Genomic DNA, 72,089 nt, shown 5'->3' with positions numbered 1-72,089 from the left:
CATGTTCCCCAGGACTATAAGATTGCAGCCTCTACATCCATTTGTAGTAATTTACATTCTCTCCTCATAAGGCAGGGTGGGGAACTTACGGTCCTACAGATGTTGTCAGACTACAGCTCCCATCAACCCCAACTGTCATGGTCAATGTTCAGGGATACTTGAATTGACAAAACATAAATAAATGTATTAGTTGTCTACTGTGTGCTGCGTATGAAGCAATGATTCTTCAACAACAACTTTGTTGGACTGGTCATGTTGTTTGTATGCCTGATTATCGTGTTCCAAAGAGTTTGGATTTGATATTCCGCTTTATCAATACCCTAAGCAGTCTCAAAGCGGCTAACAACCTCCTTTCCCTCCCTCCCCCACAACAAACACTCTGTGAGGTGAGTGGGGCTGAGAGACTTCAAAGAAGTGTGACTGGCCCAAGGTCACCCAGCAGCTGCATGTGGAGGAACAGGGAATCGAACCCAGTTCACCAGATTATAAATCCACTGCTCTTAACCACTACACCACACTGGCTCTCATAGCAAATACTCTATTCCTAACTTTAAAATGGTAAGTATAATGCTGGTGGTCAACAGAAGAGGTTTAAAGACTCTAAGGCAAATCTTTAAAAATGTAGTATAAACACCGACAACCAGGAAACACTGGCCCGTGAGCAGTCCAGTTGGAGAACAGCTTTTACCAAAGGTGTCATGGGTTTTGAAGACACTTGAACTCAGGACGCAAGGGAGAAAAATGCTAAGAGGAAGGCATGCTTGGCAAACTCTTACCATGATCAACTCCCACCTGGAAACCTATTTCCCCACTGTGGAAGAATGTGTGGATCCAGAATTGGCCTCCATGGTCACTTACAGACTTACTTTTAAAACCGTGTTTATGGAAGACAATCTTGCTCAGCTACAAGTCATTGCCAAAGAAAAAGAAGAAGAAGAAGAAGAAGAAGAAGAAGAAGAAGAAGAAGAAGAAGAAGAATATGAAACATAATGTACCACTAGACAAGTCACTGTATTTATATGTTGTCCTTGTATGTACATGAAAACCAATAAAAATATTTTGGATTAAAAAGAAAATGTTCATGGATAAGGGGAGTTATAGTCATTTAACGTCTGGAAGATGTTCCACCTCTGTCCTAAGGAAATAATGATCAAGAGCAGGACACCACAATTTACTGCTATTTACTGCTATTAATGCAATGCACACAATGGTCTCTCTGTGTGTTTGTGTTTGTGTGTGTGTGTGTGTGTGTGTGTGGAAGTTTGTTTGTTTTTAGAGTAAAACTTTAAGAAAAAGTTGCCATTGTCTTTCTGGACCAGTTTCACATGTGTTTTCATCTCTCATATAAGACATTCTCCTGCTGTGTAGAGGAAAATGAAAACAGCAATAGCTTGGCTGAGACCAAAGTCTCTTTCCTATCAGTGACACACACATACACAGTGCAGAAAGGATGGAATACATAGGGAAGGGGGTGGGGGAGAGAAGGGGGAGGCTAGGCAACAAAAATGTGTTCCAGTATCTTGCCATACACTGCTTTTCTCTACAAAACAGATAAGGATACATTTCCAAGGATACAGGCATTACTAATTCACAAGAGTATACCAATAACTTGAAAAGATTGCATGAAAAACAGTCATAAGCAAATATGCTGTGGAACCACAATAAAGGGTTTTGCAGCAGCTAATTTGTTCGATCTCATTTTAGTGTTGCTGAGTCATATTTCTTGGCTTGGAAATCCAAATTACAAAGCCAAGTATGACACTATTCCTCATATTCAGCTTGGATTTTAATTTGAGCCAAAGGGAAAGTTATACCGCCCTCCCCTTAATGCAAAGGACCACAATGGAATGGCAGAGCATCTATCTGCCTTGAATGCTGAAGGTCCCACATTCAATCCTTGATATCTCCAGCTGGGTTGGGAAAGGTCCTACCTGAAACTCTGGAGAGCTGCTGTTAGTCAGTGTAGACAATACTGGGCTAGATGGAGCAATGGTCTGATGTGGAATAAGTCAGCTACCCAGTTTTCTCTCTGCCTCTATCCAACCCCTGCCTCTCCATTCAGACAATTACCTTCCTTGTGGCTGGACAGAAGAAAGGCCTGTTTCTGCTCTCCTTCCTCATCTAGCCCCGGGTATGTTGCCACAACTGTATATCAGGAGCCAGAAAAGCAGGGGAATATCCTGTATTAGTAGGAAGACTATACTTGTAGCATTTCTTCTGCCAAGCTCATAGCTGCAGCTCATCAAAAGGGAGGCAAGGACAAAGGAGTCTGGTCAGAATCTGGTCTAAACTAAATTTCTGAGTTTTGGGGTAAACAGTTCATATTGCCAAGCCAGATTCCAGGTACAGTTGGGGAGTTTGCTCCATCAGCCTTGTTCTCAACCGCACCAATTCCCTCGTTGTTGGCCTCATATTAGTGCCCTTCAAGGATACGTTTCAGCTAGGAAAAAGGAGGCACTGCAGCAGGCTCATTGAGAACTTTATTATTGTTGTTATTGATTATTAAATAAACAATATTTTTTCTTTATTACATTTCCTCACCCAAGGATCACAGGGCAGTTTACAATATAACAACACAAACACACATAACATGTATTTGTTCTGAGGAGATGTTTTGTTCCTGGGGGAGCTTCCAGTGTACCAGATAGAGAGATTTGGAGGGCTACATTCATTCTCTGGACTTGGGGTTCCCCACTTCTGATGAAAACACATACAGAGAGAAGGGGAGAGAGAGAGAGAGAGAGAGAGAGAGAGAGAGAGAGAGAGAGCGAGAGAGCGAGAGCGCAAAGCAAACAGTAAAGCAGGCAGAGCATTATTAAGAAAAAGAAATGCAGAACTTCAAATGCATCACAGATATGCAAATATATCGAACCTGTATGAGGGGATCCTCATAACTTCAGTTCAACTTTTATTTCATTCTACAAAGAAAACCCCTCACATACCTCAGACTTTGAGAGAAACCGAATCTGCTTTGAAAATTTTATTTCCCAACATCAGCCCAGCAAAATCCTCAAGAGGAGGCAAACCCTGCACTGAACAACACATAAAAACAAGACGGGGAAATATCAGAAGCCTTAAAATACATTTTTTAAAATGGGAATTCCCCAGTGGAGAAAACTACAAGAGTGCTTCAGAAAAAAAGAACTTTCTCGCCATAAATTACACAAGAGCATTACCTTGCCCCTCATTCCCAGAGGAAACATTCGTATTGCAGCCCAAAAACTGTTTGAAATCCACCGTCCTCCTGACTCCCTCCAGCCAATTAAATACAATGCATTTTAATAAATAATAAAGCCACTGGATTTATAAAGAAAATAGACTGTTTACATGACTGGAGAAAGAAGCTGATGCATATAAAATGAGAAGCATTAGAAAGAAAGTTATGGGATCACAGAAGATAAGAGAAGTAGTTTGATAAAGGAAACAGTATTTGCAGAAGGCACAGAATACAAATGGGCTCTCTTTGCCAAAGAAAATACGTTGCAAAGGTTGGGCACCTCCCCCCTATCTCTGCCAAGTAGTAGCAAGATTCCAGGGGTTCCAGGGTTGTGTTTCCTTTGTGGGTTCAGAAACATCAGAGGCTTCAGCATTTTAAGACATATGGTTTATTTTCCATCTAAAGTATTCCATGGAGGGGGTGCAGAACATTATACATCGGCTCTGGATCCATTCCAGTCCGGCTTCCGCGCTGGTCATGGGACCGAGACGGCTCTGGTCGCCCTAACAGATGATCTCCGCAGGCAGCTGGATCGAGGCGGGTCGGGGCTGCTGATTCTTCTAGACCTGTCAGCAGCCTTCGACATGGTCGATCACGAACTCCTGGACCACTGCCTTGCCGACGTGGGGATCCAGGGCACAGTCCTTCAATGGCTGCGCTCGTTTCTCTCTGGTCGGGGACAGAGGGTGGCGCTTGGGGGGGAATTGTCATCCCGCCACTCCTTGGTGTGTGGTGTGCCCCAGGGTGCGATACTCTCCCCGATGCTTTTTAACATCTTTATGCGCCCCCTCGCCCAGCTTGTCCGGAGTTTTGGGCTGGGCTGCCATCAGTATGCTGATGACACCCAACTCTATCTGTTGATGGACGGCCACCCTGACTCGGCCCCAGACACAATGATCAGATGCTTGGAGGCTGTGGCTGGATGGTTACGTGGGAGCCGGTTGAAGTTAAATCCTTCGAAGACAGAGGTCCTCTGGCTGGGCCGGGATGACATGGGACTGAGGGGGCAACTCCCATCTCTTGCGGGGGTGCAATTAGTGCCAGCACCGTCCGTTAAGAGTTTGGGTGTAATCTTCGATACCCCCCTCTCCATGGAGGCGCAGATTGCAGCTATAACAAAGGCGGCATTTTTTCATCTCCGCCAAGCTAAGCAGTTGGCTCCTTACCTCTCTCGCCCTGACCTAGCCACTGTGATCCACGCGACGGTCACCTCCAGACTGGATTATTGTAACTCGCTCTATGTGGGGCTGCCCTTGAGACTGACCCAGAAACTCCAGCGGGTGCAGAATGCCACAGCGAGACTCCTTACGGGGTCTTCGCTTAGAGATCACATTCATCCGGTGCTATACCAGCTGCACTGGCTCCCGGTGGAGTACAGGATCAGGTTTAAGGTGCTGGTTTTAACCTTCAAAGCCCTATACAGCCTAGGGCCCTCGTACCTACGGGACCGCCTCTCCTGGTATGCCCCACAGAGGAACTTACGGTCTTCAAATAAAAACACCTTGAAGGTCCCAGGCCACAGAGAGGTTAGGCTGGCCTCAACTAGAGCCAGGGCTTTTTCAGCTGCGGCTCCAACCTGGTGGAACGCTCTGTCACAAGAGACAAGGGCCCTGCGGGACTTGACATCTTTCCGCAGGGCCTGCAAGACAGAGCTGTTCCACCTGGCCTTTGGTCAGGGCGCAGCCTGACTCCCTCCTTTGGCAATCTTTACAAAACTTTAGTTTATGGTTGCCATCAATTTTGATTTTAATTAATTTTTATAATGTTTTTATAATGTTGTACTGTTTTAGTGTTGTTAGCTGCCCTGAGCCCGGCTTCGGCTGGGGAGGGCGGGATATAAATAAAATTTATTATTATTATTATTATTATTATTATTATTATACCTCAAGAATGTCCCTCATTGTCGCCCTCACAGCTTCAGCTTCCTCATAACTTCAGCTTCCTCCAGCCAAAGATGGTTCTGTCTTGGTTCTCCTTTCTTGTTCCCAGCACACCTTGCCGAAAACACTCTTTTCCTGTTACCTCTCACACATACCCCTTGGCAACGTCTGTCTACCCAGGCCCAAGGTTTGCTCTGTGATATAAGCCATCAACACATTTTGTCATGTTAATGGCTCGGCTTATCCCCAGCCAGCTATGTGAAGCTGCCTGGGCTTGCGATCCTAAACCAAATGCAACAACGTTCATCAGTTTGCTCAAATTCTAGTTTTTTTACCGACTCTAGAGATTGTAGAGAGTCTGCCCCGCACCAAACTCATAACCATACAAACTAATATTTGACACTGATATCCCACATCTGTTGCCTTGCAAATTAGTAGTGGACACTCCCCTTCCCCCCACATTTATACTAGAAAGCCATTGCATTCTAAGCCAGGTGCAAGTGTCATGGGCCAGAATCCGTTTCACCTGCTGAATGGCAGCCTGAAGGGGGAGAAGGCAGAATGACTCCACCTGCAGGTGATCAGCCTTCGGGGACAGGAGGAAAAGGCAGCTGATTTCAGCTTTCTTAAACTGAACTCTCAGCAGCTGTCAGATGCTGGAAACAATGCCTGTGGTTCCTGGCCCTATCTGGGTGCTTCCTGTTCACCATTTGGGCCCTTGGCTCTGTGATCATGTGGATGTTAGAATTCCTGCTCCGTGATTGCAGTCATGGGATTTTTGTCTATCACATGACTGTGTATGTTTTGACTCCACAAAGTGGGAAGTGACGGAGACAGGATGTTTGTGTTACTGTGTTCCATGAAGTAGGACTATTGTCCTTTGTTATTTCTCTTTGCACTTTGTTATTGTCCTTTGTTATTTCTCTTTGCTAGTCTGATGCTAGAGAGAGAGGGAGCCATGTTGCAGTGCTCCGTGTGTGTTTATATGTAAATAAAGTAGATTAGCCAAAATGCTGAGTTGCATTACACAAGCTGTGAAGACTCTGCAGATCCCTAAGTGTGCCGATGTCTGTTGGCATCGGTCGCTGTGATGTTTGGGCTGAAGAAAGCTTTTGAAGCTCCTGAACAATCGACCAGGAGGGAGAGAACATGCCAGTCGGGCATGTGTCTCTGCCAGGGTCCTACTTGAGTGTAGGACAAGCTCCTGACAGTGGATTCCCTGACTGCTGGACTGGACCCTTGGGTCTGTGGTCATCTGGGTTCCCGGACCTCTGGATTGTCTGACTTTGTATGTGGATTCTACTCTCAGGCAAGTGTTCCTCAGCAATGGGACTCAGTTCGGGCTTCAACAGCATATTGCCATAGGACAAGATTACATAAAATATCCATTAAATAGACCAATAAAATCAGATTCCAGAAGCAATCTGACCCTCCCCACCAAAAGTGTGCTACCTTGGGTCCAGTGATGAAGGATAGGAATGTTTGAAAGCAAGGCTTTTCACATCATCTGATATTTCCACAGCTTGGTGCCCTCCAAATATTTCGGATTAGAACTCCCATTGTCCCTAACCATTGGTAGTTCTGGTTGGGGCTGATGGGAAATGCAGTCCAGAGCAATTGGAGGGCACTTGGATTAGGAAAGGTTGTCCCAACTGAAAATGCCCGCATGAAATTTACCACTGAGATAGGGTTTTGTCAGGACAGATGAAGACAGTACTTCATACAGTGCATCATTAAGCTACAGAACACACTCCGAGAGGCAGTGATGACCACCAACTTAGAAGGCTTTAAAACAGAATTGGAGAAATTCATGGAGGAGTATGCTATCAATGGCTGCCAACCAGGACTCTGCTCCCACAACTGGAAGCAGCAATGCTTCCACATACTAGTTATTGGAAACCACAGGAGGGCAGAGTGCTCTTATACTCAGATCCTGCTGGCTGGTTTTGCACAGGCATCTGGTTGGGCACTATAGAACAGGATGCTGAAGTAGATGGGTCATTGACCTGAATTCATTGGCCTGATCCAGCAGGCCAATGCTCTTAAGCTTTTCTAATATTATGTTCGCTGTAGCACATTCCTAAGTTCAAATTTAAGCTTGTTAATTTTCTTATAATCATGGTTCATCACTCTTTCTGATATCTTACCACTCATTTACTTGTTTTCATGACTTCCTCACACCTCCCTTTTTTGTATTCCATTTAAAAATTTGTTCAGCAAATTCATACATATTATAACTTCAAATTTTCATCTATAAAGAATTTTATGTCACAACAAGTAAAGATGTCCTGTTGGTGACACATTTATCTTGATCTTCAAAGCAAAACACAATTTAAAACTCAGAAAGAACTCTAACTACTTTGATTTTTTGATTTTTTAAAAAACAGTTATTGCCTCACCATTAAAAACAACAACAGTTCTTGGCTCACCATATAATGGGCAGATTAATAAATAAAGTACAATATCCTCTGTTTCCTCCCTGCTATAGCTACACAAACTTTGCTCACGTTTTATTTATTATTTGCTAAAGAAACACAGACAGCATAGCTTTGAAGTGCAGCCTTTTAAAGAGATGCTATGGGTTGGAATGTAAGATAAGTTTAAGCATGGCTGTTCAATATGGTCAGAGTTAATGAAATGATATTGCAAGGAAAACTGGGAATTAGAAATCACTTCAGTCCAAAGTTGTGAGCCTTCTCAAAAACTGTCTCATTAATTTTCCTCTTCTGAGTCATCTTATCAAGTGTGCTATGAAATTCCAAGGGTAAACCATACTGTGAGAGAAGAGTTTCACAATTATAGGCTGCTCTGACAGACAGAATCAATAGAGGATAGTTTGGTGGGGTGGCAGTTCTCACCTGTCTTCCCAACAACCGAGTTACTGCTGCTTCCTGGAGGGAGAGAGAAAGGGGTATGGTAGCAGGGAGTTCAATGTGGTGAAAATGCACCAGGAAGAAAAGAGCCATATGCAGCATTATTACATAACAACCAAAAGACATTGCTTTTGTATTGGAATATATGAAAGCTCCCATGAAAAGCATTATACTTTATCTTACAAACTAAAATGGAAAGCCTTCCCTTCCGATTAGGGGAAGGGCTATAGAGCATTTGCCTTGTATGCAGAAGGTCTCAAGTTCAATCCTGCGTAGGGCTGGGGAATCTCTTCTGTCTGAAACCCTGGAGAGTGTTGTAATATGAGTGCCCAGCAGCTGCGAAGTAGTAGCTCATTGTTTACATTACATGATGGGTCTGATGGGTCTGAGTGTGAGACCGGATGTTCAAAGCTCTTCTCGGAGTTGTGTTCTCAGTGTAACTTGAGACCTTCCTGTTGTTCCTGTAAAGGGGGAGTCAGTCTGTTGTACGGAGGCTTCTGAGAGAGAAGTCATGTCTTCGTTCAGTGTACAGTCTGTGAAATACAGTAGAACGAAATAGACTACTTTTCAGACTGTTTTCTTTCTCCCGCTGGCATGCAAGGGGGAAGGGAGTGTGCACCTCTCAAGAGGGAGGTGTCACTTATTGAAGACCTCCATGGTCTGTCTGGAAACCATCCAGGGTAGATCATCGGCAACAGGCCCCGAGTGCCTGGGAAGAGGAGTCAGCCTTTCCCGAGGGGGCCAGTTTCCAACAAGTAGCAGCAGGGTTCCTGCCAATCAGTGTAGACTATTTGTATTTGGGACCATGTATAATGAATGTGCTGCTCTACTAAGCAGTGTGCCTGACCTCAAGTACAAAGGGGAACTGTGTGGGATTTGAATCTCCCAACTTCGTAGACTCAAGCCTACCTGGAATGTGAGAACTATTCCACTGAACCATGTTAGGTGGCTAATGTGCATTAAAGGAAGATATGCTGGCCAATAAAAGATCTGGGGTGATGAATGAGGTGAAACAGGGTGATCACCATGCCCCCGAAGCCTAATGCCTCTCCGTTTCTGTACTTTTCCATACCATATGCAATTCTATGTTATTTCTTATATAATAGTCTCTAGCAAGTAGTGAGGCTCGTGAGTGTGTGTGATTGTTTGTGTGTGCACAGACACACACACATTGGGGAGTCTATAAAGTTTCCTGAAACATCTCAGATGAACACTTCTTTTTCAGGGTGATCTATTGCAATTTAATTTCTTGAGTTGTTCCATGAGCAGAATTTGTTACCTTGCCAAATCAAACAGTCCCTTACCTCTATTGGCTTGCAAAGGGAAGCCCTCCAGATAGATATTTTCTCATCAATGTCTGTGCTGAAAAATGAGGCAAACCCTAATCACAGAGTCTCCCAGCATCACTTTATGCTTTCAGATTGCTCTCTGCCTACTACAAAGACCTGGTGTGTGTGAGCTCATGGCTCATTTTCTCCTGGTGAGCTATCATTCCATTTGTCAATTCAGAAGGCTTCCAATACATTTCAGAACAAAGCAAGGGGTCTCTGACTGACTGCTCATTTCCTTATCTCCATCTTGGCAGAGATGTAATGCTGTTCACCTGTATTATAGCAATCAAATTTACAACCACAATTGGCGGAAAAACCTGAGAAGATTTGCAGGATAATTTTTGAGGTGGGAGTTCCATCACAAAGTTACCTTTACCTGAATATAATGGAGCTGGTAGACAGCTGCCCTGGATGCAGAATTAACCTCCACCTCCATGGACAGCTGTGAACCTCAAACAACCCCCTGGAGTCTTCTGCAATGCAAATGGGCTTCATATGAGATGATCTGCTCTACTCTCATAGACATTAATGAACAGGAGAAAGAATTTGCCCATGTGAAGACTATCAGGTGGAAACTCTTACACATATGGTTCTTAAATGTAAACTATATGTTGATCTCCACCAGCAGTTCCTAGATCTACTCTGCATCCCCAAATGGAAACCAGAGTTAGAGGTCATACATTTTCTATTATTGGGGGGAAATCAGGAGCTCACCAAGTTAGTGGCTAAAGATTTTTATCTGGTTTTTTGTCGTCGAAACACATTGCAGACGTCTGATCTCCCTGGAGACCTAGAGATGTAATGTTAGACTGCTTTGCCTCTTTCATTTGACAAATGTTTTGTGTCACTGGGAAGGCGGTAATTCTGTATTGATTTGCTATGGATCTTTGTATGTGATGCCAATAAAAGGTTTGATGATGATGACATTAATGAACACCTACGTTACAAACACGGGAAGTGCCTGCTGGAACAGACCAATGGCCCATCTAGTCTAGCATCTTGTTCTCACAGTGGCCAACCCAATGCCTTGAGAAACCAGAAGGAAGGACCTGAGCTCCCTTCCTATTTGTGACTTCCAGCCACTGGTATTCAAAGGCATGCTTCCTCCAGCAGAACACAGTAGATGCAGAACACAGCCACCATCACTAGTAGAAAAGGGCAGGCTGGTGCAGGCATTAAGTCTGTATATCTTGGTGTTGTGAGATATTTCTGTTCTCTTGGATCCAGTGCCCTGGAAGCACACATACACATCCTGGGAAAACCACAACTGAACAGAAACATAGTATTGAATAATCCCTTCAGGCAAGGACTGCCTCTTATTGTGTGCTTCTCCTTTCCTGCTCTTGATGTTAATTGACTCAGTGTACATGATCACCCTACAACAAAGTGAGCAGTAACAAACAGCAACACCAAGCCTCAATGACAGTACTCTTAATATGTCCTCAGTGGAATTCCCCTCAGACCAAATTCTTTTAAAATGTGAACTCATTTCCAGGCTTGCTCTCATCTCCTCAGCTTGAGATAATAAAAGTCCCCCCCCCAAAAAAAAAGATAAATTAAATTTGCAGCTGCTTGGGGTGAATTTAGAAAATATTGAATCAGGCAGGTTTCCAGCTGGGCTACAGCTGCAAGACAGCTATTCCAGTCCTCCTGTGGAAAAACCACACTAATCTGCTTCTCTAAACTGCAGTAATCTACCCAGAATCATCCATATGACACATTTAAAACAACAACAACAACCTTTGCATACATACAAACAGTTGTTATGCTGGAAATGTATTCTGAACGCAGTGCTCCCTCATCCTGCCAATGCAGTTATGTTCTTAAATGCAAGCTGCAAAGCAGAAAATGACCCCACCAAAGTTTTGTATTCAGGACTCTGCAATATTTGGGATGTGCTCAATGGCATGCAGATGGCAGGGTGGAGGTGAGAGAAAGAGCTAATTGCCATCAAGATTACCAGAAAGAACAAATATACTGCCCCTTTTTATTGTTAACATGCACGTGCACTTTGATTTCTTTTTTATTATTATTAAAAAAATTCTTGATTTACAAAAGTGTGTGCAATGTCTCTCTCATATTTTTCCCCCCATGTAACATTTTTACAAATCAGTTTCATTTGTTGAGACATTAGGAAGAAAAGGGGGGGAAAGGTGGGGGGGAGATAGGTGGGGGGTGAGGGCGGGTGGTGATATTTCTATTTTACTTACTATATGTAGGGTTTGGTCTCAGTGTTGCTTGTGCAGGTTCTCTGTTGTTCACTTGTGTTCCTTTGGTGGTGAGAGAGGTTGCGATTGGCCTATGGTGTGGTTATTCATTTGTGGTTGGTTGTGGTGGTCTTTGTTTTCATGTGTAAGTGGGTGGGTGGGTGTTTTGGATCAGGTTAGCCGTATTGATTCGTATGCTGTTGGTGGATTTTTGTTATTGTCTTGTTGGGCTGTGTATGTGATAAAGGGGAGCCATACCAGGGTGAAGGTGTCTTCTTCTATTTGTCCCTGTGTCAGATGCACGACACTTTGAAACTGCACAACACTGCTCTCCTGCTCTTGAGATACAGAGAAATATCATTAAGTTTGCATTTGAAGGTGAGCTTACCTAATTCACATTTCCAAAATAATATGTGTTCCAAAATAATAATCCACACTTCTTCTATATAATGAAATGAAGGTGTTTAAATGGGTTATTCACAAAAGGCCCAAAGCTTTTCTTATGGGGATAATAGGGACAGATGTTCCGAAAAAGATAACCAAATTATTTATGTACGTGACAACAATAGCTACAATGTTATATGCACAGAAATGGAAAGGAGAGGAATGGCTTTTAAAGTAATGGACTATGCGGAAATGGCGAAGCTGACATCAATATTAAGAGATCGAAATGATCAACTTTTTAATGGAAGAATGGAGGTCTTTTTTTGGACTATTTGAAAAAGTATCATACCCAAATGAAATTGCAGGCAGGATTCGAGATAGGAGCAACAGAAGAAAAATTCAGGGATTTTTGTGATAGATGTTTGATATATAATGTGGTAGAAAAAAGTTGGAACACTCTGGAGGTGGGGGCAGGGAGTTAATATATAAAATAATGTAATTATTTGAGTTGACCTCAATATGTGAAACTTTGGAAAATATCTAATAAAAAATTAAAATATGAAATCTTCACTTGTTTGAATTTTGCAATGCAGTCCTCCAGCCATATAATGTCTATAAAATGCATTTACTAACCCAGCAGAGTCTTACACATGCTGCAGAACTTGTTGTGTTAAAATTAAAGTGAACCTAGTCAACTATATGAAACATGTCTTAGCACGTTGTTCCATGTAAGGGCACAAGCTGGCATCCATGAATGATTTACCCATCTTACAAAGTGTGCCAAATGCGTTATGTTGCCAAAATAAACCAGAAACTATATTCCATTATTATATAATACTATCTGTTATGTTAATTAATATAGTATAATAGCTGTCTGCTTGGCATTGACCCATGGCAGGTGGTTCCACATTTATGGAATGCCTTCCCTAGTATTAACATTCAAGAATTTAAAAAAGTTTCTGTTCACCCTGGCATTTAATGGCTGAAATATCCTGTTCTGGGAAATCTTGAAATTATTAGCTGTGAGAACAGGTATCAATTTTTAGCTGTTACTAATTGCTCAGAATATTTAGTTACTTGGTAAGTTGGTTAGTCAGTTATGGTTTGTTGTTTGCTGCTCTGGGCTCCTTTGGAAGAAAGGGTAAGATCAAAATAAAAGAGATGCATAAATGAAACATTATTGTTAACATTAGCATGGGCCTTAAAAGACAATGGGAGAATATTTCAATTTCGTACAAACCTCTTACATTGGTAAAGACATACTGACTTCAGTGGAACTACACCAAAGGAAATGACTTCAGAGGCTCACTGAAGCCAAAGTAAAGCTTGATATTGGATGCAGTCCAAGAGAAAGTAATATATTTTTTGTTGGGAGATAGGAGTCCTTTTATTATTGCTATATCTGCTGTGGTATCTGTTATGACTAGTGCACTGACAATTCTGTAGTATATTAAAAATTTTCTTGTGTGATAACTTGATTAGGGATATAGAAGGGCTGTGTTGTAATACAGCTTCTCAGTTGCTCCTTTCCAACACAACACACACCACTGTTCCCTTTTATGTAATGATAAAGTACTCTCGGTTATTCTCATAGCAAATGCGGTAGGGAATCTAATTGTTCTGAAGGTGTTTTGCAGCATCTCAAGTAAGACATTTCAGTTGGACTGGGAATATATTGAATCCCAAATCTGCTTGCCATTTTCCCTTTCAGCTCAGCCTGGTGTTCCTGGAAAGACATCTGGAATTGATTTAACAAACTTCATTGTACTCTCGTTTCATATGTTATATAGTAATTTCAAATAAATTTAGAATGAAAATTGCAAGTCCATGGTGCAATTAGATATTGAAGAAATAATAGGAATAGCAATGGAATAGCAATCTTCCTGAGACACTGACTACCATTATTCCCTTCTCACTAAAGGTCTCTAATCGAAAAACTCCACCATTTCTCAAAAAAAAAAAAAAGTTTGGAAAATCCCTACGCAACAGGATCTTTTCCTTAAATTCGCAAATATAATTTCCTGTCAGTCTGCTTTCTGGAATTTCTCAAGGCAAAAGCAAATGTTAGGGACCCTGAATTCATCCATTATTGACACAATAAAATGAAATCTATCACCATGACAATATACTCCTTCCATATTTTAAAAGTGTTAAGCTATTAAATTATGCATTTAGAAATGTGTGTAAAATGCCAGGCATATTTTATTTTTGAACTTTTGGTCCCTTTGTGTTGAAGTTCTTTTTCCACAAGTCTCCTGCTGACACATTGTGTCTAAGATGTACCATCTAGTTCCTTAGTGTGACAGGGTAAAGACTGCTGAGTAAGTGAACTTTGGCAGGAGACTAAAATAGTACCATAGTAGCGCAGGTGGAACTCAGGGAGAAGGTAGAGAAGCCAGAGGGTTGGTCTACTCATGCCACAGAAAGATGAGATGATAAAATAGATTGAACCATTTCAGCCTACAGATAGGAATCACATTCTTACTTGCTCCCCTATGACAGTTGTTCCCAGGGCCAGCAGAAAACATTTTGCTGCCAGAAGCAGAGTAGAAAATGGAATATCACCCCCTATCTCCCACCCCAAAATTAAAGGGACATAGTATTATTCATAGTATTATTCAGGGATGCAGGTGGCGCTGTGGGTTAAACCACAGAGCCTAGGGCTTGTCGATCAGAAGGTCAGCGGTTCGAATCCCCGCAATGGGGTGAGCTCCCGTGGCTCGGTCCCAGCTCCTGCCAACCTAGCAGTTCGAAAGCACGTCAAAGTGCAAGTAGATAAATAGGTACTGCTCCAGCGGGAAGGTAAACGGCGTTTTCGTGCACTGCTCTCGTTCTCCAGAAGCAGCTTAGTCATGCTGGCCACATGACCCGGAAGCTGTATGCCGGCTCCCTTGGCCTATAAAGCGAGATGAGTGCCGCAACCCCAGAGTCGGCCACGACTGGACCTAATGATCAGCGGTCCCTTTACCTTTTTATTATTCAAATGCAATCAGTCTTAAGAATACAAGAACATATGAAGAACCTTCTGGATCAGGCCAAGGACCATCTAATCTAGCATCCTGTTCCCACAGTGGCCAACCAGATGCCTACAGGAAGTCTGCATATAAGAGAGAAGAACTGCCAATGATGGTTTGGAAACATATATCTCTCCCCACTTGACATTAATGGAAACCATTTTGCTTGTGGTTTTTGATGTTCCGCTGAACGTCCATGCAAACACCACCTTTTGTTTTCCAAAGCCTGATTTCAGATTAGGCACCTCCATATTTCTTTGGACCTGAAAGCAAGTTTAAAATGGAAGGAAGGGAAGAGTTGTTCAATAATGCTCTCTATGGATGGCTGCTACTGATGGCAATTCAGTGAGCTTTGAAGCAGAACTCAGTGCATGCGTCCTGTTGGGAGCAGGTCACTAGAAATCATCTCATATAAGGGCTTCAGGACCTGCAGCTTGCATTCATCCTAGAAATAGTTGAATAATAATAATAAATAATAAATTTTATTTATATCCCGCCCTCCCCAGCTGAAGCCAGGCTCAGGGCGGCTAACAACAATAAAATAGTACAACATTCTAAAATCATTTCATTATAAAATTAATTCAACTCAAAATGATGGCAACTATTAGGCTAAAGTTCTGTGAAGATTGCCAAAGGAGGGAGTCAGGCTGTGCCCTGACCAAAGGCCTGGTGGAACAGCTCTGTCTTGCAGGACCTGCGGAAAGATGTCAAGTCCCGCAGGGCCCTAGTCTCTTGTGACAGGAACTGGGTCGTCACCTATAAAGTTCACCATGTTGTAAATTTCTCAGTTTTCCAGTTTTAAGTTCAGTTCTCCACATTTCTTTATCTGTGATGATGATGATGATTACCATATTTCACTGCATAATCGTCACCACCACATAATCGCCACACCCCTTTTTCCTGGCCCTAAAATTGGTCCCAAAGCTTTTACCACAGAATCGTCACAGGGTATAATTCTCAGTGTGCACATTCTCAGTACGTGGTCAGGTGGCAGTGGCAGCGAGAGAGAGAGAGCGCAGCAGCACTGCCAAGCTGCCTACCAGCCCAACCCCTTCCCCTTTTGCTCCCCACAAGCCAGCCAACTCCACCCTGAAGGCCCATGAGGGGTTTCCTCTGGGACACGCCAGCCTCCAGCCACCTCACCAGCTTCCACCTACCTTTCGCATAATTCACAGCATCATGGTAACAACCCCCTTTTCTGAAAAGAAAAATCAGCATAAAAATGCAACGATTATGTGGTGAAATATGGTATTCTTACAGAGTCCTCATGAAAAATTCTTCTCATATATTTTTGTGTGTGATTTTCACTGATATTGTCAGGCTTTGGGGAATCAGCTTCTTCCCCCATGGCAGTAAACAAAGGATCAAATGAAAGGAGCGTCTTACCAGTTAGAATCTTTAATAATCACAGTGAGAGAACAAAGGACATGTCTCCTTCAATGGCGGTGCTCCCAGTTAAGGCTCATACCCCATTCCATCCCTATTAATCCACATCACTCCTACGTTTTGTAATCTGAGCTAGTACACTCTGCGCTTTCTGTTCTGAGACTTTCTGAGCTCTTCACGACCTTGGGAAGGGGAGTAGAGGAATGCTGTCCAATGACTGTGAATCTGTTAACCCTCTCTCTTCCAGTGTTTCTTCTCCTAGCTGTTCCCTATCCAGTATTTCCCAGCTTCTGCCTTCTGAACTATGCCCCTCTGCAAACCACTGCTCCAAATCTATACTGCCCACTTGCTCCTGGGCAGATTCAGGATCAGGATTAGGATCAGGGGAGGGGGTAGCTCCCACCATTCCTCCATCCCTACACAGCAGTAGGAAAACTTCTAAAATTGCCCTTACTCAAATTACTCACTGTATTGTGAAATTCCAAGTTACCTGAAATTATTGTCTTTGGAATTCTTGCTTTGAGATATGTGTGTCCCATTTGAAGAAGCTTTCATGAAATAACTATGTGCATATATCAACTTGCTTTGAATTCTACAAGAGCCAAAGCCTGCCCTTTGGATCACTTTTCAATTTTAGAAGCTTTCCTCCTGAACCATTAAGGAAAGGTATCATATAGTAGATTTATTGCTCAGATAAGCCCTGGTGTCCAGCCCACTTCGGCTGCGCAGCTCTGCTGGACTTCAAAGGCCACATTCCAAAGGCTCTGAGCAAAAAAAACGCAGAGTTTACGCAGCAGCAAGAGAAAGCTGCAAAAACTTCTTCAGAGCTTTCTTCAGTGTGCTAAAATAAAGTCCACTCAGGATATTAGCAGCTAGAAGCAGTTTATTTACAGCAGACTATCCATTATCTATCACAGCGAACAGCATCGTGAAAACACGTCCTCTCTCCTCAAAAGCGAAAGTAGAGAAAAAAAACAAAGACTGGAGACTCTCGGACATGACGTAGAATCTCCCCCCTCCCAACAGTGGGCAGTGCGTACACTCTGAGCTGTTTTAACCCTGTAAGCTCAGGTTATCCTCACACCCCCTCTCGCGCTGCACCACTGTGGGGGGAGTAAGTACAGAACTTACCCCCAACTCCAAACCACCACAAAACTCCCCATGACGCTGGAAGCTTAAAGGTTTGGTGAATCCATCGGCCAGGTTACTGTGACTGGCACAATACTTCAGCCGAATCAAACCTGACTGAACACTCTGACACACATTTTGGAAACGTATGTCCAGATGCTTGGTTCTGGCCTTAAATTGCGCAGATTCAGCCAATTTCAAACAAGGTTGATTGTCTTCCCAAACCGTGATGGGCAAGCTACAATCCCCATAGATCTCTTGCACCAAGCATCTATAGAACTCTAGTTCCTGGCACAAATCTGACAATGCACTGAATTCAGCCTCAGTAGAAGACAGCGCAATGAGACTTTGCTTCCGGGACTTCCACCCAACTAGTGACTTCCCAAACTTTACCACCAACCCAGACACAGACTTGCGGTCCTGCGAATTTGCCCAGTCACTGTCCGCATAGCATGTGAGCTTCGCCTCACCTTCAGCTGGCAGCTTAAGACAGAAGTCTTTGGTATGCTGCAGGTAGCGCAGTACCCGCTTGATACCGTGCCAAGCACTCACACTGGGCTCTGACGCTTCCCTACTTAGCAGATTGGTAGCAAAGGCAATGTCTGGTCTGCTCCATTGGGACAGATACAACAGACTACCTAGAGCTGACTGAAAGAGCTCAGCATTTTCAAACTCGGCACTTTCTGCTTGCTGGCTATCTTTCACGAAGTTCGTCTCCATGGGTGTCCGAACTCCTGCACAATTGGACATTCTGAACTTCTCAAGCAACTGTTCAATCTTGCCTTTCTGACTGAGCAAGAAGCTACCATCCTCAGTTCTCGCTATCTGCACGCCTAGGTAGATCTTTACTGCACCCAGGTTCTTGAGCTGAAACCGCTCCCCAAGCTCTTTGGCAAACTTCTGCACCTGTTTGTCTGCCTTTCCAATATGGATGATGTCATCAACAAAAAATAACACCAGTTCCTGTGAGTCTCCTGATCCTCTAAGGAACAAGCAACTGTCAGCAAGACTCTTCCTGAAACCTAGCTTCTCCAAAGCTTCATTCAGGCACAAGTTCCAATTCCTGGCCGACTGTTTCAGGCCGTAAATTGACTTGTGAAGTTTCCACACAGTACGCTCATTGCCCTCAAACCCTGGAGGAGGAAGCATGTACAAATCCTCCTGGAGGTCTGAGTTCAAGTAAGCAACGTCCACATCAAAATGATGCACCAGCAACCCTCTTTGTGCAGCTATGGCCAAAAGCAAATGTAGAGATTCACTCCTACAGGTGGGAGCATACGTTTCCGCGTAATGCAACCCCCTGTGCTGCGTGAATCCTCTCGCCACTAATCTGGCCTTATACTGCGGTTCTCCTGTCGCTGTAGGTTTAAGACGGTAAACCCAGCGGCTACCCACGGCTTTTTCGCCCATCGGCAACTTCGTGAGGGAGAACACACCTAAAGACTCCATTGAGTTCATCTCCTTCTGCATCGCCTCATGCCATTTCCTGGCTTCTTCCTGAGGCAGTTTCTGAACATCTTCAAAACTCTCGGGTTCACACTGTGCCATTCCGACCCACACGCTAGTGACAGCAAACCTTTCAGGAGGCTTCCCCTTGGTCGTCCGAGCAGAACGGCGCAGCACCACTTCAGGAACCCCCTCTGACCCACTGGGGCCAGCCAGAACGTCCTTGGCATCAGAGAGCTCCCCCTCTGACTTACTGCGCCTTCTGGACTTCTCAGCCGAACCTGTGGGGGAAGATGGAGCACTGCGTTGCTCAATCTTCACAGCCTTGGGAGAAGTTCTCCCCTCTGCCTGCACTGGGTCTGAACTCTGAGCCTCGGCTGCAGGTTCAACCTCTTCCTCACCTTCATCGGCAGAGTCAAACAGACTCTCTGACAGGATGTCAGGGTTCCCATGTATCCTAGCCCAACCACTCTGCTCACAGAATTCAGCACTGTTGCTGAGCAGAATCCTGGACTGATTCCCTGACGGATAAGCAAACCTCCACCCCTTGGTCCCTGGCTCATACCCACAGAAAGTCATCTTTTGGGACCTGGGTTCACCTTTCTTGCGTTTGGCCTTTGGTATGAGGACCCAAGCCTCACAACCAAAAACACGAAAGTAGTGCAGTTTCGGTTGCTTTCCGTGCAACAAGAAGTACGGGGTGTCACCTACCACTGAATTGAACGACCTGTTCAGAACAAAGTTGGCCGTTCGCCAAGCCTCCCCCCAAAAGCGCTGTGGGAGCCCGGCATCAAACAAAAGAGCTGCGGACATCTCCCCTAGAGTCCTGTTCCGTCTTTCCGCAATCCCATTCTGTTGGGGAGAGTGCGGAGAGGACAATCTGTGTTGAATCCCCTTTTTGCGGAAGAAACTTTGCAGTGCAGACCCGGTGAACTCCCCACCGCGATCGCTCTGAAAGCTTTGCACCCGTGTGGAAAACTGCAGTTCCACAGCCGCAATCCAGTCTTTGATTAGCGGTGCAGCCTCACTTTTGTGTTGGATCGTGAAGGTCCAAGAGTTCCGAGTATGGTCATCAATCAGAACCAGCGCATATTTGGCTCCGCCCATACTGGTCACAGACATGGGACCTGACAAATCTGCATGAATTAATTGAAAAGCCCTAGTGGTCACCCTTTCAGACCTTGGGTATGTGCATGTTTTTACCTTTGCAGACTTGCACGCTCTGCAATCTAGAAACTTAGCACAAGGTTTCATTTTGCACCCTTGCGTACATTCTGGGATCTTCTTCACTGACCCCCAGGACACGTGAGCCATGCGTCGGTGCCATAAGTGAGCACACGCATCATGAACTGGAACGTTGGCACACTGTGCTTGAGCCACCTCCGTGTCACCTGTACCTGCAAAAGAAGCATTTATCACAAACAGCCTGTCTTTACATTCAACACTGACTAGGTGCTGTCCATTCTTAGAAATAGAACACTTATTGTTTTCAAAACACACTTTGTAGTTTTCAGCAAGAAGGGCGCTGACAGACAGCAACGCGCAAGACAGTCCTGGAACAACAAAAGCCTGGATCGAATCCTGTAAGAAAGAACAAAACAGTGAGCCAGTCTGCGTGAGTGGGTGTTTAGTCCCATCTGCTAAACACACAGTCTTTCCAGAAGTTACAGAGGTGCAGTTCTCCAGGAATCCTGCAGATGGCACTAAGTGATGCGAAGCTCCTGAGTCTACCACAAAAGTCAGCACAGCATCCTGTTGACAACTCTTGACAGCAGCCATAGAGGCTGCCAAATGTTTACATTCAGTGTCTCTGCCAGCTGCCTTCGGCTTGCCTTTCCCACGCTTTGAAGCAGAGCTCTTTATCTGGTTGCTACGGGAGACGGCCTTCGGCTGTTCCTGTGCCTCGACTGGACAGTCTCTCACCAGATGGGAGGGGGAGCCACAGCGATAACAGCGGCGACGCGTAGCAACAGCTCTCACAGCTCCCTCTTCAGCCATTCCTTTGTTCCCAGCACCCCCACCTTTGGGTGCACAGCCTGGGCCTGCACGCTCCCCAGCACTCTGGTTGTAGGCCTCAACATCACACGGCCCCTCGGAGACAAAGCAGCTACTCCCAGCTGTAACTTCAGGAACATGACCAGCAGCCCCCTCTGGGCTCTCCGCTTCCTCCCTGTTCTCGGCTTTCTTAAGGCCCTGGTCTCTTGCTGAGCTTGCACACAGACTCCTCAGCAACTGCCAAGCGGCCTGAGCCGACTCAACGCCCTCCAAGTGGGGCAACAGCGAAACATCTATGCTGGCTTTCAACATGCAGAGCTCCCTTTGCATTCTCTGCTGTCTATCCTCCAGCAAAGCAGCCTCATCTTCAGAAGCAAGTGGCATGGGTGGGGCCGGCTCCTTCTGGGCTATGCTCCAGAGCCCTGTGGCCAAAAACTACCCCCTTACTCTTTTAACCCAGATATCCCAGGACTGGGTTGTGAGCTTTTCAAACGGGACATCATAAAAGTCCTGGAGCTCAGCCATCTCCTCCCCCAGTGCTCCCATGGGGCTTTGAGTACTCACACGTTCCAACCAGCTTCAAAGCAGAGGCCCCCAGTGACTCTTTGCAGCACACAGCTTGCAGCCAGCCTCCCTGCTTTCTCCCAGGAAAAGCAGGTCTTTTTCTTCCGGCAGCAAAAACAGCAGCGTCTCACTTTTTACAGCCTTTGTAAGCACACAGCATTCCAAACAGGCTCTCCACCGGACATCAAAGCAGCTTCCTCTAATTGCAATTACCGTCCATAACCTATCATATAGTAGATTTATTGCTCAGATAAGCCCTGGTGTCCAGCCCACTTCGGCTGCGCAGCTCTGCTGGACTTCAAAAGCCACATTCCAAAGGCTCTGAGCAAAAAAAAACGCAGAGTTTACGCAGCAGCAAGAGAAAGCTGCAAAAACTTCTTCAGAGCTTTCTTCAGTGTGCTAAAATAAAGTCCACTCAGGATATTAGCAGCTAGAAGCAGTTTATTTACAGCAGACTATCCATTATCTACCACAGCGAACAGCATCGTGAAAACACGTCCTCTCTCCTCAAAAGCGAAAGTAGAGAAAAAAAACAAAGACTGGAGACTCTCGGACATGACGTAGAATCTCCCCCCTCCCAACAGTGGGCAGTGCGTACACTCTGAGCTGTTTTAACCCTGTAAGCTCAGGTTATCCTCACAAAAGGTTATATGGCTTCCTCCTCTAGGGGTAGAGGAGCAGTCTTGCACCTTCACCTCTATATTCAGACTGACTGGGCAAGACAAAAGAATCAAGTTAATTAAAATGTTTTAAATGGATGCCAGCTAACGTGCTTTCCTTGTGTTTTCCTCTCCTTTGAAATAAACATCACTTGCCCTTAGAATGCAGACTTTTCTGTAACATACTCTGTCTTATTCCAGGTATGGTGGTGGCCAATATAAAATGAGTGAGCGGGAACTCATCAAAATTATAGGGGTGGAGAGGAGAGGAATGAGTTCAGAGAAAATATTCCTCTGATTCCAACCCCCCTCCCCTAAGAAGGGCAGTTCCCACTCACAGCTTGAACTACTTCACAGCTGCAGCCACTGACATACTTCCGGAAGCCAGTTCTGCAGTTGCCCGGAAACCAAAAGAGTGTAAAACCAAAAGACATGTGTTTTTTGGCACCACATTCATCTGTTCCTGCTGTGCCACCTCTGGAAGTAGTCATGTGTGTGGTGTATGTCTAAGTGCACACATTAGCATGGCAGCGAGCAGTGGGTGGCAATGGTGAATAAAGGTGGCCAATGGTAAGATGGGGGGGGGGTAGGGGAAGTGGCGTCTCCAGGCCAATTTGCCCTCCCAGGATGTTGAAGGCTATGACTTATTTCCAAATTGGGCCTTTCTCCAACCCATCAAATTGTCAGGAGCTCAGCCTACACTTGAGTAGGACCCTGGCAGAGACACATGCCTGGCTGGCATGTTCTCTCCCTCCTGGTCAATCATTCGGGAGCTTCAAAAGCTTTCTTCTGCCCAAACATCACAGAGACTGATGCCAACCAACACTGGCACACTTAGGGATCCGCAGAGTTTGCGTACCATGCACATGACAGAACCCCAGCAACTCAGTATTTTGACTAATCTACTTTATTTACATATAAACACACACGGAGCACTGCAACATGACACCCTCTCTCTCTAGCACCAGACAGCTAAGAGAAAAATAACAAAGGACAATAATCCTACTTCACAGAACACAGTAACACAAACATCCTGTCTCCATCACTTCCCACTCTGTGGAATCAAAACATATACCGTTATGTCATAGACAACAATCCCCTGACTGCAGTCATGGAGCAGGAATTCTAACATAGCAAGGAGCTATGGTTATGCCCGGGCAAATAATTTTCAGATGATTGTGCAATATCTTGTGATACTGATTATGATATTATGTTGTGAACAGCCCTGAGATCTGTGGATGAAGGGCAGTACAGTATACACATTTTAATCATCATCATCATCAGACCATGATGACTCTTGCTGTGGGATGAAGATCCAATCCAATGTACAAAGGTTTTGACATTCCCCCAGGGAATGTGCCCGTCTCCACCTTTCCATTTATGTGAGCTGCAATGGCTTTTGACTAAATGTAGGTTAAACTGTCTGCAGCTGGCACAGGTAAAGGGGCATGATAGGGCTCAGAACAGGGTAATTAGATATTGCCAAATGGGCTGCCTTAGGAAAGAGTCTTGATAACTGCCCGCTATACTCAGATCTAAGGATCCATTATCTGGAGCCCCTAACAGCATGTCATAGTAATCCTCTTTCTATTGGGTACAGATTATTAAATGTCATGCAGAAATGTCAAAATTGTTAAATAGACCGTGGTGAAGTGAAAGCTATTGACTTCATCCAAAGATCACGCAGATTAAAATAAATTCATTGCCCTGCTTTTGGGAGGGAATGCTTATAAACAGTATTTCATTGTCATGCATACCATATGTACCTACACTACTGCTTAGTTTTGCTTTGTGGTGTGTGTATTGGTATGAATATGTGTAAATGTGAGAGCTGGTTGTCTAAATAGCAACAAACTATTTCAGATTTCAGACCACCTTGAAGGTACAAGAAGCACGACAAAATCTATGTATCCCACCCATGTGAATTTCTCAGTATTTTTCACTCCCATTTCATAATTTTTGAAATTATTTTCTTATAAATGGGTGAGGAATGGCATTTGTTGTTGTTGTTGTTGCCATTGTTGTTGGGTTTTTTCAAAAGCAGGTAATGAATTTTCAGCACAGCACTCATCCAGGCTGAGTTTGCATGCACTTTAGTCCCATTGAAACCAATGGCTAAAGTTTCCCCATTGATTTCAGTGGGACTAAATCATGACTAGATGAGTCTAATTTCAGAGAATCATCTGTATGCTTTAGTTCATTGGCATACTCATGCTTTTCATCTCTTCAGCAAATCTTTCCCATAAGTGAGTAAGATTCTCATTTTACGTGTTGGGGCTAAGAGTGGAGTAACTAACTATATTCAACCCCATATGGCCAAGCTGGAACTAGAATCCGTATCACTTTTATGGCCAAGTCGGAATTAGAATCTGTGCTAGTTTGGTGTAAATCCCACCAGCAGACAGTGTCGGCTCAGTGTTGGAAACAATCAATAATTTTTAAACTCCCTTTTCACGCTTCTTTTCTCTGAACCTTAAGGGCATTCATTTATAAAAGATACCCTGGTTTCTTTATAACTAATGTTTGTGTGAGAGTGTCTGGAAGAGAATTTGGTAGAAGGGACTGTAACTTTCCATGCACATTTCTTGGCACTTGGTATTATCAAGAGACCCACAATAGTGTGCTTGGCTGCTGGATGCGAAATCATTAAAAGGACTCTGAGCTTCCTGTGCCATATTCTTCTGGGATTTGTTAAGATACCATTTTCGTGGGTTGTGAGGATTTGATTTTCATCTAAGCATCTTTTCCATATGGATCAGGCTTGCAGTGGAAGAGCACTTGGTGGCAGTGAAGATTTGTACTTCGTGGAATGGAAGCACTGTAGGCATACACACACACACACACACACACACACACACACACACTTTTTGAACATACAGCTTGATCTTTTATCAACAAAAGGTATAAAACTGTTTTCAAACCAGCTCGATGGTAGATTACATTTGATGTGGTTTCAAGCACTGTCATGTAGCCCATATGACCCATTTAACAAATAAATCCCTCACTATCTTTTCAAAGGAGAAATAACATTTGAAAAGGCAATGAATCCCAATGCTTAGGAAACCAAAGAGGTTTAACACATCTAGGGGTACTTCAAAGCCACTGCCTTTACAGATGTTGGTACTGCAAACTGCAGTACTCAGGTAACAGAAGATGACGTATACAAACCTTTGTTTACTTTTGCTTTCTGTCACCTGGTTCCTTGAGGCAGTGGCGTAGGAAGGGGGCTGCGGTGGGTGCAGACCTCCCCGGGTGTCATCACTGGGGGGCGGGGTGACAAAATGGCAAAAATATGTGTTTTTGAAAAAATAACTCCTGCACCCACCACACAGCCCTTCCTACGCCACTGCAGGGGCACTCTCCCCTCGAGTAATTTCCAGAAACCAGAAGCATTGCTGCCTCCAACTTTGTAGGCAGAGCACAGCCTTTATGGCTAGTAGCCTTTGACAGTCTTCTCCTCCATGAATCAGCCTAATCCAGAGGCATAGCTAGGTGAGGTGGGGGACACTGGACGTCACACCACGGTATAGCCTCGCATCTTTCCTGAGGGAGAGGCGGTGGGCGGGCTGCCTGCAAGCTCCACAGTGTGACGTCCAGTGCCCCACATTTAGCCCACTCATATGCAGGTGGGTTCCTGAAGAAAGCTTAGGAAGCACCTGTATCTCAGACCTTGCTGGTAGTACATACACAGCGGATGTAGCTTGTCTGTCACCACAGCCACTGGAGCTCTCCAGCAGATATTAGTCTATTAGGGGGAATGTGGTATGGCCCCACCATGCTTCATCTGTCCTCAGGCAGACCCCACCAGCCTCCAGTGGCGTAGCATGGATTGCCAGCATCTGGGAGGGGTGGTGTGAGGGAGGGTAACAGAAGGAATATGCATGCACATTCAACTGCCTAATGCCGTCTGTGCCATCCAGAAGACGACAGCCACCGAGATAAGAAAAGAAGAGTTTTCTGTTGTCTGGAGAGGTCACATCCTGGTATGCAGGGAGAAACCATTTTCAACAGAGTCCAGCTCCAGAAGTGTGCAGCTGTATTGAGGCAGAACTGGGTGTTGAAATTTTGTGCCCCCTAACAATTTTGTGCCTGGGGTATCTGCACCTGTGCACCCCTCCTTAAGAGATGCATGTGCCCCTGGGCCTTAGGTTACCCATCCATGTTCCATAGAGAGCCAGTGTGGTATAGTGGTTAGAGTGCTGGACTAGAACCTGGGACACCAGGTTCCTAACTCCACTCAGCTGTGAAGCTCATTGGGTGCCCTTGAGGCAGTCACTACCTTCCTGCCAGACCTACTGTATCTCACAGGATTGTGGTGAGGTTAATATGGAGAGAATGGCAACCATGTACACCACCTTGAGCTCTTTGAGATGGTATATAAATGTCACAATAAATCATTGAAGAAAAAGGTATCTTGCTATGCAATCCCTTCTTCTCTATATGCTCCAGTCATCATCATCGTGTGCATTTTTCTTGTTAAGTGGTAATATTAAATGCTTCGGGGGTCCTAGGATGTTTGCCTAGGATTCTGAAAATCTGAGGATGGAATTCAAAGCATGTTGTGCCCCTCTAGTATTTCCTCCTTCTAACTACAGTTAAAGACCTCATCCCCTGATTTTTCATAGCAGCTTCTCTCTGGTAGCATGAGAGCTGTGTGAGAAAGGAGGGGTGGAGAAGCCCCACTGTGAACTCACAGGAGTTTTGCCCAAGGCTTTGTGGTTTCCAGTCTTAGAGGGGGGATTCCAATTAGAAAAATCAATGACACATTGTAATTACATTCGGGAATGAAAAACCTGTCTTACATGGATGCTCTAATCCTCTGTCTGAAAATATGCTCTGCTCTTGCTTAGGGCTACTATCCTTTTCACATTTAACTGGAAATGGGTGTTTGCTATAATACATCAATGTCTAGGCTCGCATTAAAACATCTTCCCTGAGGGCACAGAAAACACTGGGCTACCATTAACTGCTAACACCGGCATGGACCTCAATCTCAGCACAGTGTTTGCTACACCAAAAAAATGCTGCCTTGAAGGCCTCCTTTTGTGGCAGTTTTGAGGTGCAAGACCTCTTGAAAAATGTCTCCACTTTGTCCCTTCCTCAAATTCTAACCTTGTAGGACTCAAGATGCAATGAAGATTACAGGCTCACCTAGTCCAGCATCCTGTTCTCACAGTGGACCAGAAAGGGAGTCATCTTGGTCAAGTGACCTGCCAAGGTAGAACATTATTATAATGGCTTGCTTTCCCTCTGCCAGGCTTAGGCAGAGCAGCAGCAGCCCTGGTACTGAAACGGGTTACTTTGTTGTTGTTTAGTCATGTCCAACTCTTCATGACCCCATGGACCAGAGCATGCCAGGCACTCCTGTCTTCCACTGCCTCCCGCAGTTTGGTCAAACTCATCCTGGTAGCTTTGAGAACACTGTCCAACCATCTCGTCCTCTGTCGTCCCCTTCTCCTTGTGCCCTCCATCTTTCCCAACATCAGGGTCTTTTCCAGGGAGTCTTCTCTTCTCATGAGGTGGCCAAAGTATTGGAGTCTTAGCTTCACGATCTGTCCTTCCAGTGAGCACTCAGGGCTGATTTCCTTCAGAATGGATAGGTTTGATCTTCTTGCAGTCCATGGGACTCTCAAGATTCTCCTCCAGCACCATAATTCAAAAGCATCAATTCTTCGGCGATCAGTCTTCTTTATGGTCCAGCTCTCACTTCCATACATCACTACTGGGAAAACCATAGCTTTAACTATACGGACCAGGTTACTTTATACTGGCTTAACACCAACTTGCTTTATGCCCGCTGCATAGGATTATTCCCTTAAACAAGCAAGGCAAGAAGATACCTGCCAGATCTCTCCTGCTACGAACCAGAGGAAGATGTGCATCATGGCATCAATGGCTTATTCCCAGGTAAGCAAGAAAGAATAGGATTGAACTCTAAATGTATTCCATGCATATGAACATGCATGGTGGCATGAATAAATTCAGTTGTGTAGAAGACAGTATCATTGAGTGAATCTACGATTCAGACTTTATCTTTACTCCTGCCACCACTCTAAACAGAAGAGTTCTCTCTTTTTTTGCCCAGTTCATCAGCCCTCCCAACTATCAAACTAAAATAAGTGGCAGGGGGATGTATTTCAGATGGAGTGTTTTTAAGATGTGTCCCAAATTCATCTCAGACATAATTTACAGTTATTATGCAACTCTCTGTTTCACAGCCATAATATAATTGAATGGGGTTACAGTACACAGACAGTTCAGTCCCTGCCTTCTCATAATGATGCAATTCACTTTGGTTTCTTCTCCTGTCCTAGCATTTTATTCGCCTTTATTTTCTTTCCTTTATATCGATGAATGGTACCCCAAATGGTAACATCAAATTGCATCCCTATTTTTCTCAAAATGGCAAAACAGAAGAGAAAGATGTGAAGATCCTCACTCAGAATGAGACATAAAGTCTTTCCCATAAACCTTTGGGAAGAATGTTAAAAGTACTTGCATGGAGGGGGGAAGAATTACAATATAAAGAGTATTTGGAAAGCCTGGTATTAAATCTCAACTGCTGAGAAAATAGGATACTGACATTTTTGAGATGCATGCAGATAGCAACTAATACCAGAAAAAGGAGCACTAAACAATGTCAGAAAATATTAATGGATGCTAAATGTAATGGTAATAGTGAACACAGCTTTTCAAAAAATGAAATGCAGGTTTGCAGCAAGACGTTAAGACAGCTCAATCCACTCCCCACCCCATGGCTTTTTTCCATTAAACACAGACAAACACAGTAAAAATAGGGCCACAATCCTCAGCAGAATATTGTGTCTGAATTGCAAGTGGGAAACATGGTCAGGAGGAGCTTGTGGGCCTCCAAATGTTGTGGGACTAAGACTCCCGTTATCCCTGACCATTGGCCATGCTGGAAGGATCGATGAGAATGGGACTCGGATCAGGAGTGGCTATCAATGCACTTGGCCTTCTGGCAATGGAATGACTGCTGCTTACCAGGAGGAGGAGCGAGGCAGCAAAAAGGTTGCTGCAGTGTGGGTGCAGTGGCTGAGCCACTCTGGTGTTCCCTGTGGTGCACCAGCACAGCGCTGACCTCCACACCACTTCACCTCTTCCAACCACCTCCTGGCAAGAGGCAATGATGACACTCCCAAGAGTCCAGGTGCATACCACCGTCCTTCTTAGCAAGCAGCTCCTGCTATATCATCTCTTTAAACTCCAAGCTAGACTCCTGTAATTACTTGACTTAATCTGGCTCTAGATTCACTCTGATAAGAAGCATGGTTTCTTTATCTTTTTGTTGTTGTTGTTTAGTCGTTTAGTCGTGTCTGACTCTTCGTGACCCCATGGACCAGAGCACTCCAGGCACTCCTGTCTTCGACCTTTCTTCTTCTTTAGAAGAGGCCCATCACTGTGCTCGGATTTTGGGTAGCAGAGTGTGGCTTGGCCTCTTCTCTATGCAGGCCCAGTCAATCAGAAAGGTGTTATGCAGAATTACAAGTGATTCCGGAGATGCTGCTAATGGCCTGGCTGCTGAATGGTTAAACCATAATACGTGCCATCTTGAATGTTACCAAACCATTCAAAGGTGAGGTCCCAACCACACTGTGGTGAGGCCTCTAGAGGACAAAAGATGTCAAAAGCTGGTCATAATTCCTGTGGTGGGTGCGCTCCCTGCAGTCTTGGTGGCAAGCGGCTTTTTCACTCAACTATCTTCCTAAATTGAGGACAGGAAGCATTTTTTCTCACTGTAATTGGCTCAAGAATGCCATGATGCTCAATATAGAATGCCATGAGACCTCTTCCAGGTGATCCAGTGGCATAAACTGGAAACAGAGAGTGGTCCAGACATCATTTGAAGAGTCAGATATTAGATCATGCAAAGAAGGACATGATATAATTTTAGAAAGCAACAGCCCTGAGAAAATTGCATGATTCCATATCAGAGTTGAGTGAACATCAGTGTCTCTTATACGATGCTTTATCCACTACCTAGCTATATTAGTGCCAAAAGCCCTCCGTTTGTCTGGAAGAAATCCATAATTTAGCATATTGGTTTCACATTTCCTGGCCCAGTTATTCTCTGTAGATTTTAGCAATCTGCTCCTAATATAGCATTTCTTTGGTAGTCTCACTTCTTCCATCTGCTGTGACTTCCACCAATATGAAAGCAACACTCTTTGTGTTCAAGTCTTAATGGACAGAAGAGAATCAGAGTAGGTCATTTGTTCTTACTCTGCCTCCAAGATCAATGTCAGCGGAGAGAGTTTTCACTGAGATCCCTTACTGATATCCGCATTCTGTAATTTAAAACAAAGTCCTTCACTGTCAACCAGATGAAAGGCAAGATGCAGAAGGAACATAAAATTGTTGTTGTTTCTATCACATATTTTGATGGTTTAAAATGACACATTGATCTATGGTGCTTTTTCCTTTACAGAAGACTGTCTGTTTTTTCCTTGTTATCTTCAGTTTCTGCCCCTTCACCCAACCCACCAACTTTCATAATGGAATACATTTTTGAGAGAAAATCCAATAAACATGATATGGGGGGCCTTTTTCCACAACCTTTGAATGTATGGCAGTATTGTGAATAAATGAGAATAACCAAGTAGAACAGGGTCCCTCCATTCTGAACATTTGCTGAAACGTCGGCAGGCAGAATAAATCTTATATTGCAATATGTGGCATATTAAAGACGCAGCAATAAAACAGCTAGCACATTTACAAAGCAAAGCAGGGTCCGGTATGGTTTTCAATTGGATGCGGGACTGTGTGTTGCGCTCTGTGCATTGCAGGGGGTTGGACTAGATGACCCTCAGGGTCCCTTTCAGCTCTACAATTCTGTGGTTCCATGATAGATGCTGCAGGTGTTGGTGCCCCTTGTGGTGAACCATTGACCTGCAGGCAGCAGCCGAGAAAGGGGGGTATAAAATGGTCTCCTGTTCTAACTGATATTGGGGTTCAACCACACTTACTTTTTGCCCTGCAACTTCTAAGCACATGTCCACATTTTAAAGCATCATATCCAAGTGTTTTGTTTTGTTTTGGCCCCAATTCAGCAAAAAATGGAAGTCTGGATCTCTTTCTGATCTCTGGTGTGTTCCTGTATTGGTTATTCTTAAGCTTGTCTGCTGACTTGTCCCACAGTCTCTGCTTCCTGACTTAGCTAAGGGTGCAATTTTCTGAAAAAATTAGGCCTCAGTTTACCCATGTTGATTCCTCCCCCCCCATTCCTGTCTCACTCACTGAGCTTGACAAGAAGCGAGATATTATTTTTTTACTGGTTCTCCTAAAAATACAAATATTTTTACATATTATAAACATTTTATATGTATAATATTATATGTATATATGTTCCAGGTGCTCTAAAGTAACCAGCATACATACAAAAAGGCACATAGCGGTATAAAAACATTTGCATATTAATATGTATAAAATTATGTTGCAGAAATATAGTACTTCATAGGGCTTGACTCTTTTATATGCAGCATAAGTTTAATATATGTACTTTTAGGTGTACAATTTTACACATCATTAGTGGACTTAAAAAAAAAAAAACCCTGACACAGGAGGCTCAAAAACAAGAGAACACTCAATGCAAGAGTTAGTCAATGCAAGATGAGAACAGTTGGGTTGGAACTGCCAGATACCCTGCATGAATCTATGAAGAATTGATTTTTTTCCTTCCATCTCTACTCCTGGTTCACTTCCTGCAGGCTTGGGATGCACTGATCAGCTTATTCTGTCCCATTTCAGTTGATCAACCGTGGGTCCATTCTGTTCTACTTTTTTTGTGGATTATTTCAAAAGAATCCACAAAAACGGCATATTAAATTTGCCCACATGTTGTATGCACTTTTTACAGAAATACACACTTTACATTACTTTTCAGTTCATCCATTTTGTGGGCATCCTGTGGGTTCTGATGCTCACTTTTTTGCAAAACAAAGATACAGTGTACATAAGAAGACATTGCATTCCTCCAGCAAGTTTGGGAGTGTTGCATTGAGTTGATTTGCTAGTCTGCTAGGTTCGCTCACCTTTTCCCAGTGGGCAGCGTTGTGGCCAGGCAGCTGGGTCCCAATAGCATACCAACCTAAGGGTGGAAGGTTGCTGCCTCTCTCCTGCATCATGCCGGCCGCATCATCATTGCTGAGAGATCTGCCCCCTTGTGGGACGCCCCCAGCCAATCAGCATCCAGAGTGTGTGTGACTACAGGAGATTTAACCACAGTGTGGCTGGCCGACACCCACTCACTCGCCCCATCCCCAGGTCACCCAACCCACCGACCCTCTTTTTATGCTTTGCTCAGATATGACCTTGCTATGGGCAGTTGTTGGTCGCCATATTGTTGGGGCTGGGTAGGAATTTTTCCACTTGGCAAATTGGCACTGGCCGTTTGGTTTTCACCTGCCTAGTAGCAATCATCACAACTTTTGTGAAATTAGGCATTGGGTAAGCCTTCATTTGGATGAAGAGGAATTTGTAGCCTTTGCCTGCCCCTCCTTAGTAAGAGTATCCTGTTAAAGGGATCTGGGGTGTGAATCCTGTCCGATGCCTGAACATGGGCTAGGGCCATGTCACAGCCCCTACGGGAACCCTTCAGGGTGCCCCTATTTGATGTAAGTCATAGGGTGCCACCTATTGGTGGTTTACCCTCAAGTGGACTCCCTGCAGATGAGCAGCAGTCAAATCATAGCTTGGCTTCACCCCAATGCCTAAGCCAAACTGCTCACATCTGTAACCAGTAAAGTTGTGGCCTATTTGAACCCATAAACCAAAATACTTTGTTTCTGGGTGTTAATTGTTCTCCTGGGAACTTTGGGGCATGGGTGCCTTGGCTCGCAATTGCAAGTCATTCTACTTCCCCTGATGCCACCTTGGCAAAAAAAAGGCATAAACTGCAGGAGTGGAAAGCCCTCCTGCTTATGGGTTTCCTGCAGGCATCTGGTTGGCCACTGTGAGAGCAGGATGCTGGACTTGATGGGCAATTGGCCTGAATGATCCAGCAGTTCTTGGGCTGAAAAAACGTGGATCAAATTTCTCCTCCATCCCTATTCAGATTGTGTCAGGGCTGGGCTGCAAGCAGAAATCAAAAGCCAGGTTTTCTAAATGCCTGGTTCTAAAGGATTTCTCTGGTGGTTTTGGTAAGGGCATGGTTTTGAAGCTGGGGATTGAAGGTGTTCATAATAAATAAATAAAAGGAAGGTGCCTATATGCAACTGTGTTGAGAAATAATGGAATCTAGTGATGCATGAACAGAAAGGTCACTTGAAGTGTTGCTGTTGCTGTTTTTATGCTGCATAAGCATCCTGAGAATATAAGCCATATGCTGTGCTGAAAGGTTCTCTGTTTGATGAAAAAACAAAGGACTGGCGGGTCTATCCATGCTCATCCTGCCATTTAGGTAGATCTCTTCAAAAATCCGCTTGTCTTTGGAGTGAATTTGGTCTCGTTCATGCGACATGCATCTCTGCTGAGGAAGTTGTGCCTGGAGATTAATTAAGAAGTTAATGGCAGAGACTTGGTTGTTTTGTCTAAAAGGACAGTGTTGGGGAACTGTCTCTGGGGAGAAGATGAATTTCCCTCCCCTTTTGAAATTTTTGCTTTAGATGCCAGACACAATCAGCAGAAGCTTCCCAAGAGGAGACATTAATATTTGAATTAACAGGAGGAAATGCACGTTTCCCAAACCATCTGTTTCTATTCTGCTTTTGATCTGTATCAGATATGATGTTCCATGTTTCAGACTTAAACTAGCATTTGAATTTTTTAAAAAAATCCTCAGGAACATTTTATGAAACCTGATTTTTTATATTTTGGAACCAGTTGTTTGATATAGGGATAGTGCCAATAGCTACAGAAATACACAAGCTATAAATTGACTGTGTGCTACTTGTAATCCTTCCTGTACAGTATATTGTCAGAGGTGCTGGGATGTCAATAAAATCTATCAGTTTTGTTGGGTTTGCCACCTGGGATTGTTTATGGATAGGGATAGAATGGGCAGTCAAGTCCATGCACTGATAGCCTCAAGGCTGGAGTACTGTGCTGCATTTATATTTAAAGCACTATGATACCATTTTAAGCAGTCATGGCTGCCCCCAAATAATTCTCATAGCTGTAGTTTGTTAAATGTGCTGAGAGTTGTTAGGAAACCCTATTCTCCTCCCGAGAGCTACAATTCCCAGAGTTCCCATTGAAAAGGGATTGGTTGTTAAAGCACTTGGGGAATTAAAGAGAAATTCGGAACCAGAGTTTCATCACTCATCTGTATTTACATCCCCCCCCCCTCCCAGAAGCATGACTCCATTTGACAGCTACTGAGATGGTTAAGGATTTAAAATCACAACAACAAATCTAGGCTCAGAAATGCAGCTGCTTTTCCAAACCACTGAGATTAAAGTCTCTGTTCGCTCACACGTCCACCGTCCCATTTTTCCTCCAAGTGTCCTCAGCGGTTTTGCAATAGGCTTCCAACATGGGAAGGTGGGAGGGAACAGCTTGCAACCCCTAATAATTGATGCATTAATTACAATGTTGCAGAAAGCCACAGTCTAGCATACGCCCAGCAAAAAGAAAAAGAGAATAGAAAGGTCAGCAAGAAATACCACCCCTTTGCTAGCATTGCATCTGAAGTCCCAGGGCTCAGAGTTATAATTAAGTCAGGACCAAAGCCAGCACTAGTTCATCACTGTTAAGAAGAAGCTCATTTACAATGGTTGCTTGTGGTGAAAGAATGGTAGTATGGATTATGAAGGAAGTGGACTTTGCTTGTAAGGACTGTTGTGCACTACATGGGAAAACATTTCTTCTCCTTTTTCTTTTTTGGAATTATGGGGATCTGCTCCAAAGAGTGACCTGGCATTCTGAGGAACCTCAAAGTGTGTTGGGGGCTGTATTCACTCCTGGTCCCATCTACAAACTTACCTCCTAGCAGACACATCAACTCCTAGGGGCTGAGGCAGTTTCAGCCCCCGCCAAAGTATTTTTGAGGGGCCCAAGCCCCCTCAATATTCAGGAGGTGTTTGGCTCTGCCGCCCTGGCTCCTCACTGCATCACGTGTGCCATGTCAGGGTGTCATGCAATGCCACACACATCTCATGACATTACACAGGGGCACACAGCACCACACGCCATAGTGGCGTGCCCATGATGTCATGGTGGCAGTGCAGGGCATCACACATGGGCCCCCTCAATCCTCTAATAAGATGGAGCCTCTGCCTCCTAGAGAAATGTGTAACTTTCCTCATGGTTTTTCTGGTACTTTCCCTTGATTTTCTTCTTCTTGCTAGCCTTAATGTAGTGAAAATAATTCTGCTTCCCATTTTGAGATGGATTCTAACTATTCTTAATGGCTCTGGGAGAAAGTGATAAAGTAATTCTATCAATTAGGAGCTAGAATAGAGTTTTGCATGACCTCCTAAGGGTAAACATATGGCGTACCATTCTCAGCATGGAGACCCCTGGGAATTCTTCAATTACACTCTGGGGAAATGAAGGTAAATTACCACAGTAATTTCAAAAATGCAAAGAAGTCTCTAACATACCTTAGGCTTGTTTGCACATTATGTTGTGATAGCCATAATTCTGCGTCTCCAGAGAAATCCTACCTCTCCTTCCCAATGTAGGATGTTCTTCTTCAGCAGGACAGATGGAGTTGTGTAGCAATTTCTAGGGTTATATAATACACCATCCCATAGGTAGAAACGAATCTGCATGATATTTCAATGCAGAAAGTTCATGACCAGGGATTGTATCCAGAGTAGACCCACTGGAATTAATAAGCCTATGAAATGGACCTGTTGTGCATAGGGCAAAATGTGGATACGACCCCCTACATCCTCTCAGCATGCTGCGTAACATATAAAAATGCCCATTGAATGAAAAATACAGGTTCATTGCACCTCCCATGCTGGAGATGAGGAGCCTTAGGCTGGAGGTGGGGTGTGAGCAAGTTTAGCACTCCAGGCTTCTATATCTGACCTAAGAGTTGGCCTTGCAACTACAACTCTCTCACCACAATAAGAATCATTTTCTACAATAACACTTACTGTGATCAAGTGTCCCTGCCATAGCCCTAATCATCTCCGGTTTTAGCCTCTGAGATACAGAATTGCTTTTATCTCTAGATTCAGGTAGGTAGCCGTGTTGGTCTGACACAGTCGATATAATATATATAAAATTGTCCAGTAGCACCTTAGAGACCAACTAAGTTTGTTCTTGGCATAAACTTTTCTTTGCATGCATACTTCTTCAGATAGAAGTGTATCTGAAGAAGTGTGCATGCACACAAAAGCTTATGCCAAGAACAAACTTAGTTGGTCTCTAAGGTGCTTTTATCTCTTTGTGAACTTCAAGAGACTTCTACAAAGTCCACTCGGCTTTCTACATCAAGTTCAGATCCAAGGGCCTAAGACCAAAAACAGCTTTCTATTTTACACATCTGTGCACAGATGGAAGAAGCTGGTGGAGGGGGGATGCTTCCGCTTTTCAGACAAGGGAAACGGAAAAGGTTAATCCATCACTGCCCCCCTTCTTTCTGCGTGTTGACATTAGACCTCCTTGCAACTGCAGAGTATGTCGTAAGGATGTAGCCTTCCCATTCTCTTACTCGTTGAACAGCTTTATGGGAACTCACATATAACTGACACATTATGCTGACTCAAGGAGCTTATATTCTAGCTCATGCAAAGACTCAGCTTTGGAAAAGTGCTGATGAGGGATATTGAAATGACTCCTCATCTCACCAGAGTCCTGGTTCAGGTGTACTTATTTTAATAGGTCTTATTTAATGTGGAGTACAGTACCTGGCCCACTATCCAGTTACAAAACAGCCCAACTTTTCCCCCATTAAAATACAAATGTCTCCAAATTTTTGCTTTTCTACAGGAAAAACAAATTACATTAGTTGTCTGTAATATGAACAAGGAATGCTTCCATTTTAAGAATGGAAAATAAGAAGGGCAGCCTAGCACAATGAGAACACTAGATCTGATCTTCCTGCTTGCATACTCTTATAATGGTTGATGGAGCTATAGCTCACTGGAAGAGCACATGGTCTCAAGTTCAATCATTTGGAAAGTGTTTTATATAATGAGTTAGACTATTGGTCTGTCTAGCTCAGTATCGCCTACATTGAGTGGTCACAACTTTTCAAGGTTTCAGGAAATGCCAGGTATTGAATGTGATACCTTCTGCATGCAAAGCAGAAATGATATGTCCTTTCTCACAATGTTTCCAGTTAGTATCTCCAGTTAATGGATCTCAAGAAGCAGAAGAGGGATGAGGGACATGGGACAAAACAGGAGGGACATAGGACATTACTTTCGGATCTTGTAAGCAACCTCCTATCTGCAGCTGCTCTTTCTATTTCAGGAAAGTCTCCATGGACACCAATGGAAACTTCTCTTGAATGCACATTTTAGTGTGCATTTGTGGCGTTCATACGGAGCCCCCGGTCATTTCATGGACTATTGACCCGTTCACCACTAATCCGCTGCCACCAACCATGTTCTCCCTGGTAAAACACTTAATCTCAGTCGGGTTCTCAAGTTAACAATGAAGACTGTAGTTTATTGCAAACACAAATAAACTTTAAATGCATTCAAAACGCTGTTACCCTTTACCCTCTTAGTCTTATTTTATCCTGTCTCTAACTCTTCTACCTCCCCTCACACAAGAACCAACAGCACTAACTGTCTATCTATTTCCAACTGTCTGCCAACTCCTTTTTCCCAACTGTCTAAACCTCTGGCTAAGCCTTTTAAAAAGCCTCTGGGCTTTTCTATTGGTCTACCTATTAACCCTTTCTCTCCCCCTGTACAGACATTTCCAAAAGAATGGGCAAACGCCACAGCATCTCTCCTAACATGCACATTTTTTGCAAGCAATTTCCCCTAATATTGTGCATTTGTGTATGTTACTTACACATGCATTTTTAAATACGTTGCCCGTAACATGCATTTTTTTTTTACATGTTATTTGGTTGGAAAACTGCATTGTAAAATATAGACAAGTGTGAATTTCAAATAATTCTGACCTCATTTTAACTGCATTTTCAGTCCTCTGTCATTTCAGGAAGCGCAGATTTGTTAGATTCACATTCAAATTATTCACATTCATATTTTGATTATGTATTTTGTGGTTTTAGATTACGATTCTATCTTGAGAACTGAGACCTGCGGGTATAGGCCAGTATACAAATTTAATAAATAATAAAATAAAAGGTGCAAGCCAAGCCAAATTTCTTACAATTGGTGACAAAAGTACGATTCAGAATCTTGCATGCAACAGGACTCTGGATTGCTTTAGGTGTTAATTCTACCTGTTGGAATGAGCAGACATGACTACTTTACACCCATTACTTTCATTGGGTCTAATCTGAGTAGACCACAGTTCACCATAACTCCTAAAGTACTATGAAGCATTGTGATGTGACAGACCATGTTAACCTTTGATAAGGGCTGTGGAAGAAAAACCTAAATACCGTGGTGCCTCGCAAGGCGAAAACAATCCGTTCCGCGAGTCTCTTCGTCTAGCGTTTTTTTCGCCTTGCGAAGCATCCCTATTAGCGGTTTAGCGGATTAGCACTATTAGCGGCTTAGCGGCTATTAGTGCCTTAGCGGCTTAGCGGCTAAGCGGCTATTAGCGGCTTAGAAAAAGGGGGGGAAGGAAAAAAACTCGCAAGACTCGCAAGACGTTTTCGTCTTGCGAAGCAAGCCCATAGGGAAATTTGTCTTGCGAAGCACCTCGAAAAACTGAAAACCCTTTCGTCTAGCGGGTTTTTCGTCTTGCGAGGCATTCGTCTTGCGGGGCACCACTGTACTTAGAAAGCCGGCAGAAGTTTATTTACATAAATGAGAATCTCCTGTGCAAGGAAGGGGTAGCAGCATTGCTTAGTATTATGGGAGGAATATCTTACAGTCTTGTGCAATATTTTAACTGCTCCACAGAAGCCTGTGAGCAAAGCTTTCCAAAAGAAAGTTGCAAATGCTTCAGCAGCGCATATCACCAAAACCCCTGATTATGTTTCCGATTTTACAAGAGGCACGAGCTTGAAGGTGAATCTGCTTCCTCATTTGCAGCAGGATTAGAAAAGGCTTTCCTAACACTGTGACTTCAAGGAGGGGGCTTAATGATGCATTAAGAGACAAATTTGTATGTGAATTGCACAGTGAGCATTTATAAATGAGACTTTTAACTGAGGAAAACCTGGCTTTCAGACACATAGTAGAAACTGGAGATGCTGTGGAACACGACAAGGTGCCTTATACTGAGTCAGACCATTGGTCCATGTAGCTCAGTGCTGTCTGCTCTAACTGGCAGCAGATCTGACAAGCCTGTAGCCTGATAACCCCCAAAATATGTAATGTGTGGACTATTAAAAGTCAATGGCACAGGGTTACAATTTTCAAGAGATTTGGCACCTTTGTTACAACCATGCAGCCCAAGATACCCTGTTTTCTAAAGAATATTGCAATGTTGCTGAGGGATTGCTATGGTTTTCTGCTTTCTCTCCTATTGTATATTATATATGGGAGTTCAGGATCCATATATATATATATATATATATATGAAATGGAAAGTGGAGTGGCAACAATACAGATGGAATGCAGATGGGCCTGGTGTAAGGAACTACCTGGAAAGAAAAAATGTGAAGAGAAATCTTTGCTTTACATGAAGGTTAGGTATCTAAATAATGGAATCTTCCAGCACTCCAGAGCTAAACTCTTGTGTTCTCTCTCTCTCTCTCTCTCTCTCTCTCTCTCTCTCTCTCTCTCTCTAATGAAAGTTTTATTTTTATGCTCGCACATATTGTTCCATTAAGCATTGCTTGTACCTCCTGAAAACGATATGAATTAAATTACATCTTTAAGACTATATGGAACATTTGGTTTTCCTTGAAAATGCAAATTGTGCTATTACAAAAGCATGTCAACAGGGACAATAATGACTCCAAGGTGTTTCAGGCTTACAAGGTTGAAACCGTGTCTTTCAGCCTACAGGCTGAAATGTTAATTCATTAACTATGCACATAACCCTTTGTCCACAACCTGATGGTATTCCAGTTTTATTATACAAGAATTATTATTGCTAACATTGAAATATACTCTCCATGCTTTTAGTGGCTTTGATCAGCACAGTGCCCAAATATCCTCAGCTACCTTCCTCAGCTTCTAGACTCCATGTAGCATCATACTGAAACAATGGAGCATTGCAGCAGTTCAGGGCCTCTAGCTTAGTCTCAAAGCATCTACTTTGAATGCAGAGGTTCCCAGGTTCAGTCCCTGCATCTCCAGGTAGGGCTAGGAAAGATTGTTATGTGAAACTCTGGAGAGATGTTGCCAGTGAGTGTAAACGTCTGAATCAGACCAGCATCCCATCTAGTCCAGCATTCAGTTATCACAGTGGCCAACCAGTTGCCTATGGTCAATTCAGAATTGGGACATGCATGACAAACAGCCACATCTCACAGCACAGGGGTGCCAACTTGAATAAAATATTGTTGGGGCCCAGGTAACCCCTGCCCACATAATTGATCACATGACACAGTGCACACACACCATGTGAATGGGAATGCCTGCCCCCTGCAAATATTTTCTTGTGGAGGCTGAAGCCTCCGCGACCCCTAGGAGTTGGCTCCTATGTCACAGTAGGTCATAGGGACCACTTAAGATTAAGCCATAAGAATGTAAAAAGAACCTGTTGAATCAGGCCAATAGCCCACCTAGTCCAGTATCCTGATTTCACAGCAGCCAGCCAGGTGCCTATAGGAAGTCTACAAGCAGGAGCTGTTGTAGATATTAATTTTTCACAGCTTGAAGTGACTGGATGCACAAGAACTGACTCCTTTGGGGATAAATCATTGTCCAGACCCACAAAAGTACTATTCAAACTTTTACTGGCAGAACTCTTTAAAATAAACCAGAATACAGTAAATGATTCATCCAAAACATCCATACAATGTCTTGTGCTGTCCAGCACAGGCTCAGCATCTTACAAAATATGGGAGAGCTTCATTTTACATCTTCACTCCATTATATTGGGAGAAAAGACTCAAAAGCAATTCCCTTCCAAATGGAGATTTTGCAACCTAATACCTCCCACATGATCTAAAGTTGCAACACTGACATGTTAGCTACCAGAGAAACAACCATCAGTTAGTTAATCATTAACTCAACAAGAGCTGAACAAGAGCTCTCCTTGGCTTTAATATAGCCCCCTGGAAAAACCCCATGTCAAACTTTCGGCAATATGTCTTTAGCCATTTTTCATTTTTGTGTCAAACCATTATACTTAACGGGACCTGAGCACTGATCATTTCCATGACCAGCTGTTCTACAGCAACAGTCATCTCAGGTATCTAGAAATTGTAGATCTGTGTGCATGCATGTACCCAGTCTAGATAATCAAGGTAAAGGGACCCCAGACCGTTAGGTCCAGTCACGGACGACAATGGGGTTGCAGCGCTCATCTTGCTTTACTGGCCGAGGGAGCCGGTGTACAGCTTCCGGGTCATGTGGCCAGCATGACTAACCAGAGCAGTGCACGGAAAAGCCGTTTACCTTCCTGCCGGAACGGTACCTATTTATCTAGTTGTTCTTTGTGCTTTCGAACTGCTAGGTTGGCAGGAGCTGGGACCAAGCAATGGGAGCTCACCCTGTCGCGGGGATTCGAACTGCTGCAAGCCCTAAGCTCAGTGGTTTAGACCACAGCGCCACCCACATCCCTATAGTCTAGATAATACTGAGCTAAATAAACCAATTACCTGATTTGTAATAAGGCAACTTCCAACACTTGTCAATAATCTAAGGCAAACCTTTTTATTATGACTCCCAGTTTGATTATGTCATAAGCTTTTATGGACTACAGCCCACTTCATCAGATGCAAGATGAAACAAACACAGCCATGCCTCTGAAAATGGTGACAATCCCTACATGCAAACATTTCCCAGGTGCTTTTTTCAGCTGCAACACTTACCCTGCTGGTATCTACCTCTTTTAAAATTTACCATCCAATTTATATGTACAGTGAGAAATCCCAGAGCAATGTTTTGTGCTGGAGCAAAGAAGCTTTATTATTTTTGTACAGAATCTTGGAGAGGGGAAGGGTTCGGCCTTAGGTAGAAATTCTGAAGCCTAGTCAATCAGTGTATAGATATGTGCCCTCAGGACTACCGAAACTTCAGCTCTGTAATGAAAAGCCAACTCTCAGCCATGCTGTAAAAGGCATTGCCCTGTTGGGAAGTAGGTAATCGTGAAAAGCAGGTGCCTGTCTCAGAAATCCTTTATTTTGCAAGCCTACCCACTGTGCAATAAGATACTCTGCATTATTACCTCTGGGTACCAGCTGCTGGGAGTCACAGATGGACAGAGGGCTCTTGGGATCATATCCAGCTTAGACTTCCCACAGGCATCTGGTTGGCCACTGTGAGAATGGGATACTGGACTAGATGGGCAACTGGTCTGATCCAAGAGGCTCATCTTACGTTCTTAGCCTTTCAAGAGGAAGAGGATGGAGGCCTCTGAAGTCAGCAGCATTGCCAATATTAATATTGCACAGTTTGAAGCATAAAAGCTGAGTCATTTTGGAATAAAAACATTGCCAAGGCTGATTAGATGTTATTCAAACTTTTACTGGCAGAACTTTGTTTCTTCAAAACAAAACAGAAACATCAAAGATACATCCAAAATGTCCATAAAATGTCTCGGGCTGTCTTGCACAGGCTCAGCATCTTAGAAATAAAATAAACGTATAATCAGAGCTGACAATCAGAGCTCTATGTGTGTGTCTTTCTGAGGGTCCATTGCCTGCATTTCAGCCTGCATCTTGTTTTAGGCTGTTTAGCTGGAGAGCTTCATTTATATCCTCACTCTCAAAGAGCTTGATGGCTTCTAAGATGGCGAATTAGCAATTCAATACTTCTCACATGGTCTAAGGTTAATCACTCACATGTTAGCTGCTAGAGAACAACAACAGATAATTATTAACCAGTTAAAGCTCAGAGACAGAGAGATTCTTGCTGTTCTTTAGCTTCAATGGAATCTTCCAGTTAAACCCTTTCACCAATTCACACAGGCATTCCCATTTCAGAAGCAATTAAACCAATTATGCTTAACAAGCAGCTTGGACCTCTCAAGCTTATATTCTCCAATTACCTGCAAATTCTCTCCCCGAAATCCCTTCTCCTGAGATAGCAGCAGATTCAGAAAGGCATCATAATGGAAGGTTTGGCCCTTTAAGAACCTTCCAGCATGCAGCTGAGGTGCAAATTCTGGGTAATCATCAGAGCTGTCCTTGTAATGAGCAGGTGTAATGATCATCACTTCAGACTTCTGTCAAGAGCAACCTGCCCCTTCCCTGGCAGCCTGCTGGAAGGGAGACAGAGAGAGTTGGGGGCTACAGTGGCAGGGAGGGAACTTAATATAACAAAAAAAAAATCTCTGCTCACTGAGAGGAAGGTCTGTTCTATCTTATAACCACTGAAATACTCTCCTAGGGAACATAAGACCGCAAAGTAAATGCATTTTCTATCCAATTACACTATTCTAAATGTATATTCACTTAAAATATAAATTTTAGGTGCATGTTTATTATAATTATTATAATTATAATTATTATTATTATTATTATTATTATTATTATTATTTATTTATACCCCGCCCATCTGGCTGGGCCTCCCCAGCCACTCTGGGCGGCTTCCATAGAAAGCAAAAATACAATAAAATATCACACGTTAAAAACTTCCCTGAACAGGGCTGCCTTAAGATGTCTTCTGAATGTCAGGTAGTTGTTAATCGCTTTGACATCTGCTGGAAGGGTGTTCCACAGGGCGGGCGCCACTACCGAGAAGGCCCTCTGCCTGGTTCCCTGTAGCTTTACTTCTCGCAATGAGGGAACCGCCAGAAGGCCCTCGGCGCTAGACCTCAGCGTCCGGGCAGAATGATGGGGGTGGAGACGCTCCTTCAGGTATACTGGACCGAGGCCGTTTAGGGCTTTAAAGGTCAGCACCAACACTTTGAATTGTGCTCGGAAACGTACTGGGAGCCAATGTAGGTCTTTCAAGACCGGTGTTATATGGTCTCGGCGGCCGCCCCCAGTCACCAGTCTAGCTGCCGCATTCTGGATTAGTTGTAGTTTCCGAGTCACCTTCAAAGGTAGCCCCACGTAGAGCGCATTGCAGTAGTCCAAGCGGGAGATAACCAGAACATGCACCACTCTGGCGAGACAGTCCACAGGCAGATAGGGTCTCAGCCTACGTACCAGATGGAGCTGGTAAACAGCTGCCCTGGACACAGATTTGACCTGTGCCTCCATGGACAGCTGTGAGTCCAAAATGACTCCCAGGCTGCTCACCTGGTCCTTCAGGGGCACCGTTACCCCATTCAGGACCAGGGAATCCTCCACACCTGCCCGCCTCCTGTCCCCCAAAAACAGCACTTCTGTCTTGTCAGGATTCAACCTCAATCTGTTAGCCGCCATCCATCCTCCAACCTCCTCCAGACACTCACACAGGACCTTCACCGCCTTCACTGGTTCTGATTTAAAAGAGGTAGAGCTGGGTATCATCCGCATACTGATGAACACCCAGCCCAAACCTCCTGATGATCTCTCCCAGCGGCTGCATGTAAATGTTGAAATGTTGAAAAGCATGGGGGAGAGGACAGAGCCCTGAGGCACCCCACAAGTGAGAGCCCAGGGGTCTGAACACTCATCCCCCACCACCACTTTCTGAACACGGCCCAGGAGGAAGGAGCGGAACCACTGTATGACAGTGCATACAGTTTATCCTTCTTCTTAGCTGACAATTGAACCAGAACATCTGGAAAGTTTGAAAACAGAAGATAGCCAAGTTCTGAATTCTAATCCATACATTTGTCTGGGAGATGACACTCAGGTCAGTTTGACTCAGAATTTGCAGTGATCTAATCCCTTGAACATTCTTTATGCAGCGCTCAAAATTATACCTGGTTGTTCTGCAGTTGATCTTTTGGAACAGGCCATCAATAAAGTAAACCATCTTCAACTGTTATGCATGCATTTTATTCATCTCCCATCCTGTCCCTTTCATTTCCCTTAACTTTCATTTTCTGATTAAAACATTCTTTATGTTTTAACATTCACATTATGGCTGCAGCATATTTTATCATTCTGCCACAGAGTTGTTTAAAAGATTTTGCATCTCAGAACATGTTTGGAGCTATAGCAATGGCCTTCAACAACTTGAGAGATTTGTCTCTAATCCTACATAGGATTTTTCGCTTATTAATACTTTATTTACGCTTTTTCTTCAATCTAAATTATGACTCACCGGGGGGGGGGGTAGATATTGTTCTTGCTTTAAGCAAAAACAAAGCATATAATCTTACCTGATGTGACACTTCTGCATTTGTTTACTAGTGTTTTCTTTGACTCCTGTAGAGGAGATTAAGTCAAGTATCGACCACACACAGTTTTAATGTCTATTCCTATAATGTGCACCTTAATTATAACCATTATGAATTTTGATAAGATCAAATCAGTTTTGCCTAAAGATTCTGGGCAGGAGAAAAACCATTTTCTACAAGGAATAGGAAAGTTAAGCTGACAACAGAGAATAATGGGGAGTGAACGCATACATAATTCACAGTGAATTTTCAAAAAAGCCTTTTACAAAGCTCTTCATAAAATATTTTTAAGGGGAAGAAACAGTTGTGGGCACGAGGCACAGATCTCTATTTATGAATTTACTTATTGAAGTTAGGAATGGGAGAGGCTTTCATTCACTTTGCATTTGTGAACAGACTCGCCTTATTCGCCTCACCTGGATATGAGTGCACAGATCAGAATACAGATATGTGGAATGGCCCTCATAGCTATGAACTTTGGGGAGGGGCATCGCTCAATTGTTTTGCCTGCAGTAGCTCCCAGGTTCAATTCCCAGCAACTCCAGGCAGGACTGGGAGAGAACCCTGGAGAGCTGCTGTTAGCCAGTGTAGAGTAGACAATACTGATAGGGATGCAAGTGGTGCTGTGGTCTAAACCATTGAAACACTTGGGCTTGCTGATCGGAAGGTCACTGGTTCGAATCCCTGTGATGGGGTGAGCTCCCATTGCTCTGTCCCAGCTCCTGCCAACCTAGCAGTTCGAAAGCACGCCAGTGCAAGTAGATAAATAGGTACCACTGTGGTGTGAAGGTAAATGGTGTTTCCAGGCACTCTGGTTTCTGTCACAGTGTTCTGTTGTGTCAGAAGCGGTTTAGTCATGCTGGCCACATGACCTGGAAAACTGTCTGTGGACAAACGCTGGCTCCCTTGGCCTAAAAGCGAGATAAGCGCCACAACCCCATAATCGCCTTTGATTGGACTTAACTGTCCAGGGGTCCTTTAACTTACCTTTTTTCTTTTTTAATGATCTGACATCCCACAATACTAAATCTTTCTGCACACAATCCAACAACTAAGAGTGATTGTGAGGCGACCCAAGAACTGCTTGTTTATTTATTTCTTGGGGGATGGGGGGGACAAGCTGCTCTAAATGCAACATATGAGAAAAATAGATATATATTAAAATGTTCCAAGAACTGGCCATTTGTGCAATCCCTTCCTAGGGAATTGTATGAGGGGAAATAGCTGGTCCCTTGAACTTACGTGTGTGGTGGCAAGGTGAGTAATCTATCTTTTTCTCTGTATAATTCCCCAGGAAGGGTTTGCTTGTTATGATGTATGGCCAGCTCCTGGAGCATTTATGCATTTTACCTGTGTGGGCATTGTGTGAAATTTAGAATGGTGTCACACACACTCCTGCCACCATAGCCAAGACCATAGCTGAAGTCTATCCTGCAAACAGGATGTTGGACTAGATAGACCTTTGGACTGATCAACTGCTTTATTCTTCTGTTCCTCTGGTTCCCACCCAGGTGACCATTCAGAGATGCAGAGAATAAAGTACCCATCACAAAGTGAGAAGGAACGCCATGACAGGCACAAATAACGCAACACTTTCCAACGCACCTTTCTATGTGCACAAGGCGATGCAGAAGACATGGTGTTCAGCTAGCGAAAGTGTACATTTACATGGTTAATAACGAGCCAAGTGCAATTTGCTTCTAGACTAGAATTTCAGACTGGGTGGCATTTTCAAAGTAGGCAGCACGAGCTCTGCTCTGCAGCAGTCTGACACCTATAATAAGGAATGTGCCATATGTTAGTTATTGTGTCAGGTTTTAAAGTTGCAGAGGACTCCACAGAAACACAGAGTGCTTAAGACCTGTCAACTAACAATGCTCCGGATGCTGTAGAAATCTCACAGTTATTCATTGCACTTAAAATAAAATCAAGATGAAAATAACTAGGTTAAAAAAACCATACCTGTCTTATCTGTTAAGTGAAAGGAAGTGTCACCTTTGTGCAACGAAATTCACTGGAAGTCTGCCCTTTAACTAAAAGAAGCGGGGGGGGGGGAGTCATGGTATTTTCAGGTTGAGGGAAATAAGCTCTTTGACAGGAGTGATTTGACAGACTGCTAAAAACAGTGAATGTTACTGTTGCTTCTTCTGCCATTTCAGTCTCAGGCAGAAACTAAGCTATGGACTGGTTGCTAGATGCAGCAGTGATTTTCAGAGCACTGTGATGAAATCGATGGCACAGAAGCCCCTTTCAAAGAGTGCTTAGCGAGCCAATCTCTCTCCGGAAATCTTCACTGTTGACATTTAATCCCCTGATGGTGTAAAATGAATTGTTATAACATCTAACCAGGTTTACTCAAATGCAACTAATTTTTTAAAAAAACTCATTGGAATTTTATTTACAACATAACACAACCCCCCCCCCCCAATACACAAATCCACCCTCATTAAATGTGAACAAAACATACAGTGAGCATAACATACAACAATACAAACAACCAAACTAAAGACTTCCTTTATCCTGTATCTGGCCTCCTTATTTACTTCTTATAAACTGTTTCTTTTTTTCCCCCCTAATTATAACTTAAATATCCACAAAGTCTCCTACAGACATTAATCAAAACAAATCCAGGTATCACACTGTTTTGTGAAGTATTCTCTGCATTTTGCCCATGCTTTTTGAAACTCTTGTCTAGTGTGATCTCTAATTGCCTCTGTTAATCTAGCCAGTTCAATATACTCTAACAGTTTATTTTGCCATTCCTTTTTGTTGGCACCCCCCCCCCCCAAGTTTTTAGCAGTTAGGATCCTTGCCACTCCTGTGCAATAGAGGAATATTTTCTGATCTTCTCTGTGTCCGTTATCCCTAGTAGAAAAGCTTCTGTATTTTTCATAAAGTTATACTTAAACATTTTTTTATGTTCGTCATACACTGTGTTCCAGAAGCTTTTGGTTTTTTCACAGGTCCACAACTAAATTTTTTAAAGAAAAAAATTGAAATGATATATCTTGACCCTCCCCTCTCCTCTCTACCCCAAAAGGTGTGTGAGAAAGAATGAGTCTTGAAAGATGAGAAAAGAATTAAGACAGATTCCCAAACAAACTTACCTTCAACAAGTTTCATAAAAGCCCCTTCCCTTTCATGATTTTTACTCAAAAGCATCTTACCAAGATTAATGGTGTAATGGTTAAGAGCGACGGACTCGTAATCTGGTGAACTGGGTTCACTTCCCCGCTCCTCCACATGCAGCTGCTGGGTGACCTTGGGCTAGTCACAGTTCTCTGAAGTCACTCAGTCTCACTCACCTCACAGAGTGTTTGTTGTGGGGGAGGAAGGGAAAGGAGATTGTTAGCCGCTTTGAGACTCCTGAAGGGGAGTGAAAGGCGGGATATCAAGTCCAAACTACTACTACTACTACTACTCTGCTTCCCAATGTGTATGCTTAGGGATGCAACCCCAAAAAGGTCGTTTGTTTATTTTATTTATAGCAATATTATTATGCTGCCATACCATTAAATATCAAGGTGGTGCTCCTCAGACACTCTTCCTTCCCAGGTGGATCACTCAGATGCAAAGGCTGTCGGAGAGCAAGTAATATCCAACATCGAGAACATCGAGAACAGCCAGTCAGAGCCATGGCCACAGGTCACTCTCCTCCTCTTCTTCCTCCTGCTGCTGTGGTGACCTGGCCTCTTCCTAGTGCTTAGCTATGGTGATTGAGGTCTGGCTGAGGGAACAATAACTGCTTAGGTGCTAAGGCTGGGTGCTGAGCAAATGCTCAAGCTCGGCAAAGGGAAGTGCTCCAAGAAGAGCAGCACAGTGTTGACGGGCTCCAGCCCCAGATCCCTAATGCTCCATAGAGACTCATGGCAAAGGCCTGTCACAGAGGGAAACCTACTTGCTCTTGTCTGCACCAATAGAACTTAGAGCAGGAGCCTCACAGTAGTCCACTGCCTGGGGCCTCTTGAGCAAATTCATAACCCACTGAGGGGTTACTCATGGCAGCAGCGATATTCCAGCCCATAGATTCTTGAGGCTGAGCTGCCTTGTCCAGCATTCGGCAGTCGAGACAGAGGCTTGGCTAGTGGTGGAGATAAAGCCCCCCTAGCTCAGGCGATGTAGTTCTGCTGGCATTAGGGTGTGTGTCATGTGCAGGTGTTCAAGTCAGTGATTTTCTAGAGTAATTTTTCTGTTCACAGGGAACTCTGGGAACTGCAGCTCTGGGAAGGGGATCTATGCCTCCTCTCAGCACCCCTAACAAACAGCAGCTTTCAGAATTCTTTGGGAGAAGCCATGACCATTCAAAGTGCTTTAGATGTATGGTGTGAATGTGGTCCTAATAAAAAAGGCTGCCATGGAGCTTCAGTTGATAAGAAAATAATGTGTGAAGCAACCTCAGTTACTTTCTTGTTCTCAAATATATATTTCTCGTCAATATCCACCTCCCTCTCTCTCTCTCTCTCTCTCTCTCTCTCTCTCTCTCTCACACACACACACACACACACACACACCCTTACACCAGCTTTATGTTGCAATACCTTTCCAGAAGTTTCAGAAGTTTGTGTTTTCCTGGAACACAGCCTTAGGGGAGCCAAGACACCAATTGTTTGTGACAGATTTCTAAGTACAGACGATGCTATCTAGGTCTCTGCTTGGGCTCATATGATCTAACATAGTCTGATATTTTCTCCTGGCTGTTAGTCCCCATGTCTTTGCCCATGAGGTATTTATCTATTCTGAGGTTTTGGTTGCATGGAGAGAAAAACTGAATGCATCCCCTCAAACCAACAGAATCTTATCCTTTATTTCATCCTGTTCTTTGTCTCTGGAGTCATGGATATGGAATTGTTATTCCTGGAATCCTACTGTTATTATTTTTAAGATAGCTCAACACAGCTTGGTGAGTTAGATTTTAACTTTATAAAGTTTTGCCATCACCAATATTATCCAGCTGCCACCTGTTTTTGATTAAACCTCATTATCCGATTACCGTCTCTGCTGCCTAGAGTGGTTCAGAGACACATCACTTTGATAATCTAAGCACCTAGTCAACATGATAAACAAACCATCGTCCTAATGATCTTGACTGTCAAATCTCACATACTTATTGACTGCAGTAGGCTAAGTGGGAATTGATTAAATATGCCTTAAATGAAGCCACAGATCTACTTGGAAAATAATGATGCAGCCCAGTTCATAACATGTGGATCTGAAAGATCTTCTCAGTGGTGCTTCCCACGTTAAAGCTTTAAGACCTGAGACCATCCGCACAAGTCACTCTTGCAGCTGAAGATGTTTAAGGATCCATCTCCACTTCATAAGTGGCCTATGACGCAGCCTACAGTTCAAAATCACATGCCTAAATTAGCTTTATACTCATTCAAAGCATGTGTTGAAGGGAGGTATTACCAATGTCCTGACCCTCTCTGCCAGACAAAGAAGTCAAACTCCCAGCTCAGTTTCTTCCAAAGACTTCATTGCATAAATCAGATCAATACATAGGGCAAGGCAAAGGTTACAAGATGCAGATAGATGGATGAATGCCAAGTTATGACATTGATCCAAGAAGCAACATGCCCCCTGCACCCTTCTTTCAAAGGGTGGGGTGAGCACAGCTCTTAGCACAGTAAGTGGCCAAAGTCTCAGGACTGGGCAAACAAGCAGGAACTCCTTTGAGCAGGTTGGGTCTGTGAGGTTTCTTTGCACCAGCGCTGGTGTCTCTGTGTCCTTGGAGATGGAAGCGGTGCTAGTGCTGGACTCTGATTTACTCTCAGTCACCTCCCCCAAAGGAACAGGCTCTTCACTGACAGGAGGAGATGCCAGGGGCAGCTCCATAGCAGGAGGTATCTGACTAGGGGTGTCCAATGTCACAGGGTCAGAACATTCTTTTGCCAATCCACTCCTAGATCCACGCGGGTCTAGGAGTGGGTCTAGCAGGGACGCGGGTGGCACTGTGGTCTAAACCACTGAGCCTCTAAGGCTTGCTGATTGGAAGGTTGGCAGTTCAAATCCCCACAACAGGGTGAGCTTCCGTTGCTCTGTCCCAGCTCCTGCCAACCTAGGAGTTTGAAAACACACCAGTGCAAGTAGATAAATAGGTACTGCTCTGGTGCAAAGGTAAACAGCGTTTCCATGCACTCTGGTTTCCATCATGGTGTTCCATTGCACCAGAAGCGGTTTGGTCATGTGGCCAGCATGTCTGTGGACAAATGACGGCTCCCCTGGCCTGAAAGCGAGATGAGCACCACAACCCCATAGTTGCCTTTGCCTGGATTTAACTGTCCAGGGTTCCTTGACCTTTAGATCTACAAACTCTATTCCACAAGCTACTAGTTTCCTCCCCAGGCTCAGACACCTCTTGGGATCCCAATTTCACCTCCCCAAGCCTACTAGAACGCTCCCCAGAGTCATCAATCTCCAACCCCCTAGCTCCTCCTGTTTCTCCTCAAGACCCAACCAACCCCATCCATAACACTTCCATGGGACTCACTTGCAAGCTCTATACCTTCACACATTGGGCTTCCAATCATGTGGACTAACCTGGGCAGATTCATCCTTCAGACCTCCCACCCAAACACCCAAAGTTCCAGGTATGAACCAACAGGGATGGTGATGTGTGTGGAGGGGAGGTCCCTTCATACACCCTCTGACAATACACAATCTAGTATCTGAAGAAGGGTAGTAATGTAGAAAATGTTCATTTAAAAGCCCGTCTGCGGAATACTAGCAAAGGAGTGTTCCAGCACAGCCTTATTGCTGCGCTAGTCTTTTACATGCATAGACTTCTTACAACACATGACTTGCTTCTGCTGATTAGGGCTGCCCCGATTTTTTGGGAGGTTCATTTTTCTTGATGAAAGATGACATTTCTGGGAGTACATTTTTCTTTGCAAGAGTAGCACTGCCCTAGAAAACACTGCCTTTTGCTGCAAAATCACAATGCCTCCCCTCCCTCCCTTGGCAAAAGGTCACCTTTCACTGCAAAACAAACCTAGAAACCACATGAAAATTTGGTGTAGCTCTAATAATCAAGATGACTTGGGTAGGGGGGGGGGCTTCCTGCATTCTATGTAGAATATTCCAAATATATAGGGCAGAGATAGCCAATGTGGTGCTCTGCAGATGTTGCTGGACAACAGCTCTCATCATCCCTAGACAACATGGTCAATGGTCAGAGCTGATGGAAGTTGTAGCCTAGCAGCCTTTGAATGGCACCATGTTGACTACCCTAAAATAAGGTGATTGTGCTGGTCCGGGGGGGGGGGGGGTTACCGTGTGGCGTGGTCTAAGTCCGGTCCTAGGTCAAGGGTAAGGAGGCTGTCCATCAGGGGCGAAGTGAGGTCCAAGGCAAGGAGTCAGGCATGGTCAGGAACTCAGGAGAGCAGGTCAGGGTGCCAGCAGGAACAGGTTACCAGCGATGTTGCTCCCGCAACCTGGGACTGGGCTGACTGGCCTTTATCTCCTCTGAGGCCTAGGGTGGTCCCGGCCCACAGATGACTCGCCTCTCCTGGCCTTAAGGCGAGCACTCCTCCTGAGAGAACTTAGTTCCCTCCGCCTCTCTGCCCTGAGCCTCTGCAGCTCAGGAGAGGCTGGAGGGTTACTGGACCCAGAGGCAACCTCACCTTCCCCTGACAGGGCTGGGAGAGGAGCACCTGCAGGCAATGGGTGCTCACCTCCGGAGCCAGAGTTGATTCATCTGGTGTCTGCTCCTGAGGATCTGGCACAGGTGCGGGCCCTTCAGATTCAAGCCCCTGCCCCGGCTCAGCCGGCCCTGGAGGTGGGGACCCCTGTGCAGACTGGGATTCCTCTGGTTCAGCCTCTGAATCAGATTCCCAGGCCATCACAGTGATATTCAACCTTGATAGAGCAGGTGTAATGGGGTTTCCCTCATCTTCTCCAACCCTGGAAGCTTCTGGTGCCTCCCAAAATCTGTTCTGGAGATTCCCTCAACTTTCCAAAGCAAATTTAGGAGGCATGCCGAGGCACAGTACAGAAAGAAGATGAAAGAAGGGGCTATTACATGGTGATGTCACCTACAGTGTCCTCACATACAACCTGAAATGGCAGAATATGCATGAAAGCTTTACCACTTGAACCTATTGAACATACCTTTTTATGCATGTGGTCAGCATACAAAAGGTTTGAAAAAGAAAGAACTCAAACACTACAGAAATACAGGGAAATTCCAATTAACAGATCTCTGTGAGTAAAACCAAATATGCTTGGATAATCAAGAGCCCAGATAATTGGGTGCAGTAGACAGGGAGCGAATAGGCTAGGGAAGCTGATGTTAATTTGTTAGAAAGAGAAACTTAGTTATTGCAAAATCATCAGCAAGCAGAGAAATGGATAATTGGGTTTCTTCTAATGTATAAGCATATGATTTCTAAAGAAAAAAAAAGAAAATCTGAGAGGACATTTTCCTATCAAAACATCAGTTAGTTTTGAAAAGTTACCAAGGGGTCAAATCCCCAATTAAAATACTGACTCTTCCTTCTTGATCTCTAAGGAAGTATCTTTTCCAATTTTTGAATTTGAAAGAAAGAAAACATGGTAGTAACAAACACCACTGTGCTTTATAGTATAATATATTAAATGCTTATCCTTGCTGGCTTAACTACTGCAAGAAATCCAGAGGGAATTGCTACATATTTCTCCAGCTAATTTCATTGCCCATCTGTGTGATGTTGAACTGCAGAAGCCAGGGCAATTAATCAGGGATAGATCCAACTGCATGTAAAGTTTCCTCTCCAAAATAAAATAAAATAAAATAACTCTACAAGTAATATATTCTGGACTGCCAAGAAATAATAGTTGCTGGGTTCCCAGCACCCCCACACACAGTTAAGTCCCGAAGGTTCTTAAATGATAAGTAATTGGTGCTGTGGATGTCACAAAACCACTTGTGCTTCTCAAAGGAAGTACACATCTTACCATGGGGACTTAATTCAAGATCCAGGTGGCTTTTAAGAGATTCATTTAGGTGGAAAGGAGCTGAAACTTCACATATGGTTGAATCTAGATAATTTCTAATCTCAAAGCACATCTCAGGCAAAAATTCATCTGTATTTCTTTGACATCCTTGACAATAGAAGGAATTGGGTTTTTTTTTTAAAAAAAAATGTTTTTGAGGGGAGCCAAACACAAATTTTGTTATAATTATCTAGGAATTCACGTACGTCGCCACAGTATGTCAAGACTGCAGCTATTCTTCCCCTTGCCTCACTGTTCCCTTTAACATTTAAATGAAAATTTTCTACGTTTATGGCTATTTCCATTTTATTGCTTGTGTTGTTTAACTTTTTGCCTTGTCCTCCTCTCACATCCCTTATCTGTACAGTGTGAGCTGCCAGTTAAGTGTTTCTCAGAAAGGAATTGCTCGTTTCTTCAGTGACTACGGGGTATTTCACAGCTATGGTTTCCTTACGTCATAAGTAGGAGTGGGTGAATCTGTGAGTTTTCGTTTCTCTCCGTTTCTAATTTTTCCAGTCTTAAAGTTAGTTCTCCAGATTTCCCCATCAGTTTGATTTTTTTAATTAAAAAAAAAATGTCCTCCTGAAAAGTCATCAGTGTTTTAGTATGAAATTTTACCTAATATACACATTTTCGATAAAAGCAATTTTTGGATTTTTGTATGTTATTTTCACTAATTTTTTAATTAGGTGCATGCTTTGCCCAAGTCTATGCACATTTCTACACACTACTTGACTGAAGAACAGCATTGCCAAATTCAGATGAGTACCAGTTTTGAAGGATGGCTGTGCTTCCGTCCTGGAATGGTTTAAGAAAATGAAACAAAGGTAAATTCTCCTTTGACTGCAGACTGAACCAAATTTCTGTCCATTTTCAGATAGGGATGCAGGATAAACCCATTTTAAACTGATTTATCTGTAGAATTTGCCAGCTTTGCTCTCATCCCATGGGGCCACTCGGCATAATAAGAGGAAACTAATTGCTGCAGAAGTTATGATTCTCACAGTGACAGTGGAGGTGTGAGTAGCTGTGTGACTTTAAGTATGCAGGACACCCACAGCTGGACACAATGCTTATCTTATTTAAGTAATTAAACATGAACAGAATTGGTGCCTTAGTAACATCAGAAATTATCCCCAATCTCTCCTTTCACCTCAGACCTATTTGCATGCTTAACAGCCAGCATGTCTCACCCTAAGGCAAGAAATAATACCACAGTGCTTGTCATGAGAAGCTGAGAGAAACAGAAACTGAAGGAAGGAAAGCCAAGGTTACAATCTGATACCAAACCATCTTTATAGCTATGTATGCAATACTGTTCCCATTATTTAGAACCTCAAAGCCAAAGTGAGAGCATTTGGGTCAAAATTAAGGGAGAGAAGAATAACAGTGACCTCATTGTCGGAGTTTACTATAGATCCCCAAGCCAAACGGAGGACATAGATGATGCCTTCCTGGAACAGATGGCCAAGCATGCAAAAGGAAGGGAGATAGTAGTAATGGGGGACTTCAATTACCCGGATATTTGCTGGATGTCAAACTCAGCCAAGAGCATAAGGTCAAACAGATTCCTCACTGGCCTTGCAGACAACTTTGTTGTCCAGAAAGTGGGAGAAGCAACAAGAGGAACAGCCATTTTAGATCTGGTCCTAACCAATGTTGATGACCTGGTTAGTGGGGTAGAAGTGGAAGGATCATTAGGCGCGAGTGATCATGCTCTTCTGAAGTTTACTATACAGCGGAAAGGAGCAGCCAAGCATACTAGGACTCAATTTCTTGACTTTACTTCCAGATGGAAAAATCAAAACTGGAAACAGAATTGTTAGATCCTAAAACTAAGAATTTGTCAAGGATGTATAACTTGCTGTTGAAATGGAATACTCAAGATGAAACGGTGAAGTCGGCTATGATAAAACGGGCACGAGATCTTGGATACAATATTATGTTTGCTGACTGGGAACAGTTGTGGACCACAGGTATGAAATTTAGGGCATGTAATGCCTTAAGAGAGAATATTATGAAAATGATATACAGGTGGTACATAACCCCAGTCAAGCTTGCAAAAATTTATCACTTGCCTGATAATAAATGTTGGAAATGTAAAGAAACTGAAGGTACATTTTTCACCTTTGGTGAACATGCCCAAAGATTAAGGCCTTCTGGGAAATGATCTATAATGAACTGGAAAAGGTATATAAATATACCATCCTTAAGAAACCAGAGGCCTTTCTTCTGGGCATGGTCGGCCAATTGGTGTTAAAGAAAGATAGAACTTTTTTTATGTATGCAACAACAGCAGCAAGAATACTCATCGCGAAGAACTGGAAGACGCAAAATCTACCCACTCTGGAAGAATGGCAGATGAAGGTGATAGACTATATGGGACTGGCAGATATGACCGGCAGAATCCGAGACCAGGGAAAAGAGACGGTGGAGGAAGACTGGAAGAAATTCAAAGACTATCTGCAGAGGCATTATACAATTAATGGACATTAGTGTGATGTTGGATAAAAATTAAGTGGTTACCAGCTGTAATGTAGAGGTTGAGCAATAAGTTACGATAAGTTATAACAAGTTATAATAAGGATTTGCTGAATTAAGAATTTGAACGGGAATACAAAAGGGGGAGGTGAGAGGAGGTCTGGGAAATAAGTTAATGGAAATGAGTAATGGAAACTACATTTGTTTTAACTGTTCTTTTTTGTTTTTGTATTTTTGTGTTTTTATTATTTCTTTTTTTGTGTATGTTTATTTTTTGTATTAATTGGAAACTTTAATAAATATCATTTTTTAAAAAATAAATTTCTTGACTTTAAGAAAGCCGACTTCATAAAACTTAGGGAAGTGCTGGGTGAGATCCCATGGACAGTAATACTAAAAGGAAAGGGAGTTCATGATGGCTGGGAGTTTGTTAAGAGGGAGATAGTAAAAGCACAACTTCAGGCAATACCAATGAGACGGAAACATGGAAGGTGCCTAAAGAAGCCAGGGTGGCTATCTAAAGAACTTTTAACTGAGTTAAGATTAAAAAAGAATGTGTACAAAAAATGGAAAAGGGGGGAAACCACCAAAGAGGAATTCAAACAAATAGCCAGCACGTGTAGACACAAAGTCAGAAAAGCTAAAGCACAGAATGAACTCAGGCTTGCCAGAGAGGTTAAAAGCAACAAAAAAGGCTTTTATGGGTATGTTCGTAGCAAAAGGAAGAACAAAGAAACAGTGGGGTCACTCAGAGGAGAAGATGGTGAAATGCAAACAGGGGACACAGAAAGGGCTGAACTCCTCAATGCCTTCTTTGCCTCAGTCTTCTCCGATAAAGAAAACAATGCCCGACCTGAAGAATTTGGAGCAAATGATTCAGCAGAGGAAACACAGCCCAGAATAACTAAGGAGATAGTACAAGAATACTTGGTAGTTTAGATGTATTCAAGTCTCCAGGGCCAGATGAACTGCATCCAAGAGTATTAAAAGAACTGGCAGATGTGATCTCAGAACCACTGGCAGTCATCTTTGAGAATTCCTGGAGAACAGGCGAAGTCCCGGCAGACTGGAGGAGGGCAAATGTTGTCCCTATTTTCAAAAAGGGGAAAAGAGAGGACCCAAATAATTACTGCCCAGTCAGTCTGACATCAATACCAGGGAAGATTCTGGAGCAGATCATTAAGCAAACAGTCTGTGAGCACCTAGAAAGGAATACTGTGATCACCAATAGTCAGCATGGATTTCTGAAAAATAAGTCATGTCAGACTAACCTGATCTCGTTTTTTGACAGAATTACAAGCCTGGTAGATGAAGGGAACGCAGTGGATGTAGCCTACCTTGATTTCAGCAAGGTATTTGACAAGGTGCCCCATGATATTCTTGTAAAGAAGCTGGTAAAATGCGGACTTGACTATGCTACCACTCAGTGGATTTGTAACTGGCTGTCTGACCGAACCCAAAGGGTGCTCATCAATGGTTCCTCTTCATCCTGGAGAAGAGTGACTAGTGGGGTGCCACAGGGTTCTGTCTTGGGCCCCGTCTTATTCAACATCTTTATCAACGACTTGGATGATGGACTCAAGGGCATCCTGATCAAATTTGCAGATGACACCAAACTGGGAGGGGTGGCTAACACCCCAGAGGACAGGATCACACTTCAAAACAACCTTGACAGATTAGAGAACTGGGCCAAAGCAAACAAGATGAATTTTAACAGGGAGAAATGTAAAGTATTGCACTTGGGCAAAAAAAATGAGAGGCACAAATACAAGATGGGTGACACCTGGCTTGAGAGCAGTACATGTGAAAAGGATCTAGGAGTCTTGGTTGACCACAAACTTGACATGAGCCAACAGTGTGACGCGGCAGCTAAAAAAGCCAATGCAATTCTGGGCTGCATCAATAGGAGTATAGCATCTAGATCAAGGGAAGTAATAGTGCCACTGTATTCTGCTCTGGTCAGACCTCACCTGGAGTACTGTGTCCAGTTCTGGGCACCACAGTTCAAGAAGGACACGGACAAACTGGAACGTGTCCAGAGGACGGCAACCAAAATGGTCAAAGGCCTGGAAACAATGCCTTATGAGGAACGGCTAAGGGAGCTGGGCATGTTTAGCCTGGAGAAGAGGAGGTTAAGGGGTGATATGATAGCCATGTTCAAATATATAAAAGGATGTCACATAGAGGAGGGAGAAAGGTTGTTTTCTGCTGCTCCAGAGAAGTGGACACGGAGCAATGGATCCAAACTACAAGAAAGAAGATTCCACCTAAACATTAGGAAGAACTTCCTGACAGTAAGAGCTGTTCGACAGTGGAATTTGCTCCCAAGGAGTGTGGTGGAGTCTCCTTCTTTGGAGGTCTTTAAGCAGAGTCTTGACAACCATATGTCAGGAGTGCTCTGATGGGGTTTCCTGCTTGGCAGGGGGTTGGACTCGATGGCCCTTGTGGTCTCTTCCAACTCTATGATTCTATGATTCTACTGGGGAAGGCAAATCACTCATGTAAGAGTCATAGTATGAGGGCTAAAAGTGTGATGAAAGAAGTCCTTCAAATCTCACTTCAGCCAACCACTGTATTCTTACACCCAGTCTGCCTTTTGTGATGGAGAAATAATAAAACTGGCCTACCACTATACATAGTTAGTGGTACCTTGTATAGTGTATAGTGGTACCTTGGTTCTCGAATGGCTTAGTTGTCGAACAAATCTGCTCCCAAACACTGCAAACCCGGAAGTGTTCCGGTTTGCAAACGCTTTTCGGAAGCCGAACATCCGACATGGCTTCCGCTTGGTTTTTAAGTGGTTTCGGGAGTCGAATGGACTCCCGGAATGAATTAAGTTTGAGAACCAAGGTACCACTGTATGTGAAACACTTGGAATACTTGAAATGCACAAAATTATAAGAGCTAAAAATTAGGGCGGTAATATGATCAAATAATTTTTATCAGTTAATCACATGAACTTTCATTGATTAGCATGCTACATGAATTTGCATGTCTGCTCCCTCCTTTTTTTTTTTTTTGTTCCAGCAGAGGTCTTGTTCATACCTCCATAGGAATTATGGAACCATTTTTGTGGTTTTTGGAGGAACGGAGTTGATTTCTGTGCTAATCCAAGAGGGCATTGGAAGAGCTCATCCATGTTTTGCCCTAAACTACAGACCAGGTGTGCCTAATTTAATCTTGCTGCTATGAACTCAATAGATGGTCTCTGGAAAACCATACATCTTCAGTTCTCCAAACCTCTATCTGCAATATGGTGTCAGTAGTACTGCCTACCTTATAATCTCACAGCAAGATCTAGGCAAAACACCAAACACTCTGAAAAGATATATACAACTGCTTATTATTGGCCTTGTAGCTGTATGTTTACCAATTAGGAACAGACTGATCTCTATTCTTTTAGGCTTATTATCTGAGTCCAATTTGTGTAGGCAGCCTTGAGTCCTGGTTCTAGGAGAAAGGCAGTTTATACATAAATATATATATAAATATACACACATAAATATACACACATAAATATACACACACAAATATATATAAATATACATAAATATATACACATAAATATATACATAAATGTAAAACAGCACACACCCCTCAAATCACTAAAGACTACCCCAAATCACCTCAATTCATCTCATTATTCCACAGATCTGATGTACATTCTTACATTTCTTATTATGAGTTTTCTAAATTTTATGTATTTATGTATATATGTTTGGTGGTTTTTTTAAAAAAAAAAATCCATCTAACGAGTTTAACAGAGTTAAAATTATTGACTTCTGACAGGGTTTTCTACTTTGAGAATCTGTCTGATAATGCAGCATGAATTCCACCCACTTGAAATTTACATGGCCTCCAAAGGCATTTCAGCTCTGTATGTTCATAATATTAATGATTTTCTGCAGTCTGAGGGCCTACGTGTGACTGATATTTAAAAATATATACAGGGTTTTTCTTTTTATATATGATATCAAGTTACCAAGCTTTACAAATAAAGGGCTTAGAAAATATGAGTGGGGAGGGAAGAACTACTCCCCCACCCCAGGAAACAAAATTGAAGTTAAATAAGATTTTTCTTCAATGTAACATAATGATTCATGTTTTTGGGACCCAAGTTCAATAGGTTCTTCCTAATTAACACTGAAATCTTCCTTGGCCAGTTTGGCTGTGAAATTTAGTCTTTGAACAAAGCAAAGAGTCAAGACCCTTTTACCTGCTCCAATATTTCATTTTACTTTCTAAGTAATGAGATCTGGGCCTGTTTTTTCCACTGAGCTGCAGGAAGAGATTTCCTTCAATTCGGTTGTGTGCCGGCCCTACAAGGAGGCAGGTTGATTTGGCCCAGCTTTACCCAATTTCACTATCTTCATCAGTGTATTAAACCAGGTAGCCCACTAAATCTACTTTTAAATATTCTTATTATTACTATTATTTACCAAAATGAATGGGGTATGGTGGCCCAGAAGAAAATTGCTTAGGGAGACCTTATCAGGCTCCTAGTCTGTAGGTTAGTCACACCAATCCACAGCAAGCCCCCACATACCAAACTCGAGCAAGAAGTTCTTTCAGTCAGGGTAACTGCAGGTATATAACTTGATATGATTGCCCATACTGATGAGTACAATGTGCCGATGACAAAGAAACTTTGAAGCTTTCCCCATTATTTTCCTGTGGTGGCACTATCTTCTATGAATGCACACCCATACATTGAAAAATATTAAAGCACATCCTGAAAAGCAAAGGAAAATTAATATTTCCTGAGATGTGGTTACATTACTATGTGGAGGCTCATTCAAGAGAGAGAGAGAGAGAGAAGAAAACTTTGCTATAATTCAATCGGGAATAATAACGAGCCTTCCTGTGCTAGTGCGATAATGCAATGGTCAAAATTGCTGGCTGATAAAAAAGAAAAGTTAAAATATTATCAAGCCAATATAGTCTCCAGAATCACTTGATGTACTGAATCCAGCTGTTTAAAATTAAACAAATATCAGTCGTCTGGAGGCAGTAGATGTGCTCTAATATTTGAAAGATAACAGCAGCAAAGTAATTTAAAAACAAATGAAGTTAACAGAAGGGTAGGATGAGAATGGGGCAATATAGGAGATTATGTCTGAAAGTATTGTTATGCTCACCCCCAGTTCTCTGAGTGGTGAGAAGATCTAGCAGTTCAGTTTTTCGCCAGGCTTCCTTTCCTTTGAAAGGAGGTCACTGGACATTCATTGGCATTCTGAAATGTTTATATACTGTATATATTGACAAATATACAGGGGGCATAGCTTAACTATTGCAACAGAGAGCCAAAATCCATGGCTCCCAGCTCAAATCTCTAGGAAGACAATTATGGATTTCAGCTCCACGGGCGATCGTGATGGCCGCCAACTTGGTTGGTTTAGGATTAAACAAATTCATGGAGGATAACTCAGGAATGCTAACTATTAGCCACAGTGGCTATGTTCTGCCTCCATGGTTGGAGAAAGTAGGCTTCTGAATACCAGTTTCTGGAAACCACAGGAAGACAGAGTACTTTTGAGCTTAGGCCCTGCTGGCAGGCTTCTCATGGGCATCTGGTGGGTCACAGTGAGAAGAGGATGCTGAACTACATGGGCCATTGGCCTGATGCAGCAGACTTCTTTTTATGTTCTTATGAGAATGGGAGAGATGATGGAAGCAAGAAGAAATCCCGACGAAAGAAGAATGGCAGATAAAATTAATGGACTACGCAGAATTGATAAAATGACAAGAAGGATTCGAAACCTGTGTGACCAGAGATTCACAGAAGATTGGAAGAAATATATGAACTATTTGAAGAGCAACTGTAAACAACAAATTACGTTAGTAGGACTACAAGAAGTTTTGTAAGGAGAAATATATGAAACATTACAAAATAGAAAAGAAGAGAGATATTAGTTATGAGATTTAAATGTAATACTGAAAGTAAGAAATGTATATTAACTGATTAGATTGGAAAATTTTCAGATGTGATTGATGGAAGTCAAAAAAACTGTATAAGATGTAAAATTATGTCTAACTATTGTTGAAAATGATATGTTAAAAAACTAATAAAAAAATTATATTTAAAAAAAGAGTATGGGAGAGATGATGGAAGTGAGGAGAGGGAGGAGACTAATGACACAACCCCATCTCTGGTAGCATAATGCCTTATTCTGGCCTTGATCTTCAGTCTGACTGAACAGGGCACTTATGCTCTTTAGTAAAGCAGTGCAATCAGCCACAACTCAGTTCAGTGTAGTCTCTGAGCTACCAGCAAGAACAGGCAAATGCTAGTCCACAAACTATTCAAAGTGATTTGTTTCCTTGAATCCAGCCTGCATATTGCCAGACAAATATCATCAATGAATTACCTGAGAGGAAAGATGAGGACACCTGGACTTACCCCCAGAGAAAAGAAAGTCCATATGTGTGTAACATAGGAATATAAGAGCCTGCTGGATCAGGCCAATAACCCATCTTGTGACTAGTCTAGCATCTAGCTTTCACACTGGCCAGCCAGAGGCCCATGGGAAGCCTGCAAACAGGACCTGAATGCAATAGCACTCTCCCCACTTGTGATTTCTAGCAACTAGCATCCAGAAGCATCTTGCTTTTAAGTATGGATGCAGAACTTACCCATGGTGCTTCGTTCAGAAGAAGCTGAAGATACATCAGTGTTGGATTTGATTCACTTAGAGTCATTTGTTCAGTATTTCATTATTCTGCAGTCCTAAGATTTTTTAAATCTGCATCATGTTTTAATGATTTTACGGTACACTGCCTTGATATTTTTGAGGAGCTGGCAGTCTATAATTATTTTTTATTAAACAGACAAACAAATGCATAAATAGTCAATCAGTCTTGATAACTCGAGGCCTTAGTTTTGGCTGTTCTTCTAACTGTGATCAGGCCCTCATTCTGGCTTCATTACATCACTGCAGAGGGTGGTATATTTCATAAGACCATATACTTGGCTATGTGTGTGTTTTTGGCAAATCAATTGTGTTACAAAATGGGGAAAGGACAGATTTCATTATCTAGGAAATGACATTTGGGACTAGTTCTCCCCCCCCCTTTTTTTTTCTACACCAGCATTATCTCAGGGAACTAGAATGATTGCATTGTCAATTGGGGAGGATAGAACACAAAACCAGCATTATTTGAACTGATTTTTAAAAGCTAATATTCCCACTGGAGAAAGAAGCAGTTTCATATTTTCCCTGCCTGTCTCTCTCTCTCTCTCTCTCCCTCTCCCTCTCCCTCTTTCTCTTTCTCTTTCTCTTTCTCTTTTTCTTTCTCTCTCTCTCTCTGTCTCACCATCTCTCTCTCTCTTCCACCCACCTCTCTTTCAGCCTAAGTAATGTTGTCTTTCTGTGAATACTGTTGATACCGTCAGGGTCTCATAGAATTGAGTTATGTTGTGTGTCACAATGCCTTTGTGCTATGTGCTATTCAGGGATTTTCAAAGCAAGAGTCAAGTGAAAATTACTACTATCAACAGGTTCACTTAGAAAACAACAACAACATGATTTAAACAACACAGAGAGAGTAAAAACTTTTCAGTGCTGGTAAGGAATCTTCACGAATCTTGAAAAGTACAGTGGTACCTTGGTTTACAACCATAATCCGTTCTGGAGGGCCATTTGTAACCCAAGGCATGCTTTCGCCAATGGGGCCTCCAAAAAAATTTGTTTGTAATTTAAAAAAGGTGTTGTAATAAAAAAAAAAAAAAAAGGTTGCAAACCAGGACATGCACTTCCGGGTTTGACGTGTGTGTACAGTCATACCTTGGGTTACGAACGCTGCGGGTTGTGCATTTTCAGGTTGCGGACCGCACCGAACCCGGAAGTACCAGAACGGGTTACTTTCGGGTTTCGGCGATCGTGCATGCACAGAAGCGCAAAATGTCATGCGCAGAAGCACCAAATTGTGTCACTCGCATGTTCAGATGCGGCGCTTCAGGCTGCAAATGCTGTGGGTTGCGAATGTGCCTCCCTCCCTCACGGATCATGTTCACAACCAGAGGGATGACTGTAATCCAAAACGTATGCAAACCAAGACATATGCAAACTAAGATACCACTGTATGTATGTTAAAAAATATATTTCTTCAGAAATAATTTAAACAGTGTGTTGTGCACTGCTTGTTTATTTAGGAAATGCAAAGTGGGTTACAATTAATATATATCTATATAAAATCATACAAAGCCACTCAATCAGAACCAATGTAAAGCAATAGTACCAAAATAAAAAGTAGTCCAAAATCAAATAAAATGAAAACTGACCCATAAAAGTAACAGCCATCAAATCCCACTGGAAGAATAAAAAGGCCTTAGCACAGAGATGGGGCAAGATGGGCATCACTTGGCTGAAACAATAGTTTCCAGAAAGTGCAGATAGTGGGTGCCTTTCAGATTTTGGCAGGATTGCTATCCCACCTAACAGGGGCAGCCCTGTTGCTCTGAGTTATTCTGGGATGGTCTTCTGATATCTTTGGAGGAAACTCTCTCAAAGAGTGCAGTGACATACTGGGCGTATAAGGGATAAGGAAGTCTCTCAAGTAACCTGCCCCCAAGCTATATAAGGCCATATATGTAAGTATCAACTCCTTGAACTTTGCCCAGTTGTGGACTGGCAGCCTGCGCAAGTCCCGCAAACAGGGTGTCATGTGCTAGTGGTAGTTTGCCCCCATAAGCAACCTAGTCACCATATTATGCACCAGCTGCTGCCTCCAGACCAACCCCAAGGGTAGCCTGCATAGAGCACATTGCAGTAATCCAACTGTGAGGATAACAGTGCATGGACAATTGTGGTCAAACCAGTGCTTTTTTTCTTTAAAAAATAGTTTAGAGGTACTCTCTTTTTTTTCTACTCATATTGAAATACCTCCCTTCAATGAAGCCAAACTTAGATTCACAAAATGTTTAGGGGGTATGCGTACCCCTGTGTCCCCCCAGAAAAAAAGCACTGGGTCAAACTATCCCTAATCAGGAATGAATATAGCTGTGTTAAAGGTAAAGGTAAAGTGACCCATGACCATTAGGTCCAGTCGTGACCGACTCTGGGGCTGCGGCGCTCATCTCGCTTTACTGGCCAAGGGAGCCGGTGTACAGCTTCCGGGTCATGTGGCCAGCATGACTAAGCTGCTTCTGGCGGTGGACTTCCGGGTTGATGCCTCCGGCAATGGCGGAGTTCCTCTGATTGGGAGGAATTTGCTCCGTGGAAATCAGGGTCTGACCACCACGGCGAAGGCGGAGACCCACTAAAATCACAGGTGGGAGAAGCTTGTGAACGTGGGATTCGGCTGGCACCCTTTGTGCCTCCCCTGCTCGCAGGGAAACCCAGTTTTGGGGATCCGGAGCGACGTGGGGTGAGTGGCGCGGTGCTTCGAATTGATTGCTTTTTTCACGGAGTGAAGCCGCATTGCTGTTGCCGGAGAGCGCTGACTTTTTCCTGTGGACAATTTGACTTCAAACAACTACCCATGAGTAGAACGGAAAATTGGATTTACAAACATCTTAATTTGGTACCGAAACGGGAAGGTCTCAAACAGGAAGTCCGCCTTCCTCTTTTGTAAATAGATTGAAGCAAAGAAGCTGCAAGCTAAGGTCTTGGAAAGCCTTATGTAAAGGATTAAACTTCCATCGATTAAAATCATTAAACCCCCCTTGGAAGCAGGAGAAGAGGGGGAAAATTTTGGATCGTGTAAGCCTGCAGGAGAGAGTGATAAAAATTAAATTACAACTGCTCTGAACCTGGAAACGGGCTGCCAGTAGATTGACGTTTTGGGAGAGTTCATTGACTGTGAAGAGAACGTATGTTGACAGTTAGTTAAATAAGAGAAATATATTGTTTCCATTGTCCTCTTCTGCGTTTAAAAAGGAGGAAAAGTAACTGAAAATTGAAACTAACTATACTTTTTGAACTGTGCTTGAAAGGATTGATACAAGTGGAGACTGTTTCCCTCTAGAGGGAGCTTTTGAAACTGTTACAAGAGTGGAGCTGGGGAATCTCCAGCTGCATGATAAGAACTGTGAGAATCAGGGATTGACCTTGGACCATTTAAGAATGTTGACAGGAGAATCCTTAGTGATTGCATTATGTAAGATAAGCTACTTGTTGGAACAACTTCACAAGAAGACGGATGCTTTGACTACTAAAATTGATAACTTGGGAAAAAAGTGATTAATTTGGGACAAAAAGTGAGCACTGATACAGAAATTATTCAGGATTTGGTACAGGAATTTACTTTAGCAGAACAAATTGTGGAAAAGGAGAAGGAGAAAGTTGTTGTTGTCGAACCTAAAGTAATACAAGTGGGAGCCTCAGCCTTACAGAGGCAAATTGAGGACTATAAGTTGAGGCCTTTTATGATTGAAACTAGAAAAAGTCAGATTTTGAGGATCAGAGCCCGGCCTGGACTGGAAAAGTAAAGTTGGAAGGATCCCTCCATGCAGGGATTAACTGACTTTTGGGACATGGACTTGGGTCAGGAGGAGATTGGAGTTCTGGGGGCCTTTGGATTTGGAGGAATCTTGAAACATGCCCTGAAATACTTTATGGATCTTAGCTTTAACTATGGAAATTTGGCTGACCTGTCGAGAAGGAATAAAAGCATCGTTAGGTCGGAGTTTCCCCGAGATCTGCTCTTTAGCATCAAAGAATATGAAGAAGACCTGCAGAAGGGACGTGGAAAAGAGTTAAGAGCCTTGGACATAAGATCTCCAGGTTGATGGACTGTATGGAGTTGACGGAAGTGACTGGCAGAGTCCGAGACCGGGGAGAGGAGATGGTGGAAGAAGATTGGAAAATTTAAAGTTTATATATAGAAATATTGTAAAATTAATGAGTGATAGAAAAATGTTGGAATGAAATTTTATGGCCTTAGTGGAAATGTTTTAAGGAGTTAAACTTAAATAAGTATACTAGTTTTAATGGAAAATAAGATTAAAAATATGTTAAGACATTTATATGACAGAAAATAGAGAAAGAGGGAAAGGAATTGCTGAGACAACTAATAGAAGTAGAATACAAAAAGGGAGGTGAGAGGAGGTTGATGAAACAATGGAATGAAAGATAGAATATGGAAAAGGTATGATGTATGCTTTTAAATTGTTTTTGTATTGTTTTGTTTAGTTTATTGTGTTTAGTTTAATGTGTTAAGGTTGTGTTTTGTATAGTTTATATATTGTATTGGATTGTTTTTTCTCTTTTTTGTTCTTTTGTTCTTTTGTCTTCTTTCTTCTTTTTCTTTTTTGTAAGTTTTAAAAGTAATAAATATTATTATTATTATTATTTTTAAAAAAGCTGCTTCTGGTGAACCAGAGCAGCACACAGAAACGCCATTTACCTTCCCGCCGGAGCGGTACTGTGATGGGATGATGAGCTGCTTGTGCGTAAAGCTTAGTCCCTCAGAGTTTGGCCTGGTTATCAAAGCTCTGTCTATAGCGGAGCCCCTTAAACATGACTCCCTCAATCGCTGGCAGAATCCGACAGTGGGCGTTTGCGGAAACGCTTCCAGCATAGAAGCTCCTTAACGGAAACGCGTCTTCGGGATTCTCGGCGCGACAGTTTCCGGCGAGGGGTGGGTGTCCCTAAAGGAGGTCCTGAAACTTCCCCACTGTTTTCGCTGGAAGTCTCTCTGAGCCATCCCTCCGATTCACTTTCCCTTGGAGCTCCTTCTCTCCCCCTGCTGGTTCCCTCCTCTGCTGCCGAGTCTCTCCTAACCTCCGTGAGCCCTTCCACCGCCTGCCCTTCCGATGGCAGTTCCCTGACAGGTACCTATTTATCTACTTGCACTTTGACGTGCTTTCGAACTGCTAGGTTGGCAGGAGCAGGGACCGAGCAACGGGAGCTCACCCCGTCATGGGGATTCGAACCGCGACCTTCTGATTAGCAAGTCCTAGGCTCTGTGGTTTAATCCACAGTGCCACCCGTGTCCCTGCATAGCTGTGTTACCAGCTGGTAAAAGACATTCCTAGCTACTGAGGATACCTGCACATCCAGTGACAGAGCTGGATTCAGGAGCAGCCTTAACCAAACACCTGCAACAAGGAGAGCATGGCTCCATCCACGGCAGACAATTTACAAGTCCTGGATGGTTTTACTTTGGCAGATTCTGTCTCCACCTTTAAGCCACCTTTAAACCACCCCTCGGTTTTGTTTTCATATACCATGAAATAATAACTTTTTGTGTGTTCAAGTTCTGGATTTTGTTCCTATTGGAAGACACACCACTTCCCACCCCACCCACCCCCAAAAAATGCTTTTTAACACTCAGGGCAATTGGTTGGTAAGCCATAGGCATGCACTCTCTGCCCAAGATTTACAAATGCAAGAAGTTCAGCTGATTTCATACTAGTAGGATTATTAATTAGAAAAGTCTTTCCTCAACCTGCAAACTTTGCTTTGTGTGATCCTGGTTATCTTTGTCCTTGAGAAATCTGGAATTGAGTTACAAAGCAGTCAGCGCAATTTTAGCTGTTTGAACTGCATATCATCCTATGATGGGTCTCCGGTAGTTCAAAGGCAATGTGGTGAGTGCAATGCCTTTTAAAAGATTGCACTGAAGAAATACTCATTATGGCTCATTAATTTATGATGCCTTTTAAACACAGACGCTTTTCGAGCTGTGAAATTCAGTGACCCGGTCAAAGGAGAAGCTTGATCGAGAAGTTGAATCTCATTTCCTATTTTTAAAAAAGACTTTCTATATAATCATTATGTAGCAAATAGATACCAAATATTGGTGTTTCTGATGAACACACAATCATTTCTTCTCCCTACAGTATTTGCATAGTTCAACCTACTTTACTCAGTTAATTCCTTTAAATATTTTTCTTACTGAAAACTTTGCACGCCATAAAAAATCTGTTGAAACAACAGGTCACTCCTGGGGTAAAACTACAGCTGTAATTGTTGAACCATTTTCCTGTGTGTAATATTTCTGAGCACTAGCTAGGAAGGCAATTACAGTACATTTCTACTCAGGAGTAAGTCACGTTGAATTCAGAGGGGCTTTTTCTCGGTTAAGTATGGTTAGGAATGCAGTCTGCAATATTATTTAAGATTTTTATACTCCTTTCTACTGAACCTCACAGAAAGTTTACCCCAAAAAAAAAAAAAATTAAAAGTATCAAAAAACTATATAACAAAATTAGAAAACTAGTGTTCCCTCCAGATTCGGCGTTGCATGTCAATGCAATAATAATACAATGGTAGTGAATTTACACTAGACCATCTGTAGACTGGTGATGGAAGCTGCGCAAGCTATTTTGTCTTCTTCCTCTTCATGCTTCTGTGCAAAATGGTCCTATGGACCTTTGGTGGCAAATGAAGGAAAATGAGGCCCCTTCACCATCAACATTACCAACTAGGTGGTGTGTAGTTCCTCAGGCATACATAGGATTTTGCTGAGAACTATCAAAGATGCCCAACACAGTAGCCCTGCAGAAAGTGAGCAAGTCTGAGTCTTTTCAAGAAGCCACTAGACAACTTTATACATGCCTGCTGTAATCCTTAACAGCAGCTCTGTAATGTAAGCCAGTTGTATTATCCCCATATTGCAGAAGCAACACTGAGGGAGAGTGGCTGACCTAAGGCTACCTAGTGAAATCAAGGTGGGGTGAAATTTATTTAAACCAGGGTATTTCTGATCTGTAGCTCCTTTGCTTAGCTGCCACGCTATCACAGTTTCTCTCTTAAAAGATCTAGAAAGATTCCAACTGACTATAAAGATTTAATACCATGTGGGCAGGATGAACACTCTGAAGAGCGAACATATTTTAAATTAGATTTATTCTATAAATAAGCTGTCCCCCCCCCTCCTTTTCGGGGGTAAATAAAGATCAGCATCATCCACAGGAAACCCTGGGGTTTTTAAGTGACGTGTAAAGTCTGAGGTACATAAAGACAACTCATAAAGTGATAGCATTCATACAGTATTGCAGGAGTTTATCCCCACAACGCTGCTGTAATATTTACAGGTCTTTCTCATTGTGCACTATGTTGAATGAGTCCTTCGAGGGACACATTTCCCCAGATATAAGTTCCATTGACCACAGTGGGCCTTATTTCCGAATAAATTGGCACAGAATGACCACTCCTCACATCAAATGGGGGGGCGCCTTTTGTGTGGTTGCACGCAGCCTCCCGGATCCCAGTGCGGCTCCTGGTGTTTCAGGCCTTGGGCAGAATATTTAGTCTATCTTCCTAAATGGGGGGGGGGGCGTGAGGCAGTGTCCCATGCCCCCCTTATGGCGGTGATCCAAGGGTTCCTGGTTAAAAGGGTCTTGAGGGGAGGCATTGGCCATACGCTGAGAGGTTGTCATTGCTCTCCCCTGCGATGGCGGCAAAATGGGGGGCGGGCTCTCTGCTTGAACATATGTTCTCCAGAGCCAGCCCAATCCCCACACATTTTGGATAACCCTGATGTCTCCCAGATCCCCGGTTGGGGAATGGGAAGGATAAATGCCCAATGCCTGAGCCAAGGTCTCCCTACATCTGAAACTTAATAAAGTTGTGGCAAATTTTAATCCCATAGCACGTTGTCTTGAGTCATTATTCCACTCGGGGGTCGCCTGGGGTTGGGGGGACTCCCCCTGTCCATGCAATTGCAGTTCTGCTTTGTTCAGAGGTTCCTCAACAAATCATGCAAAGCAATCCCGGAAAAGAATTTAACTGCACAAGTGACTTCTTATTATACTTCCCTCCTTTCTCAGTAGTCCTGATTTCTGCATGAAAAAGAACCAGAATGAAAACACTTTATCTTTTCTGATGCTTGGTATTTAAAAAACGAAAGGTGGGGGGGGGAGAGAAAGAGACCAGAAACAGAGCAGATGATATTTCAAATTCAGAGAACATCTTTTAACAGGTGGTCTCTTATTCTGAATATAATGAGCTTTAAGAATTCCCAGGAAGAATGACACTGAAGAATATAAGTCCATGATTAAGAATCTCTTTGGAGATTGCTGAGATCCCCCCGCAATGCCCATCCTCTAGTGAGAAAACTACTCACATTTTGTTCTTGAAGAAAAATTGGTACTTGATGATGCAAGGAATTCTGTTAAAAGTGTCAGGTCATGCCTTGCAGTCAGCTTCTGTGTATGTCTAAAATGATAGGTGTTGAGTCCTAAAGGAATTAACCTTCATTG

The 72,089-nt window shown here is 43.2% G+C and overlaps 2 long non-coding RNA genes across 2 annotated transcripts; one reads left to right on the top strand and one right to left on the bottom strand.

Annotated features, from left to right (window-relative positions):
• Positions 1–33,305: 33,305 nt before the first annotated feature.
• Positions 33,306–35,129, bottom strand: LOC307219897. The gene is made up of 2 exons (XR_013840650.1): positions 35,027–35,129; positions 33,306–33,587 (listed from the first exon to the last, which is right to left on the bottom strand). It is a non-coding gene; the product is annotated as an uncharacterized lncRNA (long non-coding RNA).
• A 171-nt stretch (positions 35,130–35,300) lies between these two features.
• LOC307220618 lies at positions 35,301–47,121 on the top strand. The gene is made up of 3 exons (XR_013840995.1): positions 35,301–35,359; positions 44,902–44,997; positions 46,999–47,121. It is a non-coding gene; the product is annotated as an uncharacterized lncRNA (long non-coding RNA).
• The last annotated feature ends 24,968 nt before the right edge of the window (positions 47,122–72,089 follow it).

Source organism: Podarcis cretensis, assembly GCF_951804945.1.
Source record: "Podarcis cretensis genome assembly, chromosome: 7".
In the NCBI taxonomy this organism is placed as follows: domain Eukaryota; kingdom Metazoa; phylum Chordata; class Lepidosauria; order Squamata; family Lacertidae; genus Podarcis; species Podarcis cretensis.
Note: the sequence above shows the minus strand (reverse complement) of the source record. Positions and strands in the feature narration are given on the sequence as shown.